Consider the following 68351-nt stretch of genomic DNA (forward strand, 5'->3'; position numbering starts at 1 on the left):
GGGTCCTAGAAAGATAGCAGCCAGTCAGGCAGCGGCACAGGAGCTAGCAAACAGAGCTGTAAACAGGGGAGTTTGAGTGGGACTTCTGTTGGAGGAGAAGGTATTTGTGTGTGTTTGGTTTTGTATTGGTAGTATCTGTATGTGTAGGGGCTTTGTGCTGGGAGAAAAGCTGAGCCCTGATTAGCGGGCGGGGCTTCCCTGACTAGGGCTCCTATAAAGGTACCAGCTAGTCAGGCAGCGGCACAGACAGCTGCAGCGGCACTGGACCTAGCAAATAGAGCTGTAAACAGGGGAGTTTGAGTGGGAGTTCTCTTGGAGAAGAAGGTATTTGTGTGTGTTTGGTTTTGTGTTGGTGGTATGTGTATGTGTAGGGGCTTTGTGCTGGGAGCGAAGCTGAGCCCTGATTAGGGGGCGGGGCTTCACTGGCTAGGGGTCCTATAAAGGTAGCAGCCAGTCAGGCAGCGGCACAGGAGCTAGCAAACAGAGCTGTAAACAGGGGAGTTTGAGTGGGACTTCTGTTGGAGGAGAAGGTATTTGTGTGTGTGTTTGGTATTGTATTGGTAGTATCTGTATGCGTAGAGGCTTGGAGGGGCTTTGTGCTGGGAGCGAAGCTGAGCCCTGATTAGGGGGCGGGGCTTCATTGACTAGGGGTCCTATAAAGGTAGCAGCCAGTCAGGCAGCGGCACAGGAGCTACCAAACAGAGCTGTAAACAGGGGAGTTTGAGTGGGACTTCTGTTGGAAGAGAAGGTATTTGTGTGTGTTTGGTTTTGTATTGGTAGTATCTGTATGTGTAGAGGCTTGGAGGGGCTTTGTGCTGGGAGAGAAGCTGAGCCCTGATTAGGGGGCGGGGCTTCACTGACTAGGGTTCCTATAAAGGTAGCAGCCAGTCAGGCAGCGGCACAGGACCTAGCAAACAGAGCTGTAAACAGGGGAGTTTGAGTGGGACTTCTGTTGGAAGAGAAGGTATTTGTGTGTGTTTGGTTTTGTATTGGTAGTATCTGTATGTGTAGGGGCTTTGTGCTGGGAGAAAAGCTGAGCCCTGATTAGGGGGCGGGGCTTCGCTGACTACGGGTCCTATAAAGGGAGCAGCCAGTCAGGCAGGGGCACAGACAGCTGCAGCGGCACAGGAGCTAGCAAACAGAGCTGTAAACAGGGGAGTTTGAGAGGGAGTTCTGTTGGAGGAGAAGGTATTTTTGTGCGTTTGATTTTGTATTGGTAGTATCTGTATGTGTAGAGGCTTGGAGAGGCTTTGTGCTGGGAGAGAAGCTGAGCCCTGATTAGGGGGCGGGGCTTCACTGACTAGGGGTCCTATAAAGGGAGCAGCCAGTCAGGCAGCTGCACAGACAGCTGCAGTGGCACAGGAGCTAGCAAAGAGAGCTGTAAACAGGGGAGTTTGAGTGGGAGTTCTGTTGGAGGAGAAGGTATTTGTGTGTGTTTTTGGTTTTGTATTGGTAGTATCTGTATGTGTAGAGGCTTGGAGGGGCTTTGTGCTGGGAGCGAAGCTGAGCCCTGATTAGGGGGCGGGCCTTCACTGACTAGGGGTCCTATAAAGGTAGCAGCCAGTCAGGCAGCGGCACAGAAGCTAGCAAACAGAGCTGTAAACAGGGGAGTTTGAGTGGGAGTTCTGTTGGAAGAGAAGGTATTTGTGTGTGTTTCGTTTTGTATTGGTAGTATCTGTATGTGTAGGGTCTTTGTGCTGGGAGAAAAGCTGAGCCCTGATTAGGGGGCGGGGCTTCACTGACTATGGGTCCTAGAAAGGTAGCAGCCAGTCAGGCAGCGGCACAGAAGCTAGCAAACAGAGCTGTAAACAGGGGAGTTTGAGTGGGAGTTCTGTTGGAAGAGAAGGTATTTGTGTGTGTTTCGTTTTGTATTGGTAGTATCTGTATGTGTAGGGTCTTTGTGCTGGGAGAAAAGCTGAGCCCTGATTAGGGGGCGGGGCTTCACTGACTAGGGGTCCTATAAAGGGAGCAGCCAGTCAGGCAGGGGAACAGACAGCTGCAGCGGCACAGGAGCTAGCAAACAGAGCTGTAAACAGGTGAGTTTGAGAGGGAGTTCTGTTGGAGGAGAAGGTATTTGTGTGTTTGGTTTTGTATTGGTAGTGTCTGTATGAGTAGAGGCTTTGTGCTGGGAGAGAATCTGAGCCCTGATTAGGGGGCGGGGCTTCCCTGACTAGGGGTCCTATGATTGTAGCAGCCAGTCACGCAGCGTCACAGACAGCTGCAGGGGCACAGGAGCTAGCAAACAGAGCTGTAAACAGGGGAGTTTGAGTGGGAGTTCTGTTGGAGGAGAAGGTATTTGTGTGTGTTTGGTTTTGTGTTGGTGGTATCTGTATGTGTAGGGGCTTTGTGCTGGGAGAGAAGCTGAGCCCTGATTAGGGGGCGGGACTTCCCTGACTAGGGGTCCTATAAAGCGAGCAGCCAGTCAGGCAGCAGCACAGGAGCTAGCAAACAGTGCTGTAAACACGGGAGTTTGAGTGGGAGTTCTGTTGGAGGAGAAGGTATTTGTGTGTGTTTGGCTTTGTATTGGTGGTATCTGTATGTGTAGGGGCTTTTTGCTGGGAGAGAAGCTGAGCCCTGATTAGCGTGCAGGGCTTCACTGACCAGGGGTCCTATAAAGGTAGCAGCCAGTCAGGCAGCGGCACAGACAGCTGCAGTGGCACAGGAGCTTGCAAACTGAGCTGTGAACAGGGGAGTTTGAGTGGGAGTTCTGTTGGAGGAGAAGGTATTTGTGTTTGTTTGGTTTTGTATTGGTAGTATCTGTATGTGTAGAGGCTTGGAGGGGCTTTGTGCTGGGAGAGAAGCTGAGCCCTGATTAGGGGGCGGGGCTTCACTGACTAGGGGTCCTATAAAGGTAGCAGCCAGTCACGCAGCGGCACAGACAGCTGCAGCGGCACTGGAGCTAGCAAACAGAGCTGTAAACAGGGGAGTTTGAGAGGGAGTTCTGTTGGAGGAGAAGGCATTTGTGTGTGTGTTTGGTTTTGTATTGGTGGTATCTGTATGTGTAGAGGCTTGGAGGGGCTTTGTGCTGGGAGAGAAGCTGAGCCCTGATTAGGGGGCGGGGCTTCACTGACTAGGGGTCCTATAAAGGTAGCAGCCAGTCAGGCAGCGGCACAGGAGCTAGCAAACAGAGCTGTAAACAGAGGAGTTTGAGAGGGAGTTCTGTTGGAAGAGAAGGTATTTGTGTGTGCTTGGGTTTGTATTGGTAGTATCTGTATGTGTAGGGGCTTTGTGATGGGAGAGAAGCTGAGCCCTGATTAGGGGGCGGGGTTTCACTGACTAGGGGTGCTATAAAGGTACCAGCCAGTCAGGCAGCGGCACAGACAGCTGCAGCGGCACTGGAGCTAGCAAACCGAGCTGTAAACGGCAGTTTGAGTCGGAGTTCTGTTGGAGGAGAAGTCATTTGTGTGTGTGTTTGGTTTTGTATTGGTGGTATCTGTGTGTGTAGAGGCTTGGAGCGGCTTTGTGCTGGGAGAGAAGATGAGCCCTGATTAGGGGGCGGGCCTTCGCTGACTAGGGGTCCTATGAAGGTAGCCGCCAGTCAGGCAGCATCACAGACAGCTGCAGGGGCACAGGAGCTAGCAAACAGAGCTGTAAACAGGGGAGTTTGAGTGGGAGTTCTGTTGGAGGAGAAGGTATTTGTGTGTGTTTGGTTTTGTATTGGTAATATGTGTATGTGTAGGGGCTTTGTGCTGGGAGAGAAGCTGAGCCCTGATTAGGGGGCGGTGTTTCACTGACTGGGGGTCCTATAAAATTAGCAGCCAGTCAGGCAGCGGCACAGGAGCTAGCAAACAGAGCTGTAAACAGGGGACTTTGAGTGGGAGTTCTGTTGGAGGAGAAGGTATTTGTGTTTGTTTTTTGTATTGGTAGTATTTGTATGTGTAGAGGCTTGGAGGGGCTTTGTGCTGGGAGAGAACCTGAGCCCTGATTAGGGGGCGGGGCTTCACTGATTAGGGGTCCTATAAAGGTAGCAGCCAGTCAGGCAGCGGCACAGACAGCTGCAGTAGCACAGGAGCTTGCAAACTGACGTGTAAACAGCGGAGTTTGAGTGGCAGTTCTGTTGGAGGAGAAGGTATTTGTGTGTTTTTGGTTTTGTATTGCTAGTATCTGTATGTGTAGAGGCTTGGAGGGGCTTTGTGCTGGGAGAGAAGCTGAGCCCTGATTAGGGGGCGGGGCTTCACTGACAAGGGGTCCTATAAAGGGAGCAGCCAGTCAGGCGGTGGCACGGACAGCTGCAGCGGCACAGGAGCTAGCAAACAGAGCTGTAAACAGGGGAGTTTGAGTGGGAGTTCTGTTGGACGAGAAGGTATTTGTGTGTTTGGTTTTGTATTGGTGGTATATGTATGTTTAGAGGCTTGGAGGGGCTTTGTGCTGGGAGAGAAGCTGAGCCCTGATTAGGGGGCGGGGCTTCACTGACGAGGGGTCCTATAAAGATAGCAGCCAGTCAGGCAGCGGCACAGGAGCTAGCAAACAGAGCTGTAAACAGGGGAGTTTGAGTGGGACTTCTGTTGGAGGAGAAGGTATTTGTGTGTGTTTGGTTTTGTATTGGTAGTATCTGTATGTGTAGGGGCTTTGTGCTGGGAGAAAAGCTGAGCCCTGATTAGGGGGCGGGGCTTCACTGACTAGGGGTCCTATAAAGGGAGCAGCCAGTCAGGCAGGGGCACAGACAGCTGCAGCGGAACAGGAGCTAGCAAACGGAGCTGTAAACAGGGGAGTTTGAGAGGGAGTTCTGTTGTAGAGAAGGTATTTGTGTGTGTTTGGTTTTGTATTTGTGGTATCTGTATGTGTAGGGGCTTTGTGCTGGGAGAGAAGCTGAGCCCTGATTAGGGGGCGGGGCTTCACTGACTAGGGGTCCTATAAAGGGAGCAGCCAATCAGGCAGCTGCACAGACAGCTGCAGCGATACAGGAGCTAGCAAACAGAGCTGTAAACAGGGGAGTTTGAGTGGGAGTTCTGTTGGAGGAAAGGTATTTGTGTGTGTGTTTGGTTTTGTATTTGTGGTATCTGTATGTGTAGAGGCGTAGAGGGGCTTTGTCCTGGGAGAGAAGCTGAGCCCTGATTAGGGGGCGGGGCTTCACTGACGAGGGGTCCGATAAAGGGAGCAGCCAGTCAGGCAGCTGAACAGACAGCTGCAGCGATACAGGAGCTTGCAAACTGAGCTGTAAACAGGGGAGTTTGAGTGGGAGTTCTGTTGGAGGAGAAGGTATTTGTGTGTGTGTTTGGTTTTGTATTGGTAGTATTTGTATGTGTAGAGGCTTTGAGGGGCTTTGTGCTGGGAGAGAAGCTGATTAGGGGGCGGGACTTCCCTGACTAGGGGTCCTATAAAGGTTGCAGCCAGTCAGGCAGCGGCACAGGAGCTAGCAAACAGAGGTGTAAACAGGGGAGTTTGAGTGGGAGTTCTGTTGGAGGAGAAGGTATTTGTGTGTGCTTGGTTTTGTATTGGTGATATCTGTATGTGTAGGGGCTTTTTGCTGGGAGAGAACCTGAGCCCTTATTAGGGGGCGGGGCTTCCCTGACTAGGGGTCCTATAAAGGTAGCAGCCAGTCAGGCAGCGGCACAGACAGCTGCAGTGGCACAGGAGCTAGCAAACAGAGCTGTAAACAGGGGAGTTTGAGTGGGAGTTCTGTTGGAGGAGAAGGTATTTGTGTGTGCTTGGTTTTGTATTGGTGATATCTGTATGTGTAGGGGCTTTTTGCTGGAAGAGAAGCTGAGCCCTGATTAGGGTGCAGGGCTTCACTAACCAGGGGTCCTATAAAGGTAGCAGCCAGTCAGGCAGCGGCACAGACAGCTGCAGCGGTACAGGAGCTAGCAAACAGAGCTGTAAACAGGGGAGTTTGAGTGGGAGTTCTGTTGGAGGAGAAGGTATTTGTGTGTGTTTGGTTTTGTATTGGTGGTATCTGTACGTGTAGGGGCTTTGTGCTGGGAGAGAAGCTGAGCCCTGATTAGGGGGCGGGGCTTCACTGACTATGGGTCCTATAAAGGGAGCAGCCAGTCAGGCAGCGACACAGACAGCTGCAGCGGTACAGGAGCTAGCAAACAGAGCTGTAAACAGGCGAGTTTGAGTGGGAGTTCTGTTGGAGGAGAAGGTATTTGTGTGTGCTTGGTTTTGTATTGGTAGTATCTGTATGTGCAGGGGCTTTGTGCTGGGAGAGAAGCTGAGCCCTGATTAGGGGGCGGGGCTTCACTGACTAGGCGTCCTATAAAGGTACCAGCCAGTCATGCAGCGACACAGACAGCTGCAGCGGCTCTGGAGCTAGCAAACAGAGCTGTAAACGGGAGTTTGAGTGGGAGTTCTGTTGGAGGAGAAGGTATTTGTGTGTGTTTGGTTTTGTGTTGGTGGTATCTGTATGTGTAGGGGCTTTGTGCTGGGAGAGAACCTGAGCCCTTATTAGGGGGCGGGGCTTCCCTGACTAGGGGTCCTATAAAGGTAGCAGCCAGTCAGGCAGCGGCACAGACAGCTGCAGTGGCACAGGAGCTTGCAAACAGAGCTGTAAACAGGGGAGTTTGAGTGGGAGTTCTGTTGGAGGAGAAGGTATTTGTGTGTGCTTGGTTTTGTATTGGTGGTATCTGTATGTGTAGGGGCTTTGTGCTGGGAGAGAAGCTGAGCCCTGATTAGGGGGCGGGGCTTCCCTGACTAGGGGTCCTATAAAGGTAGCAGCCAGTCAGGCAGCGGCACAGGAGCTAGCAAACAGAGCTGTAAACAGGGGAGTTTGAGTGGGAGTTCTGTTGGAGGAGAAGATATTTGTGTGTGTTTGGTTTTGTATTGGTGGTATCTGTATGTGTAGGGGCTTTGTGCTGGGAGAGAAGCTGAGCCCTGATTAGGGGGCGGGGCTTCACTGATTATGGGTCCTATAAAGGGAGCAGCCAGTCAGGCAGCGACACAGACAGCTGCAGCGGTACAGGAGCTAGCAAACAGAGCTGTAAACAAGCGAGTTTCAGTGGGAGTTCTGTTGGAGGAGAAGGTATTTGTGTGTGTTTGGTTTTGTGTTGGTGGTATCTGTATGTGTAGGGGCTTTGTGCTGGGAGAGAAGCCTAGCCCTGATTAGGGGGCGGGGCTTCACTGACGAGGGGTCCTATAAAGGGAGCAGCCAGTAAGGCAGCGGTACAGGAGCTAGCCAACAGAGCTGTAAACAGGGGAGTTTGAGTGGGAGTTCTGTTGGAGGAGAACGTATTTGTGTGTGCTTGGTTTTGTATTGGTGATATCTGTATGTGTAGGGGCTTTTTGCTGGAAGAGAAGCTGAGCCCTGATTAGGGTGCAGGGCTTCACTAACCAGGGGTCCTATAAAGGTAGCAGCCAGTCAGGCAGCGGCACAGACAGCTGCAGTGGCACAGGAGCTAGCAAACAGAGCTGTAAACAGGGGAGTTTGAGTGGGAGTTCTGTTGGAGGAGAAGGTATTTGTGTGTGTGTTTGGTTTTGTATTGGTAGTATCTGTATGTGTAGAGGCTTGGAGGGGCTTTGTGCTGGGAGAGAAGCTGAGCCCTGATTACGGGGCGGGGCTTCCCTGACTAGGGGTCCTATAAAGGTAGCAGCCAGTCAGGCAGCGGCACAGGAGCTAGCAAACAGAGCTGTAAACAGAGGAGTTTGAGAGGGAGTTCTGTTGGAAGAGAAGGTATTTGTGTGTGCTTGGTTTTGTATTGGTAGTATCTGTATGTGTAGGGGCTTTGTGATGGGAGAGAAGCTGAGCCCTGATTAGGGAGCGGGGTTTCACTGACTAGGGGTGCTATAAAGGTACCAGCCAGTCAGGCAGCGGCACAGACAGCTGCAGCGGCACTGGAGCTAGCAAACCGAGCTGTAAACGGCAGTTTGAGTCGGAGTTCTGTTGGAGGAGAAGTCATTTGTGTGTGTGTTTGGTTTTGTATTGGTGGTATCTGTGTGTGTAGAGGCTTGGAGCGGCTTTGTGCTGGGAGAGAAGATGAGCCCTGATTAGGGGGCGGGCCTTCGCTGACTAGGGGTCCTATGAAGGTAGCCGCCAGTCAGGCAGCGTCACAGACAGCTGCAGGGGCACAGGAGCTAGCAAACAGAGCTGTAAACAGGGGAGTTTGAGTGGGAGTTCTGTTGGAGGAGAAGGTATTTGTGTGTGTTTGGTTTTGTATTGGTAATATGTGTATGTGTAGGGGCTTTGTGCTGGGAGAGAAGCTGAGCCCTGATTAGGGGGCGGTGTTTCACTGACTGGGGGTCCTATAAAGTTAGCAGCCAGTCAGGCAGCGGCACAGGAGCTAGCAAACAGAGCTGTAAACAGCGGAGTTTGAGTGGGAGTTCTGTTGGAGGAGAAGGTATTTGTGTTTGTTTGGTTTTGTATTGCTAGTATCTGTATGTGTAGAGGCTTGGAGGGGCTTTGTGCTGGGAGAGAAGCTGAGCCCTGATTAGGGGGCGGGGCTTCACTGACAAGGGGTCCTATAAAGGGAGCAGCCAGTCAGGCGGTGGCACGGACAGCTGCAGCGGCACAGGAGCTAGCAAACAGAGCTGTAAACAGGGGAGTTTGAGTGGGAGTTCTGTTGGACGAGAAGGTATTTGTGTGTTTGGTTTTGTATTGGTGGTATATGTATGTTTAGAGGCTTGGAGGGGCTTTGTGCTGGGAGAGAAGCTCAGCCCTGATTAGGGGGCGGGGCTTCACTGACGAGGGGTCCTATGAAGGTAGCCGCCAGTCAGGCAGCGTCACAGACAGCTGCAGGGGCACAGGAGCTAGCAAACAGAGCTGTAAACAGGGGAGTTTGAGTGGGAGTTCTGTTGGAGGAGAAGGTATTTGTGTGTGTTTGGTTTTGTATTGGTAGTATGTGTATGTGTAGGGGCTTTGTGCTGGGAGAGAAGCTGAGCCCTGATTAGTGGCGGGGCTTCACTGACTAGGGGTCCTATAAAGGGAGCAGCCAGTCAGGCGGTGGCACGGACAGCTGCAGCGGCACAGGAGCTAGCAAACGGAGCTGTAAACAGGGGAGTTTGAGAGGGAGTTCTGTTGGAGGAGAAGGTATTTGTGTGTGTTTGGTTTTGTATTTGTGGTATCTGTATGTGTAGGGGCTTTGTGCTGGGAGAGAAGCTGATCCCTGATTAGGGGGCGGGGCTTCACTGACTAGGGGTCCTATAAAGGGAGCAGCCAATCAGGCAGCTGCACAGACAGCTGCAGCGATACAGGAGCTAGCAAACAGAGCTGTAAACAGGGGAGTTTGAGTGGGAGTTCTGTTGGAGGAAAGGTATTTGTGTGTGTGTTTGGTTTTGTATTTGTGGTATCTGTATGTGTAGAGGCGTAGAGGGGCTTTGTGCTGGGAGAGAAGCTGAGCCCTGATTAGGGGGCGGGGCTTCACTGACGAGGGGTCCTATAAAGGGAGCAGCCAGTCAGGCAGCGACACAGACAGCTGCAGCGGTACAGGAGCTAGCAAACAGAGCTGTAAACAGGCGAGTTTGAGTGGGAGTTCTGTTGGAGGAGAAGGTATTTGTGTGTGCTTGGTTTTGTATTGGTAGTATCTGTATGTGCAGGGGCTTTGTGCTGGGAGAGAAGCTGAGCCCTGATTAGGGGGCGGGGCTTCACTGACTAGGCGTCCTATAAAGGTACCAGCCAGTCATGCAGCGGCACAGACAGCTGCAGCGGCTCTGGAGCTCGCAAACAAAGCTGTAAACGGGAGTTTGAGTGGGAGTTCTGTTGGAGGAGAAGGCATTTGTGTGTCTGTTTGGTTTTGTATTGGTGGTATCTGTGTGTGTAGAGGCTTGGAGGGGCTTTGTGCTGGGAGAGAAGCTGAGCCCTGATTAGGGGGCGGGCCTTTGCTGACTAGGGGTCTTATGAAGGTAGCCGCCAGTCAGGCAGCGTCACAGACAGCTGCAGGGGCACAGGAGCTAGCAAACAGAGCTGTAAACAGGGGAGTTTGAGTGGGAGTTCTGTTGGAGGAGAAGGTATTTGTGTATGTTTGGTTTTGTATTGGTAGTATGTGTATGTGTAGAGGCTTTGTGCTGGGAGAGAAGCTGAGCCCTGATTAGTGGCGGGGCTTCACTGACTATAGGTCCTATAAAGGTACCAGCCAGTCAGGCAGCGGCACAGACAGCTGCAGGGGCACAGGAGCTAGCAAACAGAGCTGTAAACAGGGGAGTTTGAGTGGGAGTTCTGTTGGAGGAGAAGGTATTTGTGTGTGTTTGGTTTTGTATTGGTGGTATCTGTATGTGTAGGGGCTTGGAGGGGCTTTGTGCTGGGGGCGAAGCTGAGCCCTGATTAGGGGGCGGGGCTTCACTGACGAGGGGTCCTATAAAGGGAGCAGCCAGTAAGGCTGCGGTACAGGAGCTAGCAAACAGAGCTGTAAACAGGGGAGTTTGAGTGGGAGTTCTGTGGGAGGAGAAGGTATTTGACTGACTAGGGGTCCTATAAAGGTAGCAGCCGGTCAGGCAGCGGCACAGACAGCTGCAGCGGCACAGGAGCTAGCAAACAGAGGTGTAAACAGGGGAGTTTGAGTTGGAGTTCTCTTGGAGGAGAAGGTATTTGTGTTTTGTTTTTTGTATTGGTAGTATTTGTATGTGTTGAGGCTTGGAGGGGTTTTGTGCTGGGAGAGAACCTGAGCCCTGAATAGGGGGCGGGGCTTCACTGATTAGGGGTCCTATAAAGGTAGCAGCCAGTCAGGCAGCGGCACAGACAGCTGCAGTAGCACAGGAGCTTGCAAACTGAGCTGTAAACAGCGGAGTTTGAGTGGGAGTTCTGTTGGAGGAGAAGGTATTTGTGTTTGTTTGGTTTTGTATTGGTAGTATCTGTATGTGTAGAGGCTTGGAGGGGCTTTGTGGTGGGAGAGAAGCTGAGCCCTGATTAGGGGGCGGGGCTTAACTGACTAGGGGTCCTATAAAGGTAGCAGCCAGTCAGGCAGTCGCACAGACAGCTGCAGCGGCACTGGAGCTAGCAAACAGAGCTGTAAACAGGGGAGTTTGAGTGGGAGTTCTGTTGGAGGAGAAGGTATTTGTGTGTGTTTGGTTTTTTGTTGGTGGTATCTGTATGTGTAGGGGCTTTGTGCTGGGAGAGAAGCTGAGCCCTGATTAGGGGGCGGGGCTTCACTGACGAGGGGTCCGATAAAGGGAGCAGCCAGTCAGGCAGCTGAACAGACAGCTGCAGCGATACAGGAGCTTGCAAACTGAGCTGTAAACAGGGGAGTTTGAGTGGGAGTTCTGTTGGAGGAGAAGGTATTTGTGTGTGTGTTTGGTTTTGTATTGGTAGTATCTGTATGTGTAGAGGCTTGGAGGGGCTTTGTGCTAGGGGCGAAGCTGAGCCCTGATTAGGGGGCGGGGCTTCACTGACGAGGGGTCCTATAAAGGGAGCAGCCAGTGAGGCAGCGGTACAGGAGCTAGCAAACAGAGCTGTAAACAGGGGAGTTTGAGTGGGAGTTCTGTTGGAGGAGAAGGTATTTGACTGACTAGGGGTCCTATAAAGGTAGCAGCCAGTCAGGCAGCGGCACAGACAGCTGCAGCGGCACAGGAGCTAGCAAACAGAGGTGTAAACAGGGGAGTTTGAGTGGGAGTTCTCTTGGAGGAGAAGGTATTTGTGTGTGTTTGGTTTTGTATTGGTAGTATTTGTATGTGTAGAGGCTTTGAGGGGCTTTGTGCTGGGAGAGAAGCTGATTTGGGGGCGGGACTTCCCTGACTAGGGGTCCTATAAAGGTTGCAGCCAGTCAGGCAGCGGCACAGGAGCTAGCAAACAGAGGTGTAAACAGGGGAGTTTGAGTGGGAGTTCTGTTGGAGGAGAAGGTATTTGTGTGTGTTTGGTTTTGTATTGGTGGTATCTGTATGTGTAGAGGCTTGGAGGGGCTTTGTGCTGGGAGAGAAGCTGAGCCCTGATTAGGGGGCGGGGCTTCACTGACGAGGGTTCCTACAAAGGGAGCAGCCAGTCAGGCAGCGACACAGAGCGCTGCAGCGGGACAGGAGCTAGCAGACAGAGCTGTAAACAGGGGAGTTTGAGTGGGAGTTCTGTTGGAGGAGAAGGTATTTGTGTGTGTTTGGTTTTGTATTGGTGGTATCTGTACGTGTAGGGGCTTCGTGCTGGGAGAGAAGCTGAGCCCTGATTAGGGGGCGGGGCTTCACTGACTATGGGTCCTATAAAGGGAGCAGCCAGTCAGGCAGCGACACAGACAGCTGCAGCGGTACAGGAGCTAGCAAACAGAGCTGTAAACAGGCGAGTTTGAGTGGGAGTTCTGTTGGAGGAGAAGGTATTTGTGTGTGTTTGGTTTTGTGTTGGTAGTATCTGTATGTGTAGGGGCTTTTTGCTGGGAGAGAACCTGAGCCCTTATTAGGGGGCGGGGCTTCCCTGACTAGGGGTCCTATAAAGGTAGCAGCCAGTCAGGCAGCGGCACAGACAGCTGCAGTGGCACAGGAGCTTGCAAACTGAGCTGTAAACAGGGGAGTTTGAGTGGGAGTTGTGTTGGAGGAGAAGGTATTTGTGTGTGTGTTTGGTTTTGTATTGGTAGTATCTGTATGTGTAGAGGCTTGGAGGGGCTTTGTGCTGGGAGAGAAGCTGAGCCCTGATTAGGGGGCGGGGCTTCCCTGACTAGGGGTCCTATAAAGGGAGCAGCCAGTCAGGCAGCGGCACAGGAGCTAGCAAACAGAGCTGTAAACAGGGGAGTTTGAGTGGGAGTTCTGTTGGAGGAGAAGGTATTTGTGTGTGTTTGGTTTTGTATTGGTGGTATCTGTATGTGTAGGGGCTTTGTGCTGGGAGAGAAGCTGAGCCCTGATTACGGGGCGGGGCTTCCCTGACTAGGGGTCCTATAAAGGTAGCAGCCAGTCAGGCAGCGGCACAGGAGCTAGCAAACAGAGCTGTAAACAGGGGAGTTTGAGTGGGACTTCTGTTGGAGGAGAAGTTATTTGTGTGTGTTTGGTTTTGTATTGGTAGTATCTGTATGTGTAGGGGCTTTGTGCTGGGAGAAAAGCTGAGCCCTGATTAGGGGGCGGGGCTTCATTGACTAGGGGTCCTATAAAGGGAGCAGCCAGTCAGGCAGGGGCACAGATAGCTGCAGCGGAACAGGAGCTAGCAAACTGAGCTGTAAACAGGGGAGTTTGAGAGGGAGTTCTGTTGGAGGAGAAGGTATTTGTGTGTGTTTGGTTTTGTATTTGTGGTATCTGTATGTGTAGGGGCTTTGTGCTGGGAGAGAAGCTGAGCCCTGATTAGGGGGCGGGGCTTCACTGACTAGGGGTCCTATAAAGGGAGCAGCCAATCAGGCAGCTGCACAGACAGCTGCAGCGATACAGGAGCTAGCAAACAGAGCTGTAAACAGGGGAGTTTGAGTCAGAGTTCTGTTGGAGGAAAGGTATTTGTGTGTGTGTTTGGTTTTGTATTTGTGGTATCTGTATGTGTAGAGGCGTAGAGGGGCTTTGTGCTGGGAGAGAAGCTGAGCCCTGATTAGGGGGCGGGGCTTCACTGACGAGGGGTCCTATAAAGGGAGCAGCCAGTCAGGCAGCTGAACAGACAGCTGCAGCGGTACAGGAGCTAGCAAACAGAGCTGTAAACAGGGGAGTTTGAGTCGGAGTTCTGTTGGAGGAGAAGGTATTTGTGTGTGTTTGGTTTTGTATTGGTAGTATGTGTATGTGTAGGGGCTTTGTGCTGGGAGAGAAGCTGAGCCCTGATTAGTGGCGGGGCTTCACTGACTAGGGGTCCTATAAAGGGAGCAGCCAGTCAGGCGGCGGCACGGACAGCTGCAGCAGCACAGGAGCTAGCAAACAGAGCTGTAAACAGGGGAGTTTGAGTGGGAGTTCTGTTGGAGGAGAAGGTATTTGACTGACTAGGGGTCCTATAAAGGTAGCAGCCAGTCAGGCAGCGGCACAGACAGCTGCAGCGGCACAGGAGCAAGCAAACAGAGGTGTAAACAGGGGAGTTTGAGTGGGAGTTCTCTTGGAGGAGAAGGTATTTGTGTGTGTTTGGTTTTGTATTGGTAGTATTTGTATGTGTAGAGGCTTGGAGGGGCTTTGTGCTGGGAGAGAAGCTGATTAGGGGGCGGGACTTCCCTGACTAGGGGTCCTATAAAGGTTGCAGCCAGTCAGGCAGCGGCACAGGAGCTAGCAAACAGAGGTGTAAACAGGGGACTTTGAGTGGGAGTTCTGTTGGAGGAGAAGGTATTTGTGTGTGTTTGGTTTTTTGTTGGTGGTATCTGTATGTGTAGGGGCTTTGTGATTGGGAGAGAAGCTGAGCCCTGATTAGGGGGCGGGGCTTCACTGACGAGGGGTCCTATAAAGGGAGCAGCCAGTCAGGCAGCGACACAGACAGCTGCAGCGGTACAGGAGCTAGCAAACAGAGCTGTAAACAGGCGAGTTTGAGTGGGAGTTCTGTTGGAGGAGACGGTATTTGTGTGTGTTTGGTTTTGTATTGGTGGTATCTGTACGTGTAGGGGCTTTGTGCTGGGAGAGAAGCTGAGCCCTGATTAGGGGGCGGGGCTTCACTGACTATGGGTCCTATAAAGGGAGCAGCCAGTCAGGCAGCGACACAGACAGCTGCAGCGGTACAGGAGCTTGCAAACTGAGCTGTAAACAGCGGAGTTTGAGTGGGAGTTCTGTTGGAGGAGAAGGTATTTGTGTGTGTTTGGTTTTGTATTGGTAGTATCTGTATGTGTAGAGGCTTGGAGGGGCTTTGTGCTCGGAGAGAAGCTGAGCCCTGATTAGGGGGCGGGGCTTCCCTGACTAGGGGTCCTATAAAGGTAGCAGCCAGTCAGGCAGCGGCACAGGAGCTAGCAAACAGAGCTGTAAACAGAGGAGTTTGAGTGGGAGTTCTGTTGGAGGAGAAGGTATTTGTGTGTGTGTTTGGTTTTGTATTGGTAGTATCTGTATGTGTAGGGGCTTTGTGATGGGAGAGAAGCTGAGCCCTGATTAGGGGGCGGGGTTTCACTGACTAGGGGTCCTATAAAGGTACCAGCCAGTCAGGCAGCGTCACAGACATCTGCAGGGGCACAGCAGCTAGCAAACAGAGCTCTAAACAGGGGAGTTTGAGTGGGAGTTCTCTTGGAGGAGAAGGTATTTGTGTGTGTTTGGTTTTGTATTTGTAGTATTTGTATGTGTAGAGGCTTGGATGGGCTTTGTGCTGGGAGAGAAGCTGAGCCCTGATTTGGGGGCGGGGCTTCCCTGACTAGGGGTCCTATAAAGGTAGCAGCCAGTCAGGCAGCGGCACAGGAGCTAGCAAACAGAGCTGTAAACAGGGGACTTTGAGTGGGAGTTCTCTTGGAGGAGAAGGTATTTGTGTTTGTTTTTTGTATTGGTAGTATTTGTATGTGTAGAGGCTTGGAGGGGCTTTGTGCTGGGAGAGAAGATGAGCCCTGATTAGGGGGCGGGGCTTTACTGACGAGGGGTCCTATAAAGGGAGCAGCCAGTAAGGCAGCGGTACAGGAGCTAGCAAACAGAGCTGTAAACAGGGGAGTTTGAGTGGGAGTTCTGTTGGAGGAGAAGGTATTTGTGTGTGCTTGGTTTTGTATTGGTAGTATCTGTATGTGTAGGGGCTTTGTGCTGGAAGAGAAGCTGAGCCCTGATTAGGGGGCGGGGCTTCACTGACTAGGGTCCTATAAAGGCACCAGCCAGTCAGGCAGCGGCACAGACAGCTGCAGCGTCACTGGAGCTAGCAAATAGAGCTGTAAACAGGGGAGTTTGAGTGGGAGTTCTGTTGGAGGAGAAGGTATTTGTGTGTGTTTGGTTTTGTATTGGTGGCATCTGTATTTGTAGAGGCTTGGAGGAGCTTTGTGCTGGGAGAGAAGCTGAGCCCTGATGAGGGGACGGGGCTTCGCTAACTAGGGGTCCTATGATTGTAGCAGCCTGTCAGGCAGCGTCACAGACACCTGCAGGGGCACAGGAGCTAGCAAACAGAGCTGTAAACAGGGGAGTTGGAGTGGGAGTTCTGTTGCAGGAGAAGGTATTTGTGTGTGTTTGGTTTTGTATTGGTGGTATCTGTATGTGTAGGGGCTTTGTGCTGTTAGAGAAGCTGAGCCCTGATTAGGGGGCGGGGCTTCACTGATTAGGGGTCCTATAAAGGTAGCAGCCAGTCAGGCAGCGGCACAGACAGCTGCAGTAGCACAGGAGCTTGCAAACTGAGCTGTAAACAGCGGAGTTTGAGTGGGAGTTCTGTTGGAGGAGAAGGTATTTGTGTTCGTTTGGTTTTGTATTGGTAGTATCTGTATGTGTAGAGGCTTGGAGGGGCTTTGTGCTGGGAGAGAAGCTGAGCCCTGATTAGGGGGCGGGGCTTCACTGACTAGGGGTCCTATAAAGGTAGCAGCCAGTCAGGCAGCGGCACAGACAGCTGTAGCGGCACTGGAGCTAGCAAACAGAGCTGTAAACACGGGAGTTTGAGTGGGAGTTCTGTGGGAGGAGAAGGCATTTGTGTGTGTGTTTGGTTTTGTATTGGTGGTATCTGTATGTGTAGAGGCTTGGAGGGGCTTTGTGCTGGGAGAGAAGATGAGCCCTGATTAGGGGGCGGGGCTTCACTGACTATGGGTCCTATAAAGGGAGCAGCCAGTCATGCAGCGGCACAGACAGCTGCAGCGGCACAGGAGCTAGCAAACAGAGCTGTAAACGGCAGTTTGAGTGGGAGTTCTGTTGGAGGAGAAGGCATTTGTGTGTGTGTTTGGTTTTGTATTGGTGATATCTGTGTGTGTAGAGGCTTGGAGGGGCTTTGTGCTGGGAGAGAAGCTGAGCCCTGATTAGGGGGCGGGCCTTTGCTGACTAGGGGTCTTATGAAGGTAGCCGCCAGTCAGGCAGCGTCACAGACAGCTGCAGGGGCACAGGAGCTAGCAAACAGAGCTGTAAACAGGGGAGTTTGAGTGGGAGTAATGTTGGAGGAGAAGGTATTTGTGTATGTTTGGTTTTGTATTGGTAGTATGTGTATGTGTAGGGGCTTTGTGCTGGGAGAGAAGCTGAGCCCTGATTAGTGGCGGGGCTTCACTGACTAGGGGTCCTATAAAGGGAGCAGCCAGTCAGGCGGCGGCACGGACAGCTGCAGCAGCACAGGAGATAGCAAACAGAGCTGTAAACAGGGGAGTTTTAGTGGGAGTTCTGTTGGAGGAGAAGGTATTTGTGTGTGTTTGGTTTTGTATTGGTGATATCTGTATGTGTAGGGCTTTTTGCTGGGAGAGAAGCTGAGCCCTGATTAGGGTGCAGGGCTTCAATAACCAGGGGTCCTATAAAGGTAGCAGCCAGTCAGGCAGCGGCACAGACAGCTGCAGGGGCACAGGAGCTAGCAAACAGAGCTGTAAACAGGGGAGTTTGAGTGGGAGTTCTGTTGGAGGAGAAGGTATTTGTGTGTGTTTGGTTTTGTATTGGTGGTATCTGTATGTGTAGGGGCTTGGAGGGGCTTTGTGCTGGGGGCGAAGCTGAGCCCTGATTAGGGGGCGGGGCTTCACTGACGAGGGGTCCTATAAAGGGAGCAGCCAGTAAGGCAGCGGTACAGGAGCTAGCAAACAGAGCTGTAAACAGGGGAGTTTGAGTGGGAGTTCTCTTGGAGGAGAAGGTATTTGTGTGTGTTTGGTTTTGTATTGGTAGTATTTGTATGTGTAGAGGCTTGGAGGGGCTTGGTGCTGGGAGAGAAGCTGATTAGGGGGCGGGACTTCCCTGACTAGGGGTCCTATAAAGGTTGCAGCCAGTCAGGCAGCGGCACAGGAGCTAGCAAACAGAGGTGTAAACAGGGGACTTTGAGTGGGAGTTCTGTTGGAGGAGAAGGTATTTGTGTGTGTTTGGTTTTGTATTGGTGGTATCTGTACGTGTAGGGGCTTTGTGCTGGGAGAGAAGCTGAGCCCTGATTAGGGGGCGGGGCTTCACTGACGAGGGGTCCTATAAAGGGAGCAGCCAGTCAGGCAGCGACACAGACAGCTGCAGCGGTACAGGAGCTAGCAAACAGAGCTGTAAACAGGCGAGTTTGAGTGGGAGTTCTGTTGGAGGAGAAGGTATTTGTGTGTGTTTGGTTTTGTATTGGTGGTATCTGTACGTGTAGCGGCTTTGTGCTGGGAGAGAAGCTGAGCCCTGATTAGGGGGCGGGGCTTCACTGACTATGGGTCCTATAAAGGGAGCAGCCAGTCAGGCAGCGACACAGACAGCTGCAGCGGTACAGGAGCTTGCAAACTGAGCTGTAAACAGCGGAGTTTGAGTGGGAGTTCTGTTGGAGGAGAAGGTATTTGTGTGTGTTTGGTTTTGTATTGGTAGTATCTGTATGTGTAGAGGCTTGGAGGGGCTTTGTGCTGGGAGAGAAGCTGAGCCCTGATTAGGGGGCGGGGCTTCCCTGACTAGGGGTCCTATAAAGGTAGCAGCCAGTCAGGCAGCGGCACAGGAGCTAGCAAACAGAGCTGTAAACAGAGGAGTTTGAGTGGGAGTTCTGTTGGAGGAGAAGGTATTTGTGTGTGCTTGGTTTTGTATTGGTAGTATCTGTATGTGTAGGGGCTTTGTGATGGGAGAGAAGCTGAGCCCTGATTAGGGGGCGGGGTTTCACTGACTAGGGGTCCTATAAAGGTACCAGCCAGTCAGGCAGCGTCACAGACATCTGCAGGGGCACAGGAGCTAGCAAACAGAGCTCTAAACAGGGGAGTTTGAGTGGGAGTTCTCTTGGAGGAGAAGGTATTTGTGTGTGTTTGGTTTTGTATTTGTAGTATTTGTATGTGTAGAGGCTTGGATGGGCTTTGTGCTGGGAGAGAAGCTGAGCCCTGATTTGGGGGCGGGGCTTCCCTGACTAGGGGTCCTATAAAGGTAGCAGCCAGTCAGGCAGCGGCACAGGAGCTAGCAAACAGAGCTGTAAACAGGGCACTTTGAGTGGGAGTTCTCTTGGAGGAGAAGGTATTTGTGTTTGTTTTTTGTATTGGTAGTATTTGTATGTGTAGAGGCTTGGAGGGGCTTTGTGCTGGGAGAGAAGATGAGCCCTGATTAGGGGGCGGGGCTTTACTGACGAGGGGTCCTATAAAGGGAGCAGCCAGTAAGGCAGCGGTACAGGAGCTAGCAAACAGAGCTGTAAACAGGGGAGTTTGAGTGGGAGTTCTGTTGGAGGAGAAGGTATTTGTGTGTGCTTGGTTTTGTATTGGTAGTATCTGTATGTGTAGGGGCTTTGTGCTGGAAGAGAAGCTGAGCCCTGATTAGGGGGCGGGGCTTCACTGACTAGGGGTCCTATAAAGGTACCAGCCACTCAGGCAGCGGCACAGACAGCTGCAGCGGCACTGGAGCTAGCAAACCGAGCTGTAAACGGGAGTTTGAGTGGGAGTTCTGTTGGAGGAGAAGGCATTTGTGTGTGTGTTTTGTTTTGTATTGGTGGTATCTGTGTGTGTAGAGGCTTGGAGGGGCTTTGTGCTGGGAGAGAAGCTGAGCCCTGATTAGTGGGCGGGGCTTCACTGACTAGGGGTCCTATAAAGGGAGCAGCCAGTCAGGCGGCGGCACGGACAGCTGCAGCCGTACAGGAGCTAGCAAACAGAGCTGTAAAAAGGGGAGATTGAGTGGGAGTTCTGTTGGAGGAGAAGGTATTTGTGTGTGTGTTTGGTCTTGTATTGGTAGTATCTGTATGTGTAGAGGCTTGGAGGGGCTTTGTGCTGGGAGCGAAGCTGAGCCCTGATTAGGGGGCGGGGCTTCACTGACTAGGGGTCCTATAAAGGTAGCAGCCAGTCAGGCAGCGGAACAGGAGCTATCAAACAGAGCTGTAAACAGGGGAGTTTGAGAGGGAGTTCTGTTGGAGGAGAAGGTATTTGTGTTTGTTTTTTTTTGTATTTGTAGTATTTGTATGTGTAGAGGCTTGGAGGGGCTTTGTGCTGGGAGAGAAGCTGAGCCCTGATTGGGGGCGGGGCTTCCCTGACTAGGGTCCTATAAAGGCACCAGCCAGTCAGGCAGCGGCACAGACAGCTGCAGCGTCACTGGAGCTAGCAAATAGAGCTGTAAACAGGGGAGTTTGAGTGGGAGTTCTGTTGGAGGAGAAGGTATTTGTGTGTGTTTGGTTTTGTATTGGTGGCATCTGTATTTGTAGAGGCTTGGAGGAGCTTTGTGCTGGGAGAGAAGCTGAGCCCTGATGAGGGGACGGGGCTTCGCTAACTAGGGGTCCTATGATTGTAGCAGCCTGTCAGGCAGCGTCACAGACACCTGCAGGGGCACAGGAGCTAGCAAACAGAGCTGTAAACAGGCGAGTTTGAGTGGGAGTTCTGTTGGAGGAGAAGGTATTTGTGTGTGTTTGGTTTTGTGTTGGTAGTATCTGTATGTGTAGGGGCTTTGTGCTGGGAGAGAACCTGAGCCCTTATTAGGGGGCGGGGCTTCCCTGACTAGGGGTCCGATAAAGGGAGCAGCCAGTCAGGCAGCTGAACAGACAGCTGCAGCGATACAGGAGCTTGCAAACTGAGCTGTAAACAGGGGAGTTTGAGTGGGAGTTCTGTTGGAGGAGAAGGTATTTGTGTGTGTGTTTGGTTTTGTATTGGTAGTATCTGTATGTGTAGAGGCTTGGAGGGGCTTTGTGCTAGGGGCGAAGCTGAGCCCTGATTAGGGGGCGGGGCTTCACTGACGAGGGGTCCTATAAAGGGAGCAGCCAGTGAGGCAGCGGTACAGGAGCTAGCAAACAGAGGTGTAAACAGGGGAGTTTGAGTGGGAGTTCTGTTGGAGGAGAAGGTATTTGACTGACTAGGGGTCCTATAAAGGTAGCAGCCAGTCAGGCAGCGGCACAGACAGCTGCAGCGGCACAGGAGCTAGCAAACAGAGGTGTAAACAGGGGAGTTTGAGTGGGAGTTCTCTTGGAGGAGAAGGTATTTGTGTGTGTTTGGTTTTGTATTGGTAGTATTTGTATGTGTAGAGGCTTTGAGGGGCTTTGTGCTGGGAGAGAAGCTGATTTGGGGGCGGGACTTCCCTGACTAGGGGTCCTATAAAGGTTGCAGCCAGTCAGGCAGCGGCACAGGAGCTAGCAAACAGAGGTGTAAACAGGGGAGTTTGAGTGGGAGTTCTGTTGGAGGAGAAGGTATTTGTGTGTGTTTGGTTTTGTATTGGTGGTATCTGTATGTGTAGAGGCTTGGAGGGGCTTTGTGCTGGGAGAGAAGCTGAGCCCTGATTAGGGGGCGGGGCTTCACTGACGAGGGTTCCTACAAAGGGAGCAGCCAGTCAGGCAGCGACACAGAGCGCTGCAGCGGGACAGGAGCTAGCAGACAGAGCTGTAAACAGGGGAGTTTGAGTGGGAGTTCTGTTGGAGGAGAAGGTATTTGTGTGTGTTTGGTTTTGTATTGGTGGTATCTGTACGTGTAGGGGCTTCGTGCTGGGAGAGAAGCTGAGCCCTGATTAGGGGGCGGGGCTTCACTGACTATGGGTCCTATAAAGGGAGCAGCCAGTCAGGCAGCGACACAGACAGCTGCAGCGGTACAGGAGCTAGCAAACAGAGCTGTAAACAGGCGAGTTTGAGTGGGAGTTCTGTTGGAGGAGAAGGTATTTGTGTGTGTTTGGTTTTGTGTTGGTAGTATCTGTATGTGTAGGGGCTTTGTGCTGGGAGAGAACCTGAGCCCTTATTAGGGGGCGGGGCTTCCCTGACTAGGGGTCCTATAAAGGTAGCAGCCAGTCAGGCAGCAGCACAGGAGCTAGCAAACAGAGCTGTAAACAGGGGAGTTTGAGTGGGAGTTCTGTTGGAGGAGAAGGTATTTGTGTGTGCTTGGTTTTGTATTGGTGATATCTATATGTGTAGGGGCTTTTTGCTGGAAGAGAAGCTGAGCCCTGATTAGGGTGCAGGGCTTCACTAACCAGGGGTCCTATAAAGGTAGCAGCCAGTCAGGCAGCGGCACAGACAGCTGCAGTGGCACAGGAGCTTGCAAACTGAGCTGTAAACAGGGGAGTTTGAGTGGGAGTTGTGTTGGAGGAGAAGGTATTTGTGTGTGTGTTTGGTTTTGTATTGGTAGTATCTGTATGTGTAGAGGCTTGGAGGGGCTTTGTGCTGGGAGAGAAGCTGAGCCCTGATTAGGGGGCGGGGCTTCCCTGACTAGGGGTCCTATAAAGGGAGCAGCCAGTCAGGCAGCTGCACAGACAGCTGCAGTGGCACAGGAGCTAGCAAAGAGAGCTGTAAACAGGGGAGTTTGAGTGGGAGTTCTGTTGGAAGAGAAGGTATTTGTGTGTGTTTCGTTTTGTATTGGTAGTATCTGTATGTGTAGGGTCTTTGTGCTGGGAGAAAAGCTGAGCCCTGATTAGGGGGCGGGGCTTCACTGACTATGGGTCCTAGAAAGGTAGCAGCCAGTCAGGCAGCGGCACAGAAGCTAGCAAACAGAGCTGTAAACAGGGGAGTTTGAGTGGGAGTTCTGTTGGAATAGAAGGTATTTGTGTGTGTTTCGTTTTGTATTGGTAGTATCTGTATGTGTAGGGTCTTTGTGCTGGGAGAAAAGCTGAGCCCTGATTAGGGGGCGGGGCTTCACTGACTAGGGGTCGTATAAAGGGAGCAGCCAGTCAGGCAGGGGAACAGACAGCTGCAGCGGCACAGGAGCTAGCAAACAGAGCTGTAAACAGGTGAGTTTGAGAGGGAGTTCTGTTGGAGGAGAAGGTATTTGTGTGTTTGGTTTTGTATTGGTAGTGTCTGTATGAGTAGAGGCTTTGTGCTGGGAGAGAATCTGAGCCCTGATTAGGGGGCGGGGCTTCCCTGACTAGGGGTCCTATGATTGTAGCAGCCAGTCACGCAGCGTCACAGACAGCTGCAGGGGCACAGGAGCTAGCAAACAGAGCTGTAAACAGGGGAGTTTGAGTGGGAGTTCTGTTGGAGGAGAAGGTATTTGTGTGTGTTTGGTTTTGTGTTGGTGGTATCTGTATGTGTAGGGGCTTTGTGCTGGGAGAGAAGCTGAGCCCTGATTAGGGGGCGGGGCTTCACTGACTAGGGGTCCTATAAAGGTAGCAGCCAGTCAGGCAGCGGCACAGGAGCTAGCAAACAGAGCTGTAAACAGAGGAGTTTGAGAGGGAGTTCTGTTGGAAGAGAAGGTATTTGTGTGTGCTTGGGTTTGTATTGGTAGTATCTGTATGTGTAGGGGCTTTGTGATGGGAGAGAAGCTGAGCCCTGATTAGGTGGCGGGGTTTCACTGACTAGGGGTGCTATAAAGGTACCAGCCAGTCAGGCAGCGGCACAGACAGCTGCAGCGGCACTGGAGCTAGCAAACCGAGCTGTAAACGGCAGTTTGAGTCGGAGTTCTGTTGGAGGAGAAGTCATTTGTGTGTGTGTTTGGTTTTGTATTGGTGGTATCTGTGTGTAGAGGCTTGGAGCGGCTTTGTGCTGGGAGAGAAGATGAGCCCTGATTAGGGGGCGGGCCTTCGCTGACTAGGGGTCCTATGAAGGTAGCCGCCAGTCAGGCAGCATCACAGACAGCTGCAGGGGCACAGGAGCTAGCAAACAGAGCTGTAAACAGGGGAGTTTGAGTGGGAGTTCTGTTGGAGGAGAAGGTATTTGTGTGTGTTTGGTTTTGTATTGGTAATATGTGTATGTGTAGGGGCTTTGTGCTGGGAGAGAAGCTGAGCCCTGATTAGGGGGCGGTGTTTCACTGACTGGGGGTCCTATAAAATTAGCAGCCAGTCAGGCAGCGGCACAGGAGCTAGCAAACAGAGCTGTAAACAGGGGACTTTGAGTGGGAGTTCTGTTGGAGGAGAAGGTATTTGTGTTTGTTTTTTGTATTGGTAGTATTTGTATGTGTAGAGGCTTGGAGGGGCTTTGTGCTGGGAGAGAACCTGAGCCCTGATTAGGGGGCGGGGCTTCACTGATTAGGGGTCCTATAAAGGTAGCAGCCAGTCAGGCAGCGGCACAGACAGCTGCAGTAGCACAGGAGCTTGCAAACTGACGTGTAAACAGCGGAGTTTGAGTGGCAGTTCTGTTGGAGGAGAAGGTATTTGTGTGTTTTTGGTTTTGTATTGCTAGTATCTGTATGTGTAGAGGCTTGGAGGGGCTTTGTGCTGGGAGAGAAGCTGAGCCCTGATTAGGGGGCGGGGCTTCACTGACAAGGGGTCCTATAAAGGGAGCAGCCAGTCAGGCGGTGGCACGGACAGCTGCAGCGGCACAGGAGCTAGCAAACAGAGCTGTAAACAGGGGAGTTTGAGTGGGAGTTCTGTTGGACGAGAAGGTATTTGTGTGTTTGGTTTTGTATTGGTGGTATATGTATGTTTAGAGGCTTGGAGGGGCTTTGTGCTGGGAGAGAAGCTGAGCCCTGATTAGGGGGCGGGGCTTCACTGACGAGGGGTCCTATAAAGATAGCAGCCAGTCAGGCAGCGGCACAGGAGCTAGCAAACAGAGCTGTAAACAGGGGAGTTTGAGTGGGACTTCTGTTGGAGGAGAAGGTATTTGTGTGCGTTTGGTTTTGTATTGGTAGTATCTGTATGTGTAGGGGCTTTGTGCTGGGAGAAAAGCTGAGCCCTGATTAGGGGGCGGGGCTTCACTGACTAGGGGTCCTATAAAGGGAGCAGCCAGTCAGGCAGGGGCACAGACAGCTGCAGCGGAACAGGAGCTAGCAAACGGAGCTGTAAACAGGGGAGTTTGAGAGGGAGTTCTGTTGTAGAGAAGGTATTTGTGTGTGTTTGGTTTTGTATTTGTGGTATCTGTATGTGTAGGGGCTTTGTGCTGGGAGAGAAGCTGAGCCCTGATTAGGGGGCGGGGCTTCACTGACTAGGGGTCCTATAAAGGGAGCAGCCAATCAGGCAGCTGCACAGACAGCTGCAGCGATACAGGAGCTAGCAAACAGAGCTGTAAACAGGGGAGTTTGAGTGGGAGTTCTGTTGGAGGAAAGGTATTTGTGTGTGTGTTTGGTTTTGTATTTGTGGTATCTGTATGTGTAGAGGCGTAGAGGGGCTTTGTCCTGGGAGAGAAGCTGAGCCCTGATTAGGGGGCGGGGCTTCACTGACTATGGGTCCTATAAAGGGAGCAGCCAGTCAGGCAGCGACACAGACAGCTGCAGCGGTACAGGAGCTAGCAAACAGAGCTGTAAACAGGCGAGTTTGAGTGGGAGTTCTGTTGGAGGAGAAGGTATTTGTGTGTGCTTGGTTTTGTATTGGTAGTATCTGTATGTGCAGGGGCTTTGTGCTGGGAGAGAAGCTGAGCCCTGATTAGGGGGCGGGGCTTCACTGACTAGGCGTCCTATAAAGGTACCAGCCAGTCAGGCAGTGGCACAGACAGCTGCAGCGGCACTGGAGCTAGCAAACAGAGCTGTAAACAGGGGAGTTTGAGTGGGAGTTCTGTTGGAGGAGAAGGCATTTGTGTGTCTGTTTGGTTTTGTATTGGTGGTATCTGTGTGTGTAGAGGCTTGGAGGGGCTTTGTGCTGGGAGAGAAGCTGAGTCCTGATTAGGGGGCGGGCCTTTGCTGACTAGGGGTCTTATGAAGGTAGCCGCCAGTCAGGCAGCGTCACAGACAGCTGCAGGGGCACAGGAGCTAGCAAACAGAGCTGTAAACAGGGGAGTTTGAGTGGGAGTTCTGTTGGAGGAGAAGGTATTTGTGTATGTTTGGTTTTGTATTGGTAGTATATGTATGTGTAGAGGCTTTGTGCTGGGAGAGAAGCTGAGCCCTGATTAGTGGCGGGGCTTCACTGACTATAGGTCCTATAAAGGGAGCAGCCCGTCAGGCGGCGGCACGGACAGCTGCAGCAGCACAGGAGCTAGCAAACAGAGCTGTAAACAGGGGAGTTTTAGTGGGAGTTCTGTTGGAGGAGAAGGTATTTGTGTGTATTTGGTTTTGTATTGGTGGTATCTGTATGTGTAGGGGCTTGGAGGGGCTTTGTGCTGGGGGCGAAGCTGAGCCCTGATTAGGGGGCGGGGCTTCACTGACGAGGGGTCCTATAAAGGGAGCAGCCAGTAAGGCTGCGGTACAGGAGCTAGCAAACAGAGCTGTAAACAGGGGAGTTTGAGTGGGAGTTCTGTTGGAGGAGAAGGTATTTGACTGACTAGGGGTCCTATAAAGGTAGCAGCCAGTCAGGCAGCGGCACAGACAGCTGCAGTAGCACAGGAGCTTGCAAACTGAGCTGTAAACAGCGGAGTTTGAGTGGGAGTTCTGTTGGAGGAGAAGGTATTTGTGTGTGTTTGGTTTTTTGTTGGTGGTATCTGTATGTGTAGGGGCTTTGTGCTGGGAGAGAAGCTGAGCCCTGATTAGGGGGCGGGGCTTCACTGACGAGGGGTCCGATAAAGGGAGCAGCCAGTCAGGCAGCTGAACAGACAGCTGCAGCGATACAGGAGCTTGCAAACTGAGCTGTAAACAGGGGAGTTTGAGTGGGAGTTCTGTTGGAGGAGAAGGTATTTGTGTGTGTGTTTGGTTTTGTATTGGTAGTATTTGTATGTGTAGAGGCTTTGAGGGGCTTTGTGCTGGGAGAGAAGCTGATTAGGGGGCGGGACTTCCCTGACTAGGGGTCCTATAAAGGTTGCAGCCAGTCAGGCAGCGGCACAGGAGCTAGCAAACAGAGGTGTAAACAGGGGAGTTTGAGTGGGAGTTCTGTTGGAGGAGAAGGTATTTGTGTGTGCTTGGTTTTGTGTTGGTGGTATCTGTATGTGTAGGGGCTTTGTGCTGGGAGAGAACCTGAGCCCTTATTAGGGGGCGGGGCTTCCCTGACTAGGGGTCCTATAAAGGTAGCAGCCAGTCAGGCAGCGGCACAGACAGCTGCAGTGGCACAGGAGCTAGCAAACAGAGCTGTAAACAGGGGAGTTTGAGTGGGAGTTCTGTTGGAGGAGAAGGTATTTGTGTGTGCTTGGTTTTGTATTGGTGATATCTGTATGTGTAGGGGCTTTTTGCTGGAAGAGAAGCTGAGCCCTGATTAGGGTGCAGGGCTTCACTAACCAGGGGTCCTATAAAGGTAGCAGCCAGTCAGGCAGCGGCACAGACAGCTGCAGCGGTACAGGAGCTAGCAAACAGAGCTGTAAACAGGGGAGTTTGAGTGGGAGTTCTGTTGGAGGAGAAGGTATTTGTGTGTGTTTGGTTTTGTATTGGTGGTATCTGTACGTGTAGGGGCTTTGTGCTGGGAGAGAAGCTGAGCCCTGATTAGGGGGCGGGGCTTCACTGACTATGGGTCCTATAAAGGTACCAGCCAGTCATGCAGCGACACAGACAGCTGCAGCGGCTCTGGAGCTAGCAAACAGAGCTGTAAACGGGAGTTTGAGTGGGAGTTCTGTTGGAGGAGAAGGTATTTGTGTGTGTTTGGTTTTGTGTTGGTGGTATCTGTATGTGTAGGGGCTTTGTGCTGGGAGAGAACCTGAGCCCTTATTAGGGGGCGGGGCTTCCCTGACTAGGGGTCCTATAAAGGTAGCAGCCAGTCAGGCAGCGGCACAGACAGCTGCAGTGGCACAGGAGCTTGCAAACAGAGCTGTAAACAGGGGAGTTTGAGTGGGAGTTCTGTTGGAGGAGAAGGTATTTGTGTGTGCTTGGTTTTGTATTGGTGATATCTGTATGTGTAGGGGCTTTTTGCTGGAAGAGAAGCTGAGCCCTGATTAGGGTGCAGGGCTTCACTAACCAGGGGTCCTATAAAGGTAGCAGCCAGTCAGGCAGCGGCACAGACAGCTGCAGTGGCACAGGAGCTTGCAAACTGAGCTGTAAACAGGGGAGTTTGAGTGGGAGTTGTGTTGGAGGAGAAGGTATTTGTGTGTGTGTTTGGTTTTGTATTGGTAGTATCTGTATGTGTAGAGGCTTGGAGGGGCTTTGTGCTGGGAGAGAAGCTGAGCCCTGATTAGGGGGCGGGGCTTCCCTGACTAGGGGTCCTATAAAGGTAGCAGCCAGTCAGGCAGCGGCACAGGAGCTAGCAAACAGAGCTGTAAATAGGGGAGTTTGAGTGGGAGTTCTGTTGGAGGAGAAGATATTTGTGTGTGTTTGGTTTTGTATTGGTGGTATCTGTATGTGTAGGGGCTTTGTGCTGGGAGAGAAGCTGAGCCCTGATTAGGGGGCGGGGCTTCACTGATTATGGGTCCTATAAAGGGAGCAGCCAGTCAGGCAGCGACACAGACAGCTGCAGCGGTACAGGAGCTAGCAAACAGAGCTGTAAACAAGCGAGTTTCAGTGGGAGTTCTGTTGGAGGAGAAGGTATTTGTGTGTGTTTGGTTTTGTGTTGGTGGTATCTGTATGTGTAGGGGCTTTGTGCTGGGAGAGAAGCCTAGCCCTGATTAGGGGGCGGGGCTTCACTGACGAGGGGTCCTATAAAGGGAGCAGCCAGTAAGGCAGCGGTACATGAGCTAGCCAACAGAGCTGTAAACAGGGGAGTTTGAGTGGGAGTTCTGTTGGAGGAGAACGTATTTGTGTGTGCTTGGTTTTGTATTGGTGATATCTGTATGTGTAGGGGCTTTTTGCTGGAAGAGAAGCTGAGCCCTGATTAGGGTGCAGGGCTTCACTAACCAGGGGTCCTATAAAGGTAGCAGCCAGTCAGGCAGCGGCACAGACAGCTGCAGTGGCACAGGAGCTAGCAAACAGAGCTGTAAACAGGGGAGTTTGAGTGGGAGTTCTGTTGGAGGAGAAGGTATTTGTGTGTGTGTTTGGTTTTGTATTGGTAGTATCTGTATGTGTAGAGGCTTGGAGGGGCTTTGTGCTGGGAGAGAAGCTGAGCCCTGATTACGGGGCGGGGCTTCCCTGACTAGGGGTCCTATAAAGGTAGCAGCCAGTCAGGCAGCGGCACAGGAGCTAGCAAACAGAGCTGTAAACAGAGGAGTTTGAGAGGGAGTTCTGTTGGAAGAGAAGGTATTTGTGTGTGCTTGGTTTTGTATTGGTAGTATCTGTATGTGTAGGGGCTTTGTGATGGGAGAGAAGCTGAGCCCTGATTAGGGAGCGGGGTTTCACTGACTAGGGGTGCTATAAAGGTACCAGCCAGTCAGGCAGCGGCACAGACAGCTGCAGCGGCACTGGAGCTAGCAAACCGAGCTGTAAACGGCAGTTTGAGTCGGAGTTCTGTTGGAGGAGAAGTCATTTGTGTGTGTGTTTGGTTTTGTATTGGTGGTATCTGTGTGTGTAGAGGCTTGGAGCGGCTTTGTGCTGGGAGAGAAGATGAGCCCTGATTAGGGGGCGGGCCTTCGCTGACTAGGGGTCCTATGAAGGTAGCCGCCAGTCAGGCAGCGTCACAGACAGCTGCAGGGGCACAGGAGCTAGCAAACAGAGCTGTAAACAGGGGAGTTTGAGTGGGAGTTCTGTTGGAGGAGAAGGTATTTGTGTGTGTTTGGTTTTGTATTGGTAATATGTGTATGTGTAGGGGCTTTGTGCTGGGAGAGAAGCTGAGCCCTGATTAGGGGGCGGTGTTTCACTGACTGGGGGTCCTATAAAGTTAGCAGCCAGTCAGGCAGCGGCACAGGAGCTAGCAAACAGAGCTGTAAACAGCGGAGTTTGAGTGGGAGTTCTGTTGGAGGAGAAGGTATTTGTGTTTGTTTGGTTTTGTATTGCTAGTATCTGTATGTGTAGAGGCTTGGAGGGGCTTTGTGCTGGGAGAGAAGCTGAGCCCTGATTAGGGGGCGGGGCTTCACTGACAAGGGGTCCTATAAAGGGAGCAGCCAGTCAGGCGGTGGCACGGACAGCTGCAGCGGCACAGGAGCTAGCAAACAGAGCTGTAAACAGGGGAGTTTGAGTGGGAGTTCTGTTGGACGAGAAGGTATTTGTGTGTTTGGTTTTGTATTGGTGGTATATGTATGTTTAGAGGCTTGGAGGGGCTTTGTGCTGGGAGAGAAGCTCAGCCCTGATTAGGGGGCGGGGCTTCACTGACGAGGGGTCCTATAAAGATAGCAGCCAGTCAGGCAGCGGCACAGGAGCTAGCAAACAGAGCTGTAAACAGGGGAGTTTGAGTGGGACTTCTGTTGGAGGAGAAGGTATTTGTGTGTGTTTGGTTTTGTATTGGTAGTATGTGTATGTGTAGGGGCTTTGTGCTGGGAGAGAAGCTGAGCCCTGATTAGTGGCGGGGCTTCACTGACTAGGGGTCCTATAAAGGGAGCAGCCAGTCAGGCGGTGGCACGGACAGCTGCAGCGGCACAGGAGCTAGCAAACGGAGCTGTAAACAGGGGAGTTTGAGAGGGAGTTCTGTTGGAGGAGAAGGTATTTGTGTGTGTTTGGTTTTGTATTTGTGGTATCTGTATGTGTAGGGGCTTTGTGCTGGGAGAGAAGCTGAGCCCTGATTAGGGGGCGGGGCTTCACTGACTAGGGGTCCTATAAAGGGAGCAGCCAATCAGGCAGCTGCACAGACAGCTGCAGCGATACAGGAGCTAGCAAACAGAGCTGTAAACAGGGGAGTTTGAGTGGGAGTTCTGTTGGAGGAAAGGTATTTGTGTGTGTGTTTGGTTTTGTATTTGTGGTATCTGTATGTGTAGAGGCGTAGAGGGGCTTTGTGCTGGGAGAGAAGCTGAGCCCTGATTAGGGGGCGGGGCTTCACTGACGAGGGGTCCTATAAAGGGAGCAGCCAGTCAGGCAGCGACACAGACAGCTGCAGCGGTACAGGAGCTAGCAAACAGAGCTGTAAACAGGGGAGTTTGAGTGGGAGTTCTGTTGGAGGAGAAGGTATTTGTGTGTGTTTGGTTTTGCATTGGTGGTATCTGTATGTGTAGGGGCTTTGTGCTGGGAGAGAAGCCTAGCCCTGATTAGGGGGCGGGGCTTCACTGACTATGGGTCCTATAAAGGGAGCAGCCAGTCAGGCAGCGACACAGACAGCTGCAGCGGTACAGGAGCTAGCAAACAGAGCTGTAAACAGGCGAGTTTGAGTGGGAGTTCTGTTGGAGGAGAAGGTATTTGTGTGTGCTTGGTTTTGTATTGGTAGTATCTGTATGTGCAGGGGCTTTGTGCTGGGAGAGAAGCTGAGCCCTGATTAGGGGGCGGGGCTTCACTGACTAGGCGTCCTATAAAGGTACCAGCCAGTCATGCAGCGGCACAGACAGCTGCAGCGGCTCTGGAGCTCGCAAACAAAGCTGTAAACGGGAGTTTGAGTGGGAGTTCTGTTGGAGGAGAAGGCATTTGTGTGTCTGTTTGGTTTTGTATTGGTGGTATCTGTGTGTGTAGAGGCTTGGAGGGGCTTTGTGCTGGGAGAGAAGCTGAGCCCTGATTAGGGGGCGGGCCTTTGCTGACTAGGGGTCTTATGAAGGTAGCCGCCAGTCAGGCAGCATCACAGACAGCTGCAGGGGCACAGGAGCTAGCAAACAGAGCTGTAAACAGGGGAGTTTGAGTGGGAGTTCTGTTGGAGGAGAAGGTATTTGTGTATGTTTGGTTTTGTATTGGTAGTATGTGTATGTGTAGAGGCTTTGTGCTGGGAGAGAAGCTGAGCCCTGATTAGTGGCGGGGCTTCACTGACTAGAGGTCCTATAAAGGTACCAGCCAGTCAGGCAGCGGCACAGACAGCTGCAGGGGCACAGGAGCTAGCAAACAGAGCTGTAAACAGGGGAGTTTGAGTGGGAGTTCTGTTGGAGGAGAAGGTATTTGTGTGTGTTTGGTTTTGTATTGGTGGTATCTGTATGTGTAGGGGCTTGGAGGGGCTTTGTGCTGGGGGCGAAGCTGAGCCCTGATTAGGGGGCGGGGCTTCACTGACGAGGGGTCCTATAAAGGGAGCAGCCAGTAAGGCTGCGGTACAGGAGCTAGCAAACAGAGCTGTAAACAGGGGAGTTTGAGTGGGAGTTCTGTGGGAGGAGAAGGTATTTGACTGACTAGGGGTCCTATAAAGGTAGCAGCCAGTCAGGCAGCGGCACAGACAGCTGCAGCGGCACAGGAGCTAGCAAACAGAGGTGTAAACAGGGGAGTTTGAGTTGGAGTTCTCTTGGAGGAGAAGGTATTTGTGTTTTGTTTTTTGTATTGGTAGTATTTGTATGTGTTGAGGCTTGGAGGGGTTTTGTGCTGGGAGAGAACCTGAGCCCTGAATAGGGGGCGGGGCTTCACTGATTAGGGGTCCTATAAAGGTAGCAGCCAGTCAGGCAGCGGCACAGACAGCTGCAGTAGCACAGGAGCTTGCAAACTGAGCTGTAAACAGCGGAGTTTGAGTGGGAGTTCTGTTGGAGGAGAAGGTATTTGTGTTTGTTCGGTTTTGTATTGGTAGTATCTGTATGTGTAGAGGCTTGGAGGGGCTTTGTGGTGGGAGAGAAGCTGAGCCCTGATTAGGGGGCGGGGCTTCACTGACGAGGGGTCCTATAAAGGGAGCAGCCAGTCAGGCAGCGACACAGACAGCTGCAGCGGTACAGGAGCTAGCAAACAGAGCTGTAAACAGGGGAGTTTGAGTGGGAGTTCTGTTGGAGGAGAAGGTATTTGTGTGTGTTTGGTTTTTTGTTGGTGGTATCTGTATGTGTAGGGGCTTTGTGCTGAGAGAGAAGCTGAGCCCTGATTAGGGGGCGGGGCTTCACTGACGAGGGGTCCGATAAAGGGAGCAGCCAGTCAGGCAGCTGAACAGACAGCTGCAGCGATACAGGAGCTTGCAAACTGAGCTGTAAACAGGGGAGTTTGAGTGGGAGTTCTGTTGGAGGAGAAGGTATTTGTGTGTGTGTTTAGTTTTGTATTGGTAGTATCTGTATGTGTAGAGGCTTGGAGGGGCTTTGTGCTAGGGGCGAAGCTGAGCCCTGATTAGGGGGCGGGGCTTCACTGACGAGGGGTCCTATAAAGGGAGCAGCCAGTGAGGCAGCGGTACAGGAGCTAGCAAACAGAGCTGTAAACAGGGGAGTTTGAGTGGGAGTTCTGTTGGAGGAGAAGGTATTTGACTGACTAGGGGTCCTATAAAGGTAGCAGCCAGTCAGGCAGCGGCACAGACAGCTGCAGCGGCACAGGAGCTAGCAAACAGAGGTGTAAACAGGGGAGTTTGAGTGGGAGTTCTCTTGGAGGAGAAGGTATTTGTGTGTGTTTGGTTTTGTATTGGTAGTATTTGTATGTGTAGAGGCTTTGAGGGGCTTTGTGCTGGGAGAGAAGCTGATTTGGGGGCGGGACTTCCCTGACTAGGGGTCCTATAAAGGTTGCAGCCAGTCAGGCAGCGGCACAGGAGCTAGCAAACAGAGGTGTAAACAGGGGAGTTTGAGTGGGAGTTCTGTTGGAGGAGAAGGTATTTGTGTGTGTGTTTGGTTTTGTATTGGTGGTATCTGTATGTGTAGAGGCTTGGAGGGGCTTTGTGCTGGGAGAGAAGCTGAGCCCTGATTAGGGGGCGGGGCTTCACTGACGAGGGTTCCTACAAAGGGAGCAGCCAGTCAGGCAGCGACACAGAGCGCTGCAGCGGGACAGGAGCTAGCAGACAGAGCTGTAAACAGGGGAGTTTGAGTGGGAGTTCTGTTGGAGGAGAAGGTATTTGTGTGTGTTTGGTTTTGTATTGGTGGTATCTGTACGTGTAGGGGCTTCGTGCTGGGAGAGAGCTGAGCCCTGATTAGGGGGCGGGGCTTCACTGACTATGGGTCCTATAAAGGGAGCAGCCAGTCAGGCAGCGACACAGACAGCTGCAGCGGTACAGGAGCTAGCAAACAGAGCTGTAAACAGGCGAGTTTGAGTGGGAGTTCTGTTGGAGGAGAAGGTATTTGTGTGTGTTTGGTTTTGTGTTGGTAGTATCTGTATGTGTAGGGGCTTTGTGCTGGGAGAGAACCTGAGCCCTTATTAGGGGGCGGGGCTTCCCTGACTAGGGGTCCTATAAAGGTAGCAGCCAGTCAGGCAGCAGCACAGGAGCTAGCAAACAGAGCTGTAAACAGGGGAGTTTGAGTGGGAGTTCTGTTGGAGGAGAAGGTATTTGTGTGTGCTTGGTTTTGTATTGGTGATATCTATATGTGTAGGGGCTTTTTGCTGGAAGAGAAGCTGAGCCCTGATTAGGGTGCAGGGCTTCACTAACCAGGGGTCCTATAAAGGTAGCAGCCAGTCAGGCAGCGGCACAGACAGCTGCAGTGGCACAGGAGCTTGCAAACTGAGCTGTAAACAGGGGAGTTTGAGTGGGAGTTGTGTTGGAGGAGAAGGTATTTGTGTGTGTGTTTGGTTTTGTATTGGTAGTATCTGTATGTGTAGAGGCTTGGAGGGGCTTTGTGCTGGGAGAGAAGCTGAGCCCTGATTAGGGGGCGGGGCTTCCCTGACTAGGGGTCCTATAAAGGTAGCAGCCAGTCAGGCAGCGGCACAGGAGCTAGCAAACAGAGCTGTAAACAGGGGAGTTTGAGTGGGAGTTCTGTTGGAGGAGAAGGTATTTGTGTGTGTTTGGTTTTGTATTGGTGGTATCTGTATGTGTAGGGGCTTTGTGCTGGGAGAGAAGCTGAGCCCTGATTACGGGGCGGGGCTTCCCTGACTAGGGGTCCTATAAAGGTAGCAGCCAGTCAGGCAGCGGCACAGGAGCTAGCAAACAGAGCTGTAAACAGGGGAGTTTGAGTGGGACTTCTGTTGGAGGAGAAGGTATTTGTGTTTGTTTGGTTTTGTATTGGTAGTATTTGTATGTGTAGAGGCTTGGAGGGGCTTTGTGCTGGGAGAGAAGCTGAGCCCTGATTAGGGGGCGGGGCTTCACTGACAAGGGGTCCTATAAAGGGAGCAGCCAGTCAGGCGGTGGCACGGACAGCTGCAGCGGCACAGGAGCTAGCAAACAGAGCTGTAAACAGGGGAGTTTGAGTGGGAGTTCTGTTGGACGAGAAGGTATTTGTGTGTTTGGTTTTGTATTGGTGGTATATGTATGTTTAGAGGCTTGGAGGGGCTTTGTGCTGGGAGAGAAGCTCAGCCCTGATTAGGGGGCGGGGCTTCACTGGCGAGGGGTCCTATAAAGATAGCAGCCAGTCAGGCAGCGGCACAGGAGCTAGCAAACAGAGCTGTAAACAGGGGAGTTTGAGTGGGACTTCTGTTGGAGGAGAAGTTATTTGTGTGTGTTTGGTTTTGTATTGGTAGTATCTGTACGTGTAGGGGCTTTGTGCTGGGAGAAAAGCTGAGCCCTGATTAGGGGGCGGGGCTTCATTGACTAGGGGTCCTATAAAGGGAGCAGCCAGTCAGGCAGGGGCACAGATAGCTGCAGCGGAACAGGAGCTAGCAAACTGAGCTGTAAACAGGGGAGTTTGAGAGGGAGTTCTGTTGGAGGAGAAGGTATTTGTGTGTGTTTGGTTTTGTATTTGTGGTATCTGTATGTGTAGGGGCTTTGTGCTGGGAGAGAAGCTGAGCCCTGATTAGGGGGCGGGGCTTCACTGACTAGGGGTCCTATAAAGGGAGCAGCCAATCAGGCAGCTGCACAGACAGCTGCAGCGATACAGGAGCTAGCAAACAGAGCTGTAAACAGGGGAGTTTGAGTCAGAGTTCTGTTGGAGGAAAGGTATTTGTGTGTGTGTTTGGTTTTGTATTTGTGGTATCTGTATGTGTAGAGGCGTAGAGGGGCTTTGTGCTGGGAGAGAAGCTGAGCCCTGATTAGGGGGCGGGGCTTCACTGACGAGGGGTCCTATAAAGGGAGCAGCCAGTCAGGCAGCTGAACAGACAGCTGCAGCGGTACAGGAGCTAGCAAACAGAGCTGTAAACAGGGGAGTTTGAGTGGGAGTTCTGTTGGAGGAGAAGGTATTTGTGTTTGTTTGGTTTTGTATTGGTGGTATCTGTATGTGTAGGGGCTTTGTGCTGGGAGAGAAGCTGAGCCCTGATTAGGGGGCGGGGCTTCACTGACTAGGCGTCCTATAAAGGGAGCAGCCAGTCATGCAGCGGCACAGACAGCTGCAGCGGCTCTGGAGCTCGCAAACAGAGCTGTAAACGGCAGTTTGAGTGGGAGTTCTGTTGGAGGAGAAGGCATTTGTGTGTGTGTTTGGTTTTGTATTGGTGATATCTGTGTGTGTAGAGGCTTGGAGGGGCTTTGTGCTGGGAGAGAAGCTGAGCCCTGATTAGGGGGCGGGCCTTTGCTGACTAGGGGTCTTATGAAGGTAGCAGCCAGTCAGGCGGCGGCACGGACAGCTGCAGCAGCACAGGAGCTAGCAAACAGAGCTGTAAACAGGGGAGTTTGAGTGGGAGTTCTGTTGGAGGAGAAGGTATTTGACTGACTAGGGGTCCTATAAAGGTAGCAGCCAGTCAGGCAGCGGCACAGACAGCTGCAGCGGCACAGGAGCAAGCAAACAGAGGTGTAAACAGGGGAGTTTGAGTGGGAGTTCTCTTGGAGGAGAAGGTATTTGTGTGTGTTTGGTTTTGTATTGGTAGTATTTGTATGTGTAGAGGCTTGGAGGGGCTTTGTGCTGGGAGAGAAGCTGATTAGGGGGCGGGACTTCCCTGACTAGGGGTCCTATAAAGGTTGCAGCCAGTCAGGCAGCGGCACAGGAGCTAGCAAACAGAGGTGTAAACAGGGGACTTTGAGTGGGAGTTCTGTTGGAGGAGAAGGTATTTGTGTGTGTTTGGTTTTTTGTTGGTGGTATCTGTATGTGTAGGGGCTTTGTGATTGGGAGAGAAGCTGAGCCCTGATTAGGGGGCGGGGCTTCACTGACGAGGGGTCCTATAAAGGGAGCAGCCAGTCAGGCAGCGACACAGACAGCTGCAGCGGTACAGGAGCTAGCAAACAGAGCTGTAAACAGGCGAGTTTGAGTGGGAGTTCTGTTGGAGGAGACGGTATTTGTGTGTGTTTGGTTTTGTATTGGTGGTATCTGTACGTGTAGGGGCTTTGTGCTGGGAGAGAAGCTGAGCCCTGATTAGGGGGCGGGGCTTCACTGACTATGGGTCCTATAAAGGGAGCAGCCAGTCAGGCAGCGACACAGACAGCTGCAGCGGTACAGGAGCTTGCAAACTGAGCTGTAAACAGCGGAGTTTGAGTGGGAGTTCTGTTGGAGGAGAAGGTATTTGTGTGTGTTTGGTTTTGTATTGGTAGTATCTGTATGTGTAGAGGCTTGGAGGGGCTTTGTGCTCGGAGAGAAGCTGAGCCCTGATTAGGGGGCGGGGCTTCCCTGACTAGGGGTCCTATAAAGGTAGCAGCCAGTCAGGCAGCGGCACAGGAGCTAGCAAACAGAGCTGTAAACAGAGGAGTTTGAGTGGGAGTTCTGTTGGAGGAGAAGGTATTCGTGTGTGCTTGGTTTTGTATTGGTAGTATCTGTATGTGTAGGGGCTTTGTGATGGGAGAGAAGCTGAGCCCTGATTAGGGGGCGGGGTTTCACTGACTAGGGGTCCTATAAAGGTACCAGCCAGTCAGGCAGCGTCACAGACATCTGCAGGGGCACAGCAGCTAGCAAACAGAGCTCTAAACAGGGGAGTTTGAGTGGGAGTTCTCTTGGAGGAGAAGGTATTTGTGTGTGTTTGGTTTTGTATTTGTAGTATTTGTATGTGTAGAGGCTTGGATGGGCTTTGTGCTGGGAGAGAAGCTGAGCCCTGATTTGGGGGCGGGGCTTCCCTGACTAGGGGTCCTATAAAGGTAGCAGCCAGTCAGGCAGCGGCACAGGAGCTAGCAAACAGAGCTGTAAACAGGGGACTTTGAGTGGGAGTTCTCTTGGAGGAGAAGGTATTTGTGTTTGTTTTTTGTATTGGTAGTATTTGTATGTGTAGAGGCTTGGAGGGGCTTTGTGCTGGGAGAGAAGATGAGCCCTGATTAGGGGGCGGGGCTTTACTGACGAGGGGTCCTATAAAGGGAGCAGCCAGTAAGGCAGCGGTACAGGAGCTAGCAAACAGAGCTGTAAACAGGGGAGTTTGAGTGGGAGTTCTGTTGGAGGAGAAGGTATTTGTGTGTGCTTGGTTTTGTATTGGTAGTATCTGTATGTGTAGGGGCTTTGTGCTGGAAGAGAAGCTGAGCCCTGATTAGGGGGCGGGGCTTCACTGACTAGGGTCCTATAAAGGCACCAGCCAGTCAGGCAGCGGCACAGACAGCTGCAGCGTCACTGGAGCTAGCAAATAGAGCTGTAAACAGGGGAGTTTGAGTGGGAGTTCTGTTGGAGGAGAAGGTATTTGTGTGTGTTTGGTTTTGTATTGGTGGCATCTGTATTTGTAGAGGCTTGGAGGAGCTTTGTGCTGGGAGAGAAGCTGAGCCCTGATGAGGGGACGGGGCTTCGCTAACTAGGGGTCCTATGATTGTAGCAGCCTGTCAGGCAGCGTCACAGACACCTGCAGGGGCACAGGAGCTAGCAAACAGAGCTGTAAACAGGGGAGTTGGAGTGGGAGTTCTGTTGCAGGAGAAGGTATTTGTGTGTGTTTGGTTTTGTATTGGTGGTATCTGTATGTGTAGGGGCTTTGTGCTGTTAGAGAAGCTGAGCCCTGATTAGGGGGCGGGGCTTCACTGATTAGGGGTCCTATAAAGGTAGCAGCCAGTCAGGCAGCGGCACAGACAGCTGCAGTAGCACAGGAGCTTGCAAACTGAGCTGTAAACAGCGGAGTTTGAGTGGGAGTTCTGTTGGAGGAGAAGGTATTTGTGTTTGTTTGGTTTTGTATTGGTAGTATCTGTATGTGTAGAGGCTTGGAGGGGCTTTGTGCTGGGAGAGAAGCTGAGCCCTGATTAGGGGGCGGGGCTTCACTGACTAGGGGTCCTATAAAGGTAGCAGCCAGTCAGGCAGCGGCACAGACAGCTGTAGCGGCACTGGAGCTAGCAAACAGAGCTGTAAACACGGGAGTTTGAGTGGGAGTTCTGTGGGAGGAGAAGGCATTTGTGTGTGTGTTTGGTTTTGTATTGGTGGTATCTGTATGTGTAGAGGCTTGGAGGGGCTTTGTGCTGGGAGAGAAGATGAGCCCTGATTAGGGGGCGGGGCTTCACTGACTATGGGTCCTATAAAGGGAGCAGCCAGTCATGCAGCGGCACAGACAGCTGCAGCGGCACAGGAGCTAGCAAACAGAGCTGTAAACGGCAGTTTGAGTGGGAGTTCTGTTGGAGGAGAAGGCATTTGTGTGTGTGTTTGGTTTTGTATTGGTGATATCTGTGTGTGTAGAGGCTTGGAGGGGCTTTGTGCTGGGAGAGAAGCTGAGCCCTGATTAGGGGGCGGGCCTTTGCTGACTAGGGGTCTTATGAAGGTAGCCGCCAGTCAGGCAGCGTCACAGACAGCTGCAGGGGCACAGGAGCTAGCAAACAGAGCTGTAAACAGGGGAGTTTGAGTGGGAGTAATGTTGGAGGAGAAGGTATTTGTGTATGTTTGGTTTTGTATTGGTAGTATGTGTATGTGTAGGGGCTTTGTGCTGGGAGAGAAGCTGAGCCCTGATTAGTGGCGGGGCTTCACTGACTAGGGGTCCTATAAAGGGAGCAGCCAGTCAGGCGGCGGCACGGACAGCTGCAGCAGCACAGGAGATAGCAAACAGAGCTGTAAACAGGGGAGTTTTAGTGGGAGTTCTGTTGGAGGAGAAGGTATTTGTGTGTGTTTGGTTTTGTATTGGTGATATCTGTATGTGTAGGGCTTTTTGCTGGGAGAGAAGCTGAGCCCTGATTAGGGTGCAGGGCTTCAATAACCAGGGGTCCTATAAAGGTAGCAGCCAGTCAGGCAGCGGCACAGACAGCTGCAGGGGCACAGGAGCTAGCAAACAGAGCTGTAAACAGGGGAGTTTGAGTGGGAGTTCTGTTGGAGGAGAAGGTATTTGTGTGTGTTTGGTTTTGTATTGGTGGTATCTGTATGTGTAGGGGCTTGGAGGGGCTTTGTGCTGGGGGCGAAGCTGAGCCCTGATTAGGGGGCGGGGCTTCACTGACGAGGGGTCCTATAAAGGGAGCAGCCAGTAAGGCAGCGGTACAGGAGCTAGCAAACAGAGCTGTAAACAGGGGAGTTTGAGTGGGAGTTCTCTTGGAGGAGAAGGTATTTGTGTGTGTTTGGTTTTGTATTGGTAGTATTTGTATGTGTAGAGGCTTGGAGGGGCTTGGTGCTGGGAGAGAAGCTGATTAGGGGGCGGGACTTCCCTGACTAGGGGTCCTATAAAGGTTGCAGCCAGTCAGGCAGCGGCACAGGAGCTAGCAAACAGAGGTGTAAACAGGGGACTTTGAGTGGGAGTTCTGTTGGAGGAGAAGGTATTTGTGTGTGTTTGGTTTTGTATTGGTGGTATCTGTACGTGTAGGGGCTTTGTGCTGGGAGAGAAGCTGAGCCCTGATTAGGGGGCGGGGCTTCACTGACGAGGGGTCCTATAAAGGGAGCAGCCAGTCAGGCAGCGACACAGACAGCTGCAGCGGTACAGGAGCTAGCAAACAGAGCTGTAAACAGGCGAGTTTGAGTGGGAGTTCTGTTGGAGGAGAAGGTATTTGTGTGTGTTTGGTTTTGTATTGGTGGTATCTGTACGTGTAGGGGCTTTGTGCTGGGAGAGAAGCTGAGCCCTGATTAGGGGGCGGGGCTTCACTGACTATGGGTCCTATAAAGGGAGCAGCCAGTCAGGCAGCGACACAGACAGCTGCAGCGGTACAGGAGCTTGCAAACTGAGCTGTAAACAGCGGAGTTTGAGTGGGAGTTCTGTTGGAGGAGAAGGTATTTGTGTGTGTTTGGTTTTGTATTGGTAGTATCTGTATGTGTAGAGGCTTGGAGGGGCTTTGTGCTGGGAGAGAAGCTGAGCCCTGATTAGGGGGCGGGGCTTCCCTGACTAGGGGTCCTATAAAGGTTGCAGCCAGTCAGGCAGCGGCACAGGAGCTAGCAAACAGAGCTGTAAACAGAGGAGTTTGAGTGGGAGTTCTGTTGGAGGAGAAGGTATTTGTGTGTGCTTGGTTTTGTATTGGTAGTATCTGTATGTGTAGGGGCTTTGTGATGGGAGAGAAGCTGAGCCCTGATTAGGGGGCGGGGTTTCACTGACTAGGGGTCCTATAAAGGTACCAGCCAGTCAGGCAGCGTCACAGACATCTGCAGGGGCACAGGAGCTAGCAAACAGAGCTCTAAACAGGGGAGTTTGAGTGGGAGTTCTCTTGGAGGAGAAGGTATTTGTGTGTGTTTGGTTTTGTATTTGTAGTATTTGTATGTGTAGAGGCTTGGATGGGCTTTGTGCTGGGAGAGAAGCTGAGCCCTGATTTGGGGGCGGGGCTTCCCTGACTAGGGGTCCTATAAAGGTAGCAGCCAGTCAGGCAGCGGCACAGGAGCTAGCAAACAGAGCTGTAAACAGGGCACTTTTAGTGGGAGTTCTCTTGGAGGAGAAGGTATTTGTGTTTGTTTTTTGTATTGGTAGTATTTGTATGTGTAGAGGCTTGGAGGGGCTTTGTGCTGGGAGAGAAGATGAGCCCTGATTAGGGGGCGGGGCTTTACTGACGAGGGGTCCTATAAAGGGAGCAGCCAGTAAGGCAGCGGTACAGGAGCTAGCAAACAGAGCTGTAAACAGGGGAGTTTGAGTGGGAGTTCTGTTGGAGGAGAAGGTATTTGTGTGTGCTTGGTTTTGTATTGGTAGTATCTGTATGTGTAGGGGCTTTGTGCTGGAAGAGAAGCTGAGCCCTGATTAGGGGGCGGGGCTTCACTGACTAGGGGTCCTATAAAGGTACCAGCCACTCAGGCAGCGGCACAGACAGCTGCAGCGGCACTGGAGCTAGCAAACCGAGCTGTAAACGGGAGTTTGAGTGGGAGTTCTGTTGGAGGAGAAGGCATTTGTGTGTGTGTTTTGTTTTGTATTGGTGGTATCTGTGTGTGTAGAGGCTTGGAGGGGCTTTGTGCTGGGAGAGAAGCTGAGCCCTGATTAGTGGGCGGGGCTTCACTGACTAGGGGTCCTATAAAGGGAGCAGCCAGTCAGGCGGCGGCACGGACAGCTGCAGCCGTACAGGAGCTAGCAAACAGAGCTGTAAAAAGGGGAGATTGAGTGGGAGTTCTGTTGGAGGAGAAGGTATTTGTGTGTGTGTTTGGTCTTGTATTGGTAGTATCTGTATGTGTAGAGGCTTGGAGGGGCTTTGTGCTGGGAGCGAAGCTGAGCCCTGATTAGGGGGCGGGGCTTCACTGACTAGGGGTCCTATAAAGGTAGCAGCCAGTCAGGCAGCGGAACAGGAGCTATCAAACAGAGCTGTAAACAGGGGAGTTTGAGAGGGAGTTCTGTTGGAGGAGAAGGTATTTGTGTTTGTTTTTTTTTGTATTTGTAGTATTTGTATGTGTAGAGGCTTGGAGGGGCTTTGTGCTGGGAGAGAAGCTGAGCCCTGATTGGGGGCGGGGCTTCCCTGACTAGGGTCCTATAAAGGCACCAGCCAGTCAGGCAGCGGCACAGACAGCTGCAGCGTCACTGGAGCTAGCAAATAGAGCTGTAAACAGGGGAGTTTGAGTGGGAGTTCTGTTGGAGGAGAAGGTATTTGTGTGTGTTTGGTTTTGTATTGGTGGCATCTGTATTTGTAGAGGCTTGGAGGAGCTTTGTGCTGGGAGAGAAGCTGAGCCCTGATGAGGGGACGGGGCTTCGCTAACTAGGGGTCCTATGATTGTAGCAGCCTGTCAGGCAGCGTCACAGACACCTGCAGGGGCACAGGAGCTAGCAAACAGAGCTGTAAACAGGGGAGTTGGAGTGGGAGTTCTGTTGCAGGAGAAGGTATTTGTGTGTGTTTGGTTTTGTATTGGTGGTATCTGTATGTGTAGGGGCTTTGTGCTGTTAGAGAAGCTGAGCCCTGATTATTGGGCGGGGCTTCACTGACTAGGGGTCCTATAAAGGGAGCAGCCAGTCAGGCAGCTGCACAGACAGCTGCAGCGATACAGGAGCTAGCAAACAGAGCTGTAAACAGGGGACTTTGAGTGGGAGTTCTCTTGGAGGAGAAGGTATTTGTGTTTGTTTTTTGTATTGGTAGTATTTGTATGTGTAGAGGCTTGGAGGGGCTTTGTGCTGGGAGAGAACCTGAGCCCTGATTAGGGGGCGGGGCTTCACTGATTAGGGGTCCTATAAAGGTAGCAGCCAGTCAGGCAGCGGCACAGACAGCTGCAGTAGCACAGGAGCTTGCAAACTGAGCTGTAAACAGCGGAGTTTGAGTGGGAGTTCTGTTGGAGGAGAAGGTATTTGTGTTTGTTTGGTTTTGTATTGGTAGTATCTGTATGTGTAGAGGCTTGGAGGGGCTTTGTGCTGGGAGAGAAGCTGAGCCCTGATTAGGGGGCGGGGCTTCACTGACTAGGGGTCCTATAAAGGTAGCAGCCAGTCAGGCAGCGGCACAGACAGCTGCAGCGGCACTGGAGCTAGCAAACAGAGCTGTAAACACGGGAGTTTGAGTGGGAGTTCTGTGGGAGGAGAAGGCATTTGTGTGTGTGTTTGGTTTTGTATTGGTGGTATCTGTATGTGTAGAGGCTTGGAGGGGCTTTGTGCTGGGAGAGAAGATGAGCCCTGATTAGGGGGCGGGGCTTCACTGACTAGGGGTCCTATAAAGGGAGCAGCCAGTTAGGCGGCGGCACGGACAGCTGCAGCGGCACAGGAGCTAGCAAACAGAGCTGTAAACAGGGGAGTTTGAGTGGGAGTTCTGTTGGAGGAGAAGGTATTTGTGTGTGTGCTTGGTTTTGTATTGGTAGTATCTGTATGTGTAGGGGCTTTGTGCTGGAAGAGAAGCTGAGCCCTGATTAGTGGGCGGGGCTTCACTGACTAGGGGTCCTATAAAGGGAGCAGCCAGTCAGGCAGCGGAACAGGAGCTAGCAAACAGAGCTGTAAACAGGGGAGTTTGAGAGGGAGTTCTGTTGGAGGAGAAGGTATTTGTGTTTGTTTGGTTTTGTATTTGTAGTATCTGTATGTGTAGAGGCTTGGAGGGGATTTGTGCTGGGAGAGAAGCTGAGCCCTGATTGGGGGCGGGGCTTCCCTGACTAGGGTCCTATAAAGGCACCAGCCAGTCAGGCAGCGGCACAGACAGCTGCAGCGTCACTGGAGCTAGCAAATAGAGCTGTAAACAGGGGAGTTTGAGTGGGAGTTCTGTTGGAGGAGAAGGTATTTGTGTGTGTTTGGTTTTGTATTGGTGGTATCTGTATTTGTAGAGGCTTGGAGGAGCTTTGTGCTGGGAGAGAAGCTGAGCCCTGATGAGGGGACGGGGCTTCGCTAACTAGGGGTCCTATGATTGTAGCAGCCTGTCAGGCAGCGTCACAGACACCGGCAGGGGCACAGGAGCTAGCAAACAGAGCTGTAAACAGGGGAGTTTGAGTGGGAGTTCTGTTGGAGGAAAGGTATTTTTGTGTGTTTGGTTTTGTATTGGTGGTATCTGTATGTGTAGAGGCTTGGAGGGGCTTTGTGCTGGGAGAGAAGCTGAGCCCTGATTAGGGGGCGGGGCTTCACTGACGAGGGGTCCTATAAAGGGAGCAGCCAGTCAGGCAGCGACACAGACCGCTGCAGCGGTACAGGAGCCAGCAAACAGAGCTGTAAACAGGGGAGTTTGAGTGGGAGTTCTCTTGGAGGAGAAGGTATTTGTGTGTGTTTGGTTTTGTGTTGGTGGTATCTGTATGTGTAGGGGCTTTGTGCTGGGAGAGAAGCCTAGCCCTGATTAGGGGGCGGGACTTCACTGACGAGGGGTCCTATAAAGGGAGCAGCCAGTGAGGCAGCGGCACAGACAGCTGCAGCGGCACAGGAGCAAGCAAACAGAGGTGTAAAAAGGGGAGTTTGAGTGGGAGTTCTCTTGGAGGAGAAGGTATTTGTGTGTGTTTGGTTTTGCATTGGTAGTATTTGTATGTGTAGAGGCTTGGATGGGCTTTGTGCTGGGAGAGAAGCTGAGCCCTGATTAGGGGGCGGGGCTTCCCTGACTAGGGGTCCTATAAAGGTAGCAGCCAGTCAGGCAGCGGCACAGGAGCTAGCAAACAGAGCCGTAAACAGGGGAGTTTGAGTGGGAGTTCTGTTGGAGGAGAAGGTATTTGTGTGCGTTGGGTTTTGTGTTGGTGGTATCTGTATGTGTAGGGGCTTTGTGCTGGGAGCGAAGCTGAGCCCTGATTAGGGGGCGGGGCTTCATTGACGAGGGGTCCTATAAAGGGAGCAGCCAGTCAGGCAGCGGCACAGACAACTGCAGTAGCACAGGAGCTTGCAACTGAGCTGTAAACAGGGGAGTTTGAGTGGGAGTTCTGTTGGAGGAGAAGGTATTTGTGTTTGTTTGGTTTTCTATTGGTAGTATCTGTATGTGTAGAGGCTTGGAGGGGCTTTGTGCTGGGAGAGAAGCTGAGCCCTGATTAGGGGGCGGGGCTTCACTGACTAAGGGTCCTATAAAGGTAGCAGCCAGTCAGGCAGCGGCACAGACAGCTGCAGCAGCACTGGAGCTAGCAAACAGAGCTGTAAACACGGGAGTTTGAGTGGGAGTTCTGTTGGACGAGAAGGTATTTGTGTGTGTGTTTGGTTTTGTATTGGTGGTATCTGTATGTGTAGAGGCTTGGAGGGGCTTTGTGCTGGGAGAGAAGCTGAGCCCTGATTAATGGGCGGGGCTTCACTGACGAGGGGTCCTATAAAGGGAGCAGCCAGTCAGGCAGCGACACAGACAGCTGCAGCGGTACAGGAGCTAGCAAACAGAGCTGTAAACAGGGGAGTTTGAGTGGGACTTCTGTTGGAGGAGAAGGTATTTGTGTGTGTGTTTGGTATTGTATTGGTAGTATCTGTATGTGTAGAGGCTTGGAGGGGCTTTGTGCTGGGAGCGAAGCTGAGCCCTGATTAGGGGGCGGGGCTTCACTGACCAGGGGTCCTATAAAGGTAGCAGCCAGTCAGGCAGCGGCACAGGAGCTAGCAAACAGAGCTGTAAACAGGGGAGTTTGAGTGGGACTTCTGTTGGAGGAGAAGGTATTTGTGTGTGTTTGGTTTTGTATTTGTGGTATCTGTATGTGTAGGGGCTTTGTGCTGGGAGAGAAGCCTAGCCCTGATTAGGGGGCGGGGCTTCACTGACGAGGGGTCCTATAAAGGGAGCAGCCAGTAAGGCAGCGGTACAGGAGCTAGCAAACAGAGCTGTAAACAGGGGAGTTTGAGTGGGAGTTCTGTTGGAGGAGAAGGTATTTGTGTGTGTTTGGTTTTGTATTGGTAGTATCGGTATGTGTAGAGGCTTGGAGGGGCTTTGTGCTGGGAGAGAAACTGAGCCCTGATTAGGGGGCGGGGCTTCCCTGACTAGGGGTCCTATAAAGGTAGCAGCCAGTCAGGCAGCGGCACAGGAGCTAGCAAACAGAGCTGTAAACAGGGGAGTTTGAGAGGGAGTTCTGTTGGGAGAGAAGGTATTTGTGTGTGCTTGGTTTTGTATTGGTAGTATCTGTATGTGTAGGGGCTTTGTGATGGGAGAGAACCTGAGCCCTGATTAGGGGACGGGGTTTCACTGACTAGTGGTCCTATAAAGGTACCAGCCAGTCAGGCAGCGGCACAGACGGCTGCAGCGGCACTGGAGCTAGCAAACCGAGCTGTAAACGGCAGTTTGAGTGGGAGTTCTGTTGGAGGAGAAGGCATTTGTGTGTGTGTTTGGTTTTGCATTGGTGGTATCTGTGTGTGTAGAGGCTTGGAGGGGCTTTGTGCTGGGAGAGAAGATGAGCCCTGATTAGTGGGCGGGGCTTCACTGACTAGGGGTCCTATAAAGGTAGCAGCCAGTCAGGCAGCAGCACAGGAGCTAGCAAACTGAGCTGTAAACAGGGGAGTTTGAGAGGGAGTTCTGTTGGAGGAGAAGGTATTTGTGTGTGTGTGTTTGGTTTTGTATTGGTGGTATCTGTATGTGTAGGGGCTTTGTGCTGGGAGAGAAGCTGAGCCCTGATGAGGGGGCGGGGCTTCCCTGACTAGGGGTCCTATAAAGGTAGCAGCCAGTCAGGCAGCGGCACAGGAGCTAGCAAACACAGCTGTAAACAGGGGAGTTTGAGTGGGAGTTCTGTTGGAGGAGAAGGTATTTGTGCGTGTTTGGTTTTGTATTGGTGGTATCTGTATGTGTAGGGGCTTTGTGCTGGGAGAGAAGCTGAGCCCTGATTAGGGGGCGGGGCTTCACTGACTAGGGGTCCTATAAAGGGAGCAGCCACTCAGGCGGCGGCACGGACAGCTGCAGCAGCACAGGAGCTAGCAAACAGAGCTGTAAACAGGGGAGTTTGAGTGGGAGTTCTGTTGGAGGAGAAGGTATTTGTGTGTGTTTGGTTTCGTGTTGGTGGTATCTGTATGTGTAGGGGCTTTGTGCTGGGAGAGAAGCTGAGCCCTGATTAGGGGGCGGGGCTTCACTGACTAGGGGTCCTATAAAGGTAGCAGCCAGTCAGGCAGCAGCACAGGAGCTAGCAAACTGAGCTGTAAACAGGGGAGTTTGAGAGGGAGTTCTGTTGGAGGAAAGGTATTTGTGTGTGTGTTTGGTTTTGTATCGGTGGTATCTGTATGTGTAGAGGCTTGGAGGGGCTTTGTGCTGGGAGAGAAGCTGAGCCCTTATTAGGGGGCGGAGCTGCACTGACTAGGGGTCCTATAAAGGGAGCAGCCAGTCAGGCAGCGACACAGACAGCTGCAGCGGTACAGGAGCTAGCAAACAGAGCTGTAAACAGGGGAGATTGAGTGGGAGTTCTGTTGGAGGAGAAGGTATTTGTGTGTGTTTGGTTTTGTGTTGGTGGTATCTGTATGTGTAGGGGCTTTTTGCTGGGAGAGAAGCTGAGCCCTGATTAGGGTGCAGGGCTTCACTGACCAGGGGTCCTATAAAGGTAGCAGCCAGTCAGGCAGCGGCACAGACAGCTGCAGCGGTACAGGAGCTAGCAAACAGAGCTGTAAACAGGGGAGTTTGAGTGGGACTTCTGTTGGAGGAGAAGGTATTTGTGTGTGTTTGGTTTTGTATTGGTAGTATCTGTATGTGTAGGGGCTTTGTGCTGGGAGAAAAGCTGAGCCCTGATTAGGGGGCGGGGCTTCACTGACTAGGGGTCCTATAAAGGTAGCAGCCAGTCAGGCAGCGGCACAGACAGCTGCATTGGCACAGGAGCTAGCAAACAGAGCTGTAAACAGGGGAGTTTGAGTGGGACTTCTGTTGGAGGAGAAGGTATTTGTGTGTGTGTTTGGTATTGTATTGGTGGTATCTGTATGTGTAGAGGCTTGGAGGGGCTTTGTGCTGGGAGAGAAGCTGAGCCCTGATTAGGGGACGGAGCTTCACTGACGAGGGGTCCTATAAAGGGAGCAGCCAGTCAGGCAGCGACACAGACAGCTGCAGCGGTACAGGAGCTAGCAAACAGAGCTGTAAATAGGGGACTTTGAGTCGGAGTTCTGTTGGAGGAGAAGCTATTTGTGTGTGTGTTTGGTTTTGTATTGGTAGTATCTGTATGTGTAGAGGCTTGGAGGGGCTTTGTGCTGGGAGCGAAGCTGAGCCCTGATTAGGGGGCGGGGCTTCACTGACTTGGGGTTCTATAAAGGCAGCAGCCAGTCAGGCAGCGGCACAGACAGCTGCAGTGGCACAGGAGCTAGCAAAGAGAGCTGTAAACAGGGGAGTTTGAGTGGGAGTTCTGTTGGAGGAGAAGGTATTTGTGTGTGTGTTTGGTTTTGTATTGGTAGTATCTGTATGTGTAGAGGCTTGGAGGGGCTTTGTGCTGGGAGAGAAGCTGAGCCCTGATTAGGGGGCGGGGCTTCACTGACTTGGGGTTCTATAAAGGCAGCAGCCAGTCAGGCAGCGGCACAGACAGCTGCAGTGGCACAGGAGCAAGCAAAGAGAGCTGTAAACAGGGGAGTTTGAGTGGGAGTTCTGTTGGAGGAGAAGGTATTTGTGTGTGTGTTTGGTTTTGTATTGTTGGTATCTGTATGTGTAGAGGCTTGGAGGGGCTTTGTGCTGGGAGAGAAGCTGAGCCCTGATTAGGGGGCGGGGCTTCACTGACTAGGGGTCCTAGAAAGGTAGCAGCCAGTCAGGCAGCGGCACAGGAGCTAGCAAACAGAGCTGTAAACAGGGGAGTATGAGTGGGAGTTCTGTTGGAGGAGAAGGTGTTTGTGTGTGTTTGGTTTAGTATTGGTAGTATCTGTATGTGTAGAGGCTTTGTGCTGGAAGAGAAGCTGAGCCCTGATAAGGGGGCGGGGCTTCACTGACTAGGCGTCCTATAAAGGTAGCAGCCAGTCAGGCAGCGGCACAGACAGCTGCAGCCGCACAGGAGCGAGCAAACAGAGCTGTAAACAGGGGAGTTTGAGTGGGAGTTCTGTTGGAGGAGAAGTTATTTGTGTGTGTTTGGTTTTGTGTTGGTGTTATCTGTATGTGTAGGGGCTTTGTGCAGAGAGAGAAGCTGAGCCCTGATTAGGGGGCGGGGCTTCACTGACTAGGGGTCCTATAAAGGCAGCAGCCAGTCAGGCAGCGGCACAGACAGCTGCAGTGGCACAGGAGCTAGCAAACAGAGCTGTAAACAGGGGAGTTTGAGTGGGAGTTCTGTTTGAGGAGAAGGTATTTCTGTGTGTGTTTGGTTTTGTATTGGTAGTATCTGTATGTGTAGAGGCTTGGAGGGGATTTGTGCTGGGAGAGAAGCTGAGCCCTGATTAGGGGGCGGGGCTTCCCTGACTTGGGGTCCTATAAAGGTACCAGCCAGTCAGGCAGCGGCACAGACATCTGCAGCGGCACTGGAGCTAGCAAATAGAGCTGTAAACAGGGGAGTTTGAGTGGGAGTTCTGTTTGAGGAGAAGGTATTTCTGTGTGTGTTTGGTATTGTATTGGTGGTATCTGTATGTGTATAGGCTTGGAGGGGCTTTGTGCTGGGAGAGAAGCTGAGCCCTGATTAGGGGGCGGGGCTTCACTGACGAGGGGTCCTATAAAGGGAGCAGCCAGTCAGGCAGCTGAACAGACAGCTGCAGCGGTACAGGAGCTAGCAAACAGAGCTGTAAACAGGGGAGTTTGACTGGGACTTCATTTGGAGGAGAAGGTATTTGTGTATGTGTTTGGTATTGCATTGGTAGTATCTGTATGTGTAGAGGCTTGGAGGGGCTTTGTGCTGGGAGCGAAGCTGAGCCCTGATTAGGGGGCGGGGCTTCACTGACTAGGGGTCCTATAAAGGGAGCAGCCAGTCAGGCAGAGGCACAGACAGCTGCAGCGGAACAGGAGCTACAAAACTGAGCTGTAAACAGGGGAGTTTGAGAGGGAGTTCTGTTGGAGGAGAAGGTATTTGTGTGTGTTTGGTTTTGTATTTGTAGTATCTGTATGTGTAGAGGCTTGGAGGAGCTTTGTGCTGGGAGAGAAGCTGAGCCCTGATTAGGGGGCGGGGCTTCACTGACTAGGGGTCCTATAAAGGGAGCAGCCAGTCAGGCGGCGGCACGGACAGCTGCAGAGGCACAGGAGCTAGCAAACAGAGCTGTAAACAGGGGAGTTTGAGTGGGAGTTCTGTTGCAGGAGAAGGTATTTGTGTGTGTTTGGTTTTGTATTCGTGGTATCTGTATGTGTAGGGGCTTTGTGCTGGGAGAGAAGCTGAGCCCTGATTAGGGGGCGGGGCTTCACTGACTAGGGGTCCTATAAAGGCAGCAGCCAGTCAGGCAGCGGCACAGACAGCTGCAGTGGCACAGGAGCTATCAAAGAGAGCTGTAAACAGGGGAGTTTGAGTGGGAGTTCCTTTGGAAGAGAAGGTATTTGTGTGTGTGTTTGGTTTTGTATTGGTGGTATCTGTATGTGTAGAGGCTTGGAGGGGCTTTGTGCTGGAAGAGAAGCTGAGCCCTGATTAGGGGGCGGGGCTTCACTGACGAGGGGTCCTATAAAGGTAGCAGCCAGTCAGGCAGCGGCACAGGAGCTAGCAAACAGAGCTGTAAACAGGGGAGTTTGAGTGGGAGTTCCTTTGGAAGAGAAGGTATTTGTGTGTGTTTGGTTTTGTATTGGTAGTATCTGTATGTGTAAAGGCTTTGTGCTGGGAGAGAAGCTGAGCCCTGATAAGGGGGCGGGGCTTCACTGACTAGGCGTCCTATAAAGGTAGCAGCCAGTCAGGCAGCGGCACAGACAGCTGCAGCGGCACAGGAGCGAGCAAACAGAGCTGTAAACAGGGGAGTTTGAGAGGGAGTTCTGTTGGAGGAGAAGGTATTTGTGTGTTTGGTTTTGTATTGGTAGTATCTGTATGAGTAGAGGCTTTGTGCTGGGAGAGAATCTGAGCCCTGATTAGGGGGCGGGGCTTCCCTGACTAGGGGTCCTATAAAGGTACCAGCCAGTCAGGCAGCGGCACAGACAGCTGCAGCGGCACTGGAGCTAGCAAATAGAGCTGTAAACAGGGGAGTTTGAGTGGGAATTCTGTTGGAGGAGAAGGTATTTGTGTGTGTTTGGTTTTGTATTGGTAGCATCTGTATGTGTAGGGGCTTTGTGCTGGGAGAGAAGCTGAGCCCTGATTAGGGGGCGGGGCTTCACTGACTAGGGGTCCTATAAAGGCAGCAGCCAGTCAGGCAGCGGCACAGACACCTGCAGTGGCACAGGAGCTAGCAAAGAGAGCTGTAAACAGGGGAGTTTGAGTGGGAGTTCTGTTGGAGGAGAAGGTATTTGTGTGTGTGTTTGGTTTTGTATTGGTGGTATCTGTATGTGTTGAGGCTTGGAGGGGCTTTGTGCTGGGAGAGAAGCTGAGCCCTGATTATGGGGCGGGGCTTCACTGACGAGGGGTCCTATAAAGGGAGCAGCCACTCAGGCAGTGACACAGACAGCTGCAGCGGTACAGGAGCTAGCAAACAGAGCTGAAAATAGGGGACTTTGAGTCGTAGTTCTGTTGGAGGAGAAGCTATTTGTGTGTGTGTTTGGTTTTGTATTGGTAGTATCTGTATGTGTAGAGGCTTGGAGGGGCTTTGTGCTGAGAGAGAAGCTGAGCCCTGATTAGGGGGCGGGGCTTCACTGACTAGGGGTCCTATAAATGCAGCAGCCAGTCAGGCAGCGGCACAGACAGCTGCAGTGGCACAGGAGCTAGCAAAGAGAGCTGTAAACAGGGGAGTTTGAGTGGAAGTTCTGTTGGAGGAGAAGGTATTTGTGTGTGTTTGGTTTTGTGTTGGTGGTATCTGTATGTGTAGGGGCTTTGTGCTGAGAGAGAAGCTGAGCCCTGATTAGGGGGCGGGGCTTCACTGACTAGGGGTCCTATAAAGGCAGCAGCCAGTCAGGCAGCGAGACAGACAGCTGCAGTGGCACAGGAGCTAGCAAAGAGAGCTGTAAACAGGGGAGTTTGAGTGGGAGTTCTGTTGGAGGAGAAGGTATTTGTGTGTGTGTTTGGTTTTGTATTGGTAGTATCTGTATGTGTAGAGGCTTGGAGGGGCTTTGTGCTGGGAGCGAAGCTGAGCCCTGATAAGGGGGCGGGGCTTCACTGACTAGGGGTCCTATAAAGGTAGCAGCCAGTCAGGCAGCGGCACAGGAGCTAGCAAACAGAGCTGTAAACAGGGGAGTTTGAGTGGGAGTTCTGTTGGAGGAGAAGGTATTTGTGTGTGTGTTTGGTATTGTATTGGTGGTATCTGTATGTGTAGAGGCTTGGAGGGGCTTTGTGCTGGGAGAGAAGCTGAGCCCTGATTAGGGGGCGGGGCTTCACTGACGAGGGGTCCTATAAAGGGAGCAGCCAGTCAGGCAGCGACACAGACAGCTGCAGCGGTACAGGAGCTAGCAAACAGAGCTGTAAACAGGGGAGTTTGAGTGGGAGTTCTGTTGGAGGAGAAGCTATTTGTGTATGTGTTTGGTTTTGTATTGTTGGTATCTGTATGTGTAGAGGCTTGGAGGGGCTTTGTGCTGGGAGAGAAGCTGAGCCCTGATTAGGGGGCGGGGCTTCACTGCCTAGGGGTTCTATAAAGGCAGCAGCCAGTCAGGCAGCGGCACACACAGCTGCAGTGGCACAGGAGCAAGCAAAGAGAGCTGTAAACAGGGGAGTTTGAGTGGGAGTTCTGTTGGAGGAGAAGGTATTTGTGTGTGTGTTTGGTTTTGTATTGTTGGTATCTGTATGTGTAGAGGCTTGGAGGGGCTTTGTGCTGGGAGAGAAGCTGAGCCCTGATTAGGGGGCGGGGCTTCACTGACTAGGGGTCCTAGAAAGGTAGCAGTCAGTCAGGCAGCGGCACAGGAGCTAGCAAACAGAGCTGTAAACAGGGGAGTATGAGTGGGAGTTCTGTTGGAGGAGAAGGTGTTTGTGTGTGTTTGGTTTAGTATTGGTAGTATCTGTATGTGTAGAGGCTTTGTGCTGGTAGAGAAGCTGAGCCCTGATAAGGGGGCGGAGCTTCACTGACTAGGCGTCCTATAAAGGTAGCAGCCAGTCAGGCAGCGGCACAGACAGCTGCAGCCGCACAGGAGCGAGCAAACAGAGCTGTAAACAGGGGAGTTTGAGTGGGAGTTCTGTTGGAGGAGAAGGTATTTGTGTGTGTGTTTGGTTTTGTATTGGTGGTATCTGTATGTGTAGAGGCTTGGAGGGGCTTTGTGCTGGGAGAGAAGCTGAGCCCTGATTATGGGGCGGGGCTTCACTGACGAGGGGTCCTATAAAGGGAGCAGCCACTCAGGCAGTGACACAGACAGCTGCAGCGGTACAGGAGCTAGCAAACAGAGCTGAAAATAGGGGACTTTGAGTGGTAGTTCTGTTGGAGGAGAAGCTATTTGTGTGTGTGTTTGGTTTTGTATTGGTAGTATCTGTATGTGTAGAGGCTTGGAGGGGCTTTGTGCTGAGAGAGAAGCTGAGCCCTGATTAGGGGGCGGGGCTTCACTGACTAGGGGTCCTATAAATGCAGCAGCCAGTCAGGCAGCGGCACAGACAGCTGCAGTGGCACAGGAGCTAGCAAAGAGAGCTGTAAACAGGGGAGTTTGAGTGGAAGTTCTGTTGGAGGAGAAGGTATTTGTGTGTGTTTGGTTTTGTGTTGGTGGTATCTGTATGTGTAGGGGCTTTGTGCTGAGAGAGAAGCTGAGCCCTGATTAGGGGGCGGGGCTTCACTGACTAGGGGTCCTATAAAGGCAGCAGCCAGTCAGGCAGCGGCACAGACAGCTGCAGTGGCACAGGAGCTAGCAAAGAGAGCTGTAAACAGGGGAGTTTGAGTGGGAGTTCTGTTGGAGGAGAAGGTATTTGTGTGTGTGTTTGGTTTTGTATTGGTAGTATCTGTATGTGTAGAGGCTTGGAGGGGCTTTGTGCTGGGAGCGAAGCTGAGCCCTGATTAGGGGGCGGGGCTTCACTGACTAGGGGTCCTATAAAGGTAGCAGCCAGTCAGGCAGCGGCACAGGAGCTAGCAAACAGAGCTGTAAACAGGGGAGTTTGAGTGGGAGTTCTGTTGGAGGAGAAGGTATTTGTGTGTGTGTTTGGTTTTGTATTGTTGGTATCTGTATGTGTAGAGGCTTGGAGGGGCTTTGTGCTGGGAGAGAAGCTGAGCCCTGATTAGGGGGCGGGGCTTCACTGACTAGGGGTTCTATAAAGGCAGCAGCCAGTCAGGCAGCGGCACAGACAGCTGCAGTGGCACAGGAGCAAGCAAAGAGAGCTGTAAACAGGGGAGTTTGAGTGGGAGTTCTGTTGGAGGAGAAGGTATTTGTGTGTGTGTTTGGTTTTGTATTGTTGGTATCTGTATGTGTAGAGGCTTGGAGGGGCTTTGTGCTGGGAGAGAAGCTGAGCCCTGATTAGGGGGCGGGGCTTCACTGACTAGGGGTCCTAGAAAGGTAGCAGCCAGTCAGGCAGCGGCACAGGAGCTAGCAAACAGAGCTGTAAACAGGGGAGTATGAGTGGGAGTTCTGTTGGAGGAGAAGGTGTTTGTGTGTGTTTGGTTTAGTATTGGTAGTATCTGTATGTGTAGAGGCTTTGTGCTGGTAGAGAAGCTGAGCCCTGATAAGGGGGCGGAGCTTCACTGACTAGGCGTCCTATAAAGGTAGCAGCCAGTCAGGCAGCGGCACAGACAGCTGCAGCCGCACAGGAGCGAGCAAACAGACCTGTAAACAGGGGAGTTTGAGTGGGAGTTCTGTTGGAGGAGAAGGTATTTGTGTGGGTGTTTGGTTTTGTATTGTTGGTATCTGTATGTGTAGAGGCTTGGAGGGGCTTTGTGCTGGGAGAGAAGCTGAGCCCTGATTAGGGGGCGGGGCTTCACTGACTAGGGGTCCTAGAAAGGTAGCAGCCAGTCAGGCAGCGGCACAGGAGCTAGCAAACAGAGCTGTAAACAGGGGAGTATGAGTGGGAGTTCTGTTGGAGGAGAAGGTGTTTGTGTGTGTTTGGTTTAGTATTGGTAGTATCTGTATGTGTAGAGGCTTTGTGCTGGAAGAGAAGCTGAGCCCTGATAAGGGGGCGGGGCTTCACTGACTAGGCGTCCTATAAAGGTAGCAGCCAGTCAGGCAGCGGCACAGACAGCTGCAGCCGCACAGGAGCGAGCAAACAGAGCTGTAAACAGGGGAGTTTGAGTGGGAGTTCTGTTGGAGGAGAAGGTATTTGTGTGGGTGTTTGGTTTTGTATTGTTGGTATCTGTATGTGTAGAGGCTTGGAGGGGCTTTGTGCTGGGAGAGAAGCTGAGCCCTGATTAGGGGGCGGGGCTTCACTGACTAGGGGTCCTAGAAAGGTAGCAGCCAGTCAGGCAGCGGCACAGGAGCTAGCAAACAGAGCTGTAAACAGGGGAGTATGAGTGGGAGTTCTGTTGGAGGAGAAGGTGTTTGTGTGTGTTTGGTTTAGTATTGGTAGTATCTGTATGTGTAGAGGCTTTGTGCTGGAAGAGAAGCTGAGCCCTGATAAGGGGGCGGGGCTTCACTGACTAGGCGTCCTATAAAGGTAGCAGCCAGTCAGGCAGCGGCACAGACAGCTGCAGCCGCACAGGAGCGAGCAAACAGAGCTGTAAACAGGGGAGTTTGAGTGGGAGTTCTGTTGGAGGAGAAGGTATTTGTGTGGGTGTTTGGTTTTGTATTGTTGGTATCTGTATGTGTAGAGGCTTGGAGGGGCTTTGTGCTGGGAGAGAAGCTGAGCCCTGATTAGGGGGCGGGGCTTCACTGACTAGGGGTCCTAGAAAGGTAGCAGCCAGTCAGGCAGCGGCACAGGAGCTAGCAAACAGAGCTGTAAACAGGGGAGTATGAGTGGGAGTTCTGTTGGAGGAGAAGGTGTTTGTGTGTGTTTGGTTTTGTGTTGGTGTTATCTGTATGTGTAGGGGCTTTGTGCAGAGAGAGAAGCTGAGCCCTGATTAGGGGGCGGGGCTTCACTGACTAGGGGTCCTATAAAGGCAGCAGCCAGTCAGGCAGCGGCACAGACAGCTGCAGTGGCACAGGAGCTAGCAAACAGAGCTGTAAACAGGGGAGTTTGAGTGGGAGTTCTGTTTGAGGAGAAGGTATTTCTGTGTGTGTTTGGTTTTGTATTGGTAGTATCTGTATGTGTAGAGGCTTGGAGGGGATTTGTGCTGGGAGAGAAGCTGAGCCCTGATTAGGGGGCGGGGCTTCCCTGACTTGGGGTCCTATAAAGGTACCAGCCAGTCAGGCAGCGGCACAGACATCTGCAGCGGCACTGGAGCTAGCAAATAGAGCTGTAAACAGGGGAGTTTGAGTGGGAGTTCTGTTTGAGGAGAAGGTATTTCTGTGTGTGTTTGGTATTGTATTGGTGGTATCTGTATGTGTATAGGCTTGGAGGGGCTTTGTGCTGGGAGAGAAGCTGAGCCCTGATTAGGGGGCGGGGCTTCACTGACGAGGGGTCCTATAAAGGGAGCAGCCAGTCAGGCGGCGGCACGGACAGCTGCAGAGGCACAGGAGCTAGCAAACAGAGCTGTAAACAGGGGAGTTTGAGTGGGAGTTCTGTTGCAGGAGAAGGTATTTGTGTGTGTTCGGTTTTGTATTCGTGGTATCTGTATGTGTAGGGGCTTTGTGCTGGGAGAGAAGCTGAGCCCTGATTAGGGGGCGGGGCTTCACTGACTAGGGGTCCTATAAAGGCAGCAGCCAGTCAGGCAGCGGCACAGACAGCTGCAGTGGCACAGGAGCTATCAAAGAGAGCTGTAAACAGGGGAGTTTGAGTGGGAGTTCCTTTGGAAGAGAAGGTATTTGTGTGTGTGTTTGGTTTTGTATTGGTAGTATCTGTATGTGTAGGGTCTTTGTGCTGGGAGAAAAGCTGAGCCCTGATTAGGGGGCGGGGCTTCACTGACTAGGGGTCCTATAAAGGTAGCAGCCAGTCAGGCAGCGGCACAGACAGCTGCAGCGGCACAGGAGCGAGCAAACAGAGCTGTAAACAGGGGAGTTTGAGTGGGAGTTCTGTTGGAGAAGAAGGTATTTGTGTGTGTGTTTGGTTTTGTATTGTTGGTATCTGTATGTGTAGAGGCTTGGAGGGGCTTTGTGCTGGGAGAGAAGCTGAGCCCTGATTAGGGGGCGGGGCTTCACTGACTAGGGGTCCTAGAAAGGTAGCAGCCAATCAGGCAGCGGCACAGGAGCTAGCAAACAGAGCTGTAAACAGGGGAGTATGAGTGGGAGTTCTGTTGGAGGAGAAGGTGTTTGTGTGTGTTTGGTTTAGTATTGGTAGTATCTGTATGTGTAAAGGCTTTGTGCTGGGAGAGAAGCTGAGCCCTGATAAGGGGGCGGGGCTTCACTGACTAGGCGTCCTATAAAGGTAGCAGCCAGTCAGGCAGCGGCACAGACAGCTGCAGCGGCACAGGAGCGAGCAAACAGAGCTGTAAACAGGGGAGTTTGAGAGGGAGTTCTGTTGGAGGAGAAGGTATTTGTGTGTTTGGTTTTGTATTGGTAGTATCTGTATGAGTAGAGGCTTTGTGCTGGGAGAGAATCTGAGCCCTGATTAGGGGGCGGGGCTTCCCTGACTAGGGGTCCTATAAAGGTACCAGCCAGTCAGGCAGCGGCACAGACAGCTGCAGCGGCACTGGAGCTAGCAAATAGAGCTGTAAACAGGGGAGTTTGAGTGGGAATTCTGTTGGAGGAGAAGGTATTTGTGTGTGTTTGGTTTTGTATTGGTAGCATCTGTATGTGTAGGGGCTTTGTGCTGGGAGAGAAGCTGAGCCCTGATTAGGGGGCGGGGCTTCACTGACTAGGGGTCCTATAAAGGCAGCAGCCAGTCAGGCAGCGGCACAGACACCTGCAGTGGCACAGGAGCTCGCAAAGAGAGCTGTAAACAGGGGAGTTTGAGTGGGAGTTCTGTTGGAGGAGAAGGTATTTGTGTGTGTGTTTGGTTTTGTATTGGTGGTATCTGTATGTGTTGAGGCTTGGAGGGGCTTTGTGCTGGGAGAGAAGCTGAGCCCTGATTATGGGGCGGGGCTTCACTGACGAGGGGTCCTATAAAGGGAGCAGCCACTCAGGCAGTGACACAGACAGCTGCAGCGGTACAGGAGCTAGCAAACAGAGCTGAAAATAGGGGACTTTGAGTCGTAGTTCTGTTGGAGGAGAAGCTATTTGTGTGTGTGTTTGGTTTTGTATTGGTAGTATCTGTATGTGTAGAGGCTTGGAGGGGCTTTGTGCTGAGAGAGAAGCTGAGCCCTGATTAGGGGGCGGGGCTTCACTGACTAGGGGTCCTATAAATGCAGCAGCCAGTCAGGCAGCGGCACAGACAGCTGCAGTGGCACAGGAGCTAGCAAAGAGAGCTGTAAACAGGGGAGTTTGAGTGGAAGTTCTGTTGGAGGAGAAGGTATTTGTGTGTGTTTGGTTTTGTGTTGGTGGTATCTGTATGTGTAGGGGCTTTGTGCTGAGAGAGAAGCTGAGCCCTGATTAGGGGGCGGGGCTTCACTGACTAGGGGTCCTATAAAGGCAGCAGCCAGTCAGGCAGCGGCACAGACAGCTGCAGTGGCACAGGAGCTAGCAAAGAGAGCTGTAAACAGGGGAGTTTGAGTGGGAGTTCTGTTGGAGGAGAAGGTATTTGTGTGTGTGTTTGGTTTTGTATTGGTAGTATCTGTATGTGTAGAGGCTTGGAGGGGCTTTGTGCTGGGAGCGAAGCTGAGCCCTGATAAGGGGGCGGGGCTTCACTGACTAGGGGTCCTATAAAGGTAGCAGCCAGTCAGGCAGCGGCACAGGAGCTAGCAAACAGAGCTGTAAACAGGGGAGTTTGAGTGGGAGTTCTGTTGGAGGAGAAGGTATTTGTGTGTGTGTTTGGTATTGTATTGGTGGTATCTGTATGTGTAGAGGCTTGGAGGGGCTTTGTGCTGGTAGAGAAGCTGAGCCCTGATAAGGGGGCGGAGCTTCACTGACTAGGCGTCCTATAAAGGTAGCAGCCAGTCAGGCAGCGGCACAGACAGCTGCAGCCGCACAGGAGCGAGCAAACAGACCTGTAAACAGGGGAGTTTGAGTGGGAGTTCTGTTGGAGGAGAAGGTATTTGTGTGTGTGTTTGGTTTTGTATTGGTGGTATCTGTATGTGTAGAGGCTTGGAGGGGCTTTGTGCTGGGAGAGAACCTGAGCCCTGATTAGGGGGCGGGGCTTCACTGACTAGGGGTCCTATAAAGGGAGCAGCCAGTCAGGCGGCGGCACGGACAGCTGCAGCGGCACAGAAGCTAGCAAACAGAGCTGTAAACAGGGGAGTTTGAGTGGGACTTCTGTTGGAGGAGAAGGTATTTGTGTGTGTTTGGTTTTGTATTGGTAGTATCTGTATGTGTAGGGGCTTTGTGCTGGGAGAGAAGCTGAGCCCTGATTAGGGGGCGGGGCTTCACTGACGAGGGTTCCTATAAAGGGAGCAGCCAGTCAGGCAGCAACACAGACAGCTGCAGCGGTACAGGAGCTAGCAAACAGAGCTGTAAACAGGGGAGTTTGAGTGGGACTTCTGTTGGAGGAGAAGGTATTTGTGTGTGTTTGGTTTTGTATTGGTAGTATCTGTATGTGTAGGGGCTTTGTGCTGGGAGAAAAGCTGAGCCCTGCTTAGGGGGCGGGGCTTCACTGACTAGGGGTCCTATAAAGGTAGCAGCCAGTCAGGCAGCGGCACAGACAGCTGCATTGGCACAGGAGCTAGCAAACAGCTGTAAACAGGGGAGTTTGAGTGGGACTTCTGTTGGAGGAGAAGGTATTTGTGTGTGTGTTTGGTATTGTATTGGTGGTATCTGTATGTGTAGAGGCTTGGAGGGGCTTTGTGCTGGGAGAGAAGCTGAGCCCTGATTAGGGGGCGGGGCTTCACTGACGATGGGTCCTATAAAGGGAGCAGCCAGTCAGGCAGCGACACAGACAGCTGCAGCGGTACAGGAGCTAGCAAACAGAGCTGTAAATAGGGGAGTTTGAGTCGGAGTTCTGTTGGAGGAGAAGCTATTTGTGTGTGTGTTTGGTTTTGTATTGGTAGTATCTGTATGTGTAGAGGCTTGGAGGGGCTTTGTGCTGGGAGCGAAGCTGAGCCCTGATTAGGGGGCGGGGCTTCACTGACTTGGGGTTCTATAAAGGCAGCAGCCAGTCAGGCAGCGGCACAGACAGCTGCAGTGGCACAGGAGCTAGCAAAGAGAGCTGTAAACAGGGGAGTTTGAGTGGGAGTTCTGTTGGAGGAGAAGGTATTTGTGTGTGTGTTTGGTTTTGTATTGTTGGTATCTGTATGTGTAGAGGCTTGGAGGGGCTTTGTGCTGGGAGAGAAGCTGAGCCCTGATTAGGGGGCGGGGCTTCACTGACTAGGGGTCCTAGAAAGGTAGCAGCCAGTCAGGCAGCGGCACAGGAGCTAGCAAACAGAGCTGGAAACAGGGGAGTATGAGTGGGAGTTCTGTTGGAGGAGAAGGTGTTTGTGTGTGTTTGGTTTAGTATTGGTAGTATCTGTATGTGTAGAGGCTTTGTGCTGGTAGAGAAGCTGAGCCCTGATAAGGGGGCGGGGCTTCACTGACTAGGCGTCCTATAAAGGTAGCAGCCAGTCAGGCAGCGGCACAGACAGCTGCAGTGGCACAGGAGCGAGCAAAGAGAGCTGTAAACAGGGGAGTTTGAGTGGAAGTTCTGTTGGAGGAGAAGGTATTTGTGTGTGTTTGGTTTTGTGTTGGTGGTATCTGTATGTGTAGGGGCTTTGTGCTGAGAGAGAAGCTGAGCCCTGATTAGGGGGCGGGGCTTCACTGACTAAGGGTCGTATAAAGGCAGCAGCCAGTCAGGCAGCGGCACAGACAGCTGCAGTGGCACAGGAGCTAGCAAAGAGAGCTGTAAACAGGGGAGTTTGAGTGGGAGTTCTGTTGGAGGAGAAGGTATTTGTGTGTGTGTTTGGTTTTGTATTGGTAGTATCTGTATGTGTAGAGGCTTGGAGGGGCTTTGTGCTGGGAGCGAAGCTGAGCCCTGATTAGGGGGCGGGGCTTCACTGACTAGGGGTCCTATAAAGGTAGCAGCCAGTCAGGCAGCGGCACAGGAGCTAGCAAACAGAGCTGTAAACAGGGGAGTTTGAGTGGGAGTTCTGTTGGAGGAGAAGGTATTTGTGTGTGTGTTTGGTATTGTATTGGTGGTATCTGTATGTGTAGAGGCTTGGAGGGGCTTTGTGCTGGGAGAGAAGCTGAGCCCTGATTAGGGGGCGGGGCTTCACTGACGAGGGGTCCTATAAAGGGAGCAGCCAGTCAGGCAGCGACACAGACAGCTGCAGCGGTACAGGAGCTAGCAAACAGAGCTGTAAATAGGGGACTTTGAGTCGGAGTTCTGTTGGAGGAGAAGCTATTTGTGTGTGTGTTTGGTTTTGTATTGGTAGTATCAGTATGTGTAGAGGCTTGGAGGGGCTTTGTGCTGGGAGCGAAGCTGAGCCCTGATTAGGGGGCGGGGCTTCACTGACTTGGGGTTCTATAAAGGCAGCAGCCAGTCAGGCAGCGGCACAGACAGCTGCAGTGGCACAGGAGCTAGCAAAGAGAGCTGTAAACAGGGGAGTTTGAGTGGGAGTTCTGTTGGAGGAGAAGGTATTTGTGTGTGTGTTTGGTTTTGTATTGTTGGTATCGGTATGTGTAGAGGCTTGGAGGGGCTTTGTGCTGGGAGAGAAGCTGAGCCCTGATTAGGGGGCGGGGCTTCACTGACTAGGGGTTCTATAAAGGCAGCAGCCAGTCAGGCAGCGGCACAGACAGCTGCAGTGGCACAGGAGCAAGCAAAGAGAGCTGTAAACAGGGGAGTTTGAGTGGGAGTTCTGTTGGAGGAGAAGGTATTTGTGTGTGTGTTTGGTTTTGTATTGTTGGTATCTGTATGTGTAGAGGCTTGGAGGGGCTTTGTGCTGGGAGAGAAGCTGAGCCCTGATTAGGGGGCGGGGCTTCACTGACTAGGGGTCCTAGAAAGGTAGCAGCCAGTCAGGCAGCGGCACAGGAGCTAGCAAACAGAGCTGTAAACAGGGGAGTATGAGTGGGAGTTCTGTTGGAGGAGAAGGTGTTTGTGTGTGTTTGGTTTAGTATTGGTAGTATCTGTATGTGTAGAGGCTTTGTGCTGGTAGAGAAGCTGAGCCCTGATAAGGGGGCGGGGCTTCACTGACTAGGCGTCCTATAAAGGTAGCAGCCAGTCAGGCAGCGGCACAGACAGCTGCGGCCGCACAGGAGCGAGCAAACAGAGCTGTAAACAGGGGAGTTTGAGTGGAAGTTCTGTTGGAGGAGAAGGTATTTGTGTGTGTGTTTGGTTTTGTATTGGTGGTATCTGTATGTGTAGAGGCTTGGAGGGGCTTTGTGCTGGGAGAGAAGCTGAGCCCTGATTATGGGGCGGGGCTTCACTGATGAGGGGTCCTATAAAGGGAGCAGCCACTCAGGCAGCGGCACAGACAGCTGCAGTGGCACAGGAGCTAGCAAAGAGAGCTGTAAACAGGGGAGTTTGAGTGGAAGTTCTGTTGGAGGAGAAGGTATTTGTGTGTGTTTGGTTTTTTGTTGGTGGTATCTGTATGTGTAGGGGCTTTGTGCTGGGAGAGAAGCTGAGCCCTGATTAGGGGGCGGGGCTTCACTGACGAGGGGTCCGATAAAGGGAGCAGCCAGTCAGGCAGCTGAGCAGACAGCTGCAGCGATACAGGAGCTTGCAAACTGAGCTGTAAACAGGGGAGTTTGAGTGGGAGTTCTGTTGGAGGAGAAGGTATTTGTGTGTGTGTTTGGTTTTGTATTGGTAGTATCTGTATGTGTAGAGGCTTGGAGGGGCTTTGTGCTAGGGGCGAAGCTGAGCCCTGATTAGGGGGCGGGGCTTCACTGACGAGGGGTCCTATAAAGGGAGCAGCCAGTGAGGCAGCGGTACAGGAGCTAGCAAACAGAGCTGTAAACAGGGGAGTTTGAGTGGGAGTTCTGTTGGAGGAGAAGGTATTTGACTGACTAGGGGTCCTATAAAGGTAGCAGCCAGTCAGGCAGCGGCACAGACAGCTGCAGCGGCACAGGAGCTAGCAAACAGAGGTGTAAACAGGGGAGTTTGAGTGGGAGTTCTCTTGGAGGAGAAGGTATTTGTGTGTGTTTGGTTTTGTATTGGTAGTATTTGTATGTGTAGAGGCTTTGAGGGGCTTTGTGCTGGGAGAGAAGCTGATTTGGGGGCGGGACTTCCCTGACTAGGGGTCCTATAAAGGTTGCAGCCAGTCAGGCAGCGGCACAGGAGCTAGCAAACAGAGGTGTAAACAGGGGAGTTTGAGTGGGAGTTCTGTTGGAGGAGAAGGTATTTGTGTGTGTGTTTGGTTTTGTATTGGTGGTATCTGTATGTGTAGAGGCTTGGAGGGGCTTTGTGCTGGGAGAGAAGCTGAGCCCTGATTAGGGGGCGGGGCTTCACTGACGAGGGTTCCTACAAAGGGAGCAGCCAGTCAGGCAGCGACACAGACAGCTGCAGCGGCACTGGAGCTAGCAAATAGAGCTGTAAACAGGGGAGTTTGAGTGGGAATTCTGTTGGAGGAGAAGGTATTTGTGTGTGTTTGGTTTTGTATTGGTAGCATCTGTATGTGTAGGGGCTTTGTGCTGGGAGAGAAGCTGAGCCCTGATTAGGGGGCGGGGCTTCACTGACTAGGGGTCCTATAAAGGCAGCAGCCAGTCAGGCAGCGGCACAGACAGCTGCAGTGGCACAGGAGCTAGCAAAGAGAGCTGTAAACAGGGGAGTTTGAGTGGGAGTTCCTTTGGAAGAGAAGGTATTTGTGTGTGTGTTTGGTTTTGTATTGGTAGTATCTGTATGTGTAGGGTCTTTGTGCTGGGAGAAAAGCTGAGCCCTGATTAGGGGGCGGGGCTTCACTGACTAGGGGTCCTATAAAGGTAGCAGCCAGTCAGGCAGCGGCACAGACAGCTGCAGCGGCACAGGAGCGAGCAAACAGAGCTGTAAACAGGGGAGTTTGAGTGGGAGTTCTGTTGGAGAAGAAGGTATTTGTGTGTGTGTTTGGTTTTGTATTGTTGGTATCTGTATGTGTAGAGGCTTGGAGGGGCTTTGTGCTGGGAGAGAAGCTGAGCCCTGATTAGGGGGCGGGGCTTCACTGACTAGGGGTCCTAGAAAGGTAGCAGCCAATCAGGCAGCGGCACAGGAGCTAGCAAACAGAGCTGTAAACAGGGGAGTATGAGTGGGAGTTCTGTTGGAGGAGAAGGTGTTTGTGTGTGTTTGGTTTAGTATTGGTAGTATCTGTATGTGTAAAGGCTTTGTGCTGGGAGAGAAGCTGAGCCCTGATAAGGGGGCGGGGCTTCACTGACTAGGCGTCCTATAAAGGTAGCAGCCAGTCAGGCAGCGGCACAGACAGCTGCAGCGGCACAGGAGCGAGCAAACAGAGCTGTAAACAGGGGAGTTTGAGAGGGAGTTCTGTTGGAGGAGAAGGTATTTGTGTGTTTGGTTTTGTATTGGTAGTATCTGTATGAGTAGAGGCTTTGTGCTGGGAGAGAATCTGAGCCCTGATTAGGGGGCGGGGCTTCCCTGACTAGGGGTCCTATAAAGGTACCAGCCAGTCAGGCAGCGGCACAGACAGCTGCAGCGGCACTGGAGCTAGCAAATAGAGCTGTAAACAGGGGAGTTTGAGTGGGAATTCTGTTGGAGGAGAAGGTATTTGTGTGTGTTTGGTTTTGTATTGGTAGCATCTGTATGTGTAGGGGCTTTGTGCTGGGAGAGAAGCTGAGCCCTGATTAGGGGGCGGGGCTTCACTGACTAGGGGTCCTATAAAGGCAGCAGCCAGTCAGGCAGCGGCACAGACACCTGCAGTGGCACAGGAGCTCGCAAAGAGAGCTGTAAACAGGGGAGTTTGAGTGGGAGTTCTGTTGGAGGAGAAGGTATTTGTGTGTGTGTTTGGTTTTGTATTGGTGGTATCTGTATGTGTTGAGGCTTGGAGGGGCTTTGTGCTGGGAGAGAAGCTGAGCCCTGATTATGGGGCGGGGCTTCACTGACGAGGGGTCCTATAAAGGGAGCAGCCACTCAGGCAGTGACACAGACAGCTGCAGCGGTACAGGAGCTAGCAAACAGAGCTGAAAATAGGGGACTTTGAGTCGTAGTTCTGTTGGAGGAGAAGCTATTTGTGTGTGTGTTTGGTTTTGTATTGGTAGTATCTGTATGTGTAGAGGCTTGGAGGGGCTTTGTGCTGAGAGAGAAGCTGAGCCCTGATTAGGGGGCGGGGCTTCACTGACTAGGGGTCCTATAAATGCAGCAGCCAGTCAGGCAGCGGCACAGACAGCTGCAGTGGCACAGGAGCTAGCAAAGAGAGCTGTAAACAGGGGAGTTTGAGTGGAAGTTCTGTTGGAGGAGAAGGTATTTGTGTGTGTTTGGTTTTGTGTTGGTGGTATCTGTATGTGTAGGGGCTTTGTGCTGAGAGAGAAGCTGAGCCCTGATTAGGGGGCGGGGCTTCACTGACTAGGGGTCCTATAAAGGCAGCAGCCAGTCAGGCAGCGGCACAGACAGCTGCAGTGGCACAGGAGCTAGCAAAGAGAGCTGTAAACAGGGGAGTTTGAGTGGGAGTTCTGTTGGAGGAGAAGGTATTTGTGTGTGTGTTTGGTTTTGTATTGGTAGTATCTGTATGTGTAGAGGCTTGGAGGGGCTTTGTGCTGGGAGCGAAGCTGAGCCCTGATAAGGGGGCGGGGCTTCACTGACTAGGGGTCCTATAAAGGTAGCAGCCAGTCAGGCAGCGGCACAGGAGCTAGCAAACAGAGCTGTAAACAGGGGAGTTTGAGTGGGAGTTCTGTTGGAGGAGAAGGTATTTGTGTGTGTGTTTGGTATTGTATTGGTGGTATCTGTATGTGTAGAGGCTTGGAGGGGCTTTGTGCTGGTAGAGAAGCTGAGCCCTGATAAGGGGGCGGAGCTTCACTGACTAGGCGTCCTATAAAGGTAGCAGCCAGTCAGGCAGCGGCACAGACAGCTGCAGCCGCACAGGAGCGAGCAAACAGACCTGTAAACAGGGGAGTTTGAGTGGGAGTTCTGTTGGAGGAGAAGGTATTTGTGTGTGTGTTTGGTTTTGTATTGGTGGTATCTGTATGTGTAGAGGCTTGGAGGGGCTTTGTGCTGGGAGAGAACCTGAGCCCTGATTAGGGGGCGGGGCTTCACTGACTAGGGGTCCTATAAAGGGAGCAGCCAGTCAGGCGGCGGCACGGACAGCTGCAGCGGCACAGAAGCTAGCAAACAGAGCTGTAAACAGGGGAGTTTGAGTGGGACTTCTGTTGGAGGAGAAGGTATTTGTGTGTGTTTGGTTTTGTATTGGTAGTATCTGTATGTGTAGGGGCTTTGTGCTGGGAGAGAAGCTGAGCCCTGATTAGGGGGCGGGGCTTCACTGACGAGGGTTCCTATAAAGGGAGCAGCCAGTCAGGCAGCAACACAGACAGCTGCAGCGGTACAGGAGCTAGCAAACAGAGCTGTAAACAGGGGAGTTTGAGTGGGACTTCTGTTGGAGGAGAAGGTATTTGTGTGTGTTTGGTTTTGTATTGGTAGTATCTGTATGTGTAGGGGCTTTGTGCTGGGAGAAAAGCTGAGCCCTGCTTAGGGGGCGGGGCTTCACTGACTAGGGGTCCTATAAAGGTAGCAGCCAGTCAGGCAGCGGCACAGACAGCTGCATTGGCACAGGAGCTAGCAAACAGCTGTAAACAGGGGAGTTTGAGTGGGACTTCTGTTGGAGGAGAAGGTATTTGTGTGTGTGTTTGGTATTGTATTGGTGGTATCTGTATGTGTAGAGGCTTGGAGGGGCTTTGTGCTGGGAGAGAAGCTGAGCCCTGATTAGGGGGCGGGGCTTCACTGACGATGGGTCCTATAAAGGGAGCAGCCAGTCAGGCAGCGACACAGACAGCTGCAGCGGTACAGGAGCTAGCAAACAGAGCTGTAAATAGGGGAGTTTGAGTCGGAGTTCTGTTGGAGGAGAAGCTATTTGTGTGTGTGTTTGGTTTTGTATTGGTAGTATCTGTATGTGTAGAGGCTTGGAGGGGCTTTGTGCTGGGAGCGAAGCTGAGCCCTGATTAGGGGGCGGGGCTTCACTGACTTGGGGTTCTATAAAGGCAGCAGCCAGTCAGGCAGCGGCACAGACAGCTGCAGTGGCACAGGAGCTAGCAAAGAGAGCTGTAAACAGGGGAGTTTGAGTGGGAGTTCTGTTGGAGGAGAAGGTATTTGTGTGTGTGTTTGGTTTTGTATTGTTGGTATCTGTATGTGTAGAGGCTTGGAGGGGCTTTGTGCTGGGAGAGAAGCTGAGCCCTGATTAGGGGGCGGGGCTTCACTGACTAGGGGTCCTAGAAAGGTAGCAGCCAGTCAGGCAGCGGCACAGGAGCTAGCAAACAGAGCTGGAAACAGGGGAGTATGAGTGGGAGTTCTGTTGGAGGAGAAGGTGTTTGTGTGTGTTTGGTTTAGTATTGGTAGTATCTGTATGTGTAGAGGCTTTGTGCTGGTAGAGAAGCTGAGCCCTGATAAGGGGGCGGGGCTTCACTGACTAGGCGTCCTATAAAGGTAGCAGCCAGTCAGGCAGCGGCACAGACAGCTGCAGTGGCACAGGAGCGAGCAAAGAGAGCTGTAAACAGGGGAGTTTGAGTGGAAGTTCTGTTGGAGGAGAAGGTATTTGTGTGTGTTTGGTTTTGTGTTGGTGGTATCTGTATGTGTAGGGGCTTTGTGCTGAGAGAGAAGCTGAGCCCTGATTAGGGGGCGGGGCTTCACTGACTAAGGGTCGTATAAAGGCAGCAGCCAGTCAGGCAGCGGCACAGACAGCTGCAGTGGCACAGGAGCTAGCAAAGAGAGCTGTAAACAGGGGAGTTTGAGTGGGAGTTCTGTTGGAGGAGAAGGTATTTGTGTGTGTGTTTGGTTTTGTATTGGTAGTATCTGTATGTGTAGAGGCTTGGAGGGGCTTTGTGCTGGGAGCGAAGCTGAGCCCTGATTAGGGGGCGGGGCTTCACTGACTAGGGGTCCTATAAAGGTAGCAGCCAGTCAGGCAGCGGCACAGGAGCTAGCAAACAGAGCTGTAAACAGGGGAGTTTGAGTGGGAGTTCTGTTGGAGGAGAAGGTATTTGTGTGTGTGTTTGGTATTGTATTGGTGGTATCTGTATGTGTAGAGGCTTGGAGGGGCTTTGTGCTGGGAGAGAAGCTGAGCCCTGATTAGGGGGCGGGGCTTCACTGACGAGGGGTCCTATAAAGGGAGCAGCCAGTCAGGCAGCGACACAGACAGCTGCAGCGGTACAGGAGCTAGCAAACAGAGCTGTAAATAGGGGACTTTGAGTCGGAGTTCTGTTGGAGGAGAAGCTATTTGTGTGTGTGTTTGGTTTTGTATTGGTAGTATCAGTATGTGTAGAGGCTTGGAGGGGCTTTGTGCTGGGAGCGAAGCTGAGCCCTGATTAGGGGGCGGGGCTTCACTGACTTGGGGTTCTATAAAGGCAGCAGCCAGTCAGGCAGCGGCACAGACAGCTGCAGTGGCACAGGAGCTAGCAAAGAGAGCTGTAAACAGGGGAGTTTGAGTGGGAGTTCTGTTGGAGGAGAAGGTATTTGTGTGTGTGTTTGGTTTTGTATTGTTGGTATCGGTATGTGTAGAGGCTTGGAGGGGCTTTGTGCTGGGAGAGAAGCTGAGCCCTGATTAGGGGGCGGGGCTTCACTGACTAGGGGTTCTATAAAGGCAGCAGCCAGTCAGGCAGCGGCACAGACAGCTGCAGTGGCACAGGAGCAAGCAAAGAGAGCTGTAAACAGGGGAGTTTGAGTGGGAGTTCTGTTGGAGGAGAAGGTATTTGTGTGTGTGTTTGGTTTTGTATTGTTGGTA

The sequence above is a fragment of the Lepidochelys kempii genome, chromosome 16 (assembly GCF_965140285.1).
Source record: "Lepidochelys kempii isolate rLepKem1 chromosome 16, rLepKem1.hap1, whole genome shotgun sequence".
Lineage (NCBI taxonomy): Eukaryota > Metazoa > Chordata > Testudines > Cheloniidae > Lepidochelys > Lepidochelys kempii.